This window comes from Thermothelomyces thermophilus, chromosome 3, assembly GCF_000226095.1.
Source record: "Thermothelomyces thermophilus ATCC 42464 chromosome 3, complete sequence".
Lineage (NCBI taxonomy): Eukaryota > Fungi > Ascomycota > Sordariomycetes > Sordariales > Chaetomiaceae > Thermothelomyces > Thermothelomyces thermophilus.
In genome coordinates, this window is record NC_016474.1 from 213,043 (window position 1) to 271,982 (window position 58,940).

At 38.9% G+C, this 58,940-nt stretch overlaps 1 protein-coding gene across 1 annotated transcript; it reads right to left on the minus strand.

The window, feature by feature from the left end:
* Window positions 1–42,738: 42,738 nt before the first annotated feature.
* MYCTH_94486 (uncharacterized protein) lies at window positions 42,739–45,000 on the minus strand (the record flags this gene model as incomplete). Its single annotated transcript, XM_003662435.1, has 2 exons — window positions 42,739–43,947; window positions 44,818–45,000. The coding sequence occupies 2 exons, from the start codon at window positions 44,998–45,000 to the stop codon at window positions 42,739–42,741; spliced, it is 1,392 nt and encodes a 463-aa protein (XP_003662483.1).
* Window positions 45,001–58,940: the final 13,940 nt, after the last annotated feature.

The window sequence follows — 58,940 nt, forward strand, 5'->3', positions numbered from 1 at the left end:
TAGCCTTATAGTATCTATAGATAAGCGTATAATGTTTTATTTAATTACCTTAGGGAGGAAAAAGAGGAAAAATATAAGAGTTGTATAGAGGAGTACCTTTTAATTAATGTATATGTATATGACCTAGGTAGGGCCCGGTTAGGCTCCGGGTCGGGCCCTAACCGGGCCTTGGCCGCGTGTCCACCGGACGAGTTACGAACGAGCTACGAACGCTCTATAGACCTGTAGGGCGTATATGAGTAGGGCGGGGTAGGTCTATTCTGGTGCCTAGGTAAAGCCTAGGCATTGCCTAGCCTAGGTGTAGCCTAGGCTTATAATAGTAAGTTATATTTAGCCTCTTTTAATAGGACCTAAAGGGCCTATTTATTACCTTAAGTATTTTACTAGAGGATCTTAATTTGTATTTAAGGTAGCTAAGGTAAAGGCTAAGGGTATAATAGTAAGCTTGATAGCTATTACTCCCTTAGTTAGTTATAAAAAGGAAGGGGTTCTAGGCTATAGAAAGGAAATATAGGTCTATTAGGCATCGAATAAGGCGCTCTTAGCTGCTTATTAGGCTAGGGTAAGCCTTGTATAGGGGCATTTAGCCCTAGTTTAATAGTAGTTATTATTTTCTAGCTAGCTACCGAACTTAAAGGCTACCTTCTAGTATAATTATTCTAGTGGTTAGAAGGTTTAAGGTCCATACTAGTAGGCCTCCCTAGCCCTTTCCTAGGCCTTAACCCTCTTTAGGCAGCCCTTATACTAGGCTATATAAAGGCCCCTATAGGCTATATACCTATAAGGGAGTTAGTTAGAGTAGGTAAGGCACTAGGCCTCCCTAGTCTTCCCCCTTTCCTTATAGGTCTTTATACTATAATAGCTATAATAGGCTAGCTATTAGTAATATTACTAGGTATAGCTAAAGCTTCAATACCTATAGTACTACCTTAGCTCTAGAGCATCCTAGTAAGGCTTATGGTCTAATATCTAAGCATCCTAAATTATACCCTTATTATAGGCCTTTTAGGCCTCCTTAAGGTTCTATAAGCCTAGGATTACTATAGCCTACTTCCTTTATAGGCTCTTTAGTAGCTAGAACTTGACTATTTCGATCGAGTATAGGCCTATAGCCCCCTTAAAGTCTTATTTACTAACCCCCTATAGTTCCTCCCTCTAGACTTCTTTAGCTAGGACTATATAGGCCCTATTAACCTCCCTAGCCTCCTCTCTAAAGGCCGTAACTACCTATTGCTTATTAGCTAAATACTAATCCTTAGTAGCCTTATCTTTAAAGACTATTATTATATCCCTACTTAGGAGCTTCTTAACTATAATAGCTCCTTAGTAGCTAGAAGCCCTATTAACTACTTAGACTATCTCGGCCGGGGTTTAGGCTTTAAGGTCCTTCTATAGGCTCGCGTTCCGTATTATAACCTCCTATAAGGCCTATAATAGCATTGCCTTAGCCGATAGCAGGCCTCCTTAGGGGCCTATTACCCCCTATTATAGCCTTATAGCTACCTATACCTAGGTAAGGTAGGGGGTAGCCTTAAGAGCTTCTTTAAGCCCCCTTTTAACTTCCTTAGCTATAAGTTCCTATAAGTTTAGAACTAAGCCTATAATAATAGTTATAAAGCCCTATAGGAGCCTATTAGCTAGGTCCCATATCTTACCCTATTTAAGGCATAATATAAGGTTAACTAGTTATATAATAAGACCCTTTAGTTCTTTAATATCTAAGGTAAGATAGGCCTATAATAGGCCTTCCTTTAATTAGTCCGAAGCTATAGGCCTCCTTACTTAGTGGCTTAGTGGTAGGCTTTAAATTAACATTATATTTAGGGGCGTTAGGTAATCTATATAGTAAAGCTTTTAAGAGGTATGCGAGGTATAGTCGGATTGTAGTTAGGTCTAGTTCCTATGCCTATAATGCCTGTTATATACCCGTAACGGCTTATACGCGGTTGATACTAGTACCATTAGATAGCATTTTTCGAGAGCCTTCTAGTGGTAGTAGTCTCGTATGTTTTGGTAGGGTATTTTCAGAGATATAAGAGAAGCTTTTTGTTTTTTTGTCCTTTTTTCTATAAGGGTTCTATAGTAGCTAATAGACCTAGGGAAGCTCCTAGAATACTACCTTATAAGGAGGCTCGACTAAGAGGTAAGGCCTCTATAGGGCTATTCTAGCTACTTTTCTTTTTTATTATAGTATATTAGTATTTTAGATTAGGTATTAAAAGTAGGATAGAGGTTTTTATCTGGCCTATTAGGTATAGTTTCCTTTATATATAACTAGAGAGGCTTTAATATACTTATTAGCATAGTGGTATAGGACTAATAATAATAATAATAATGATAATAATAATAATAATAATAAAGGGTAGGAAAACTAGTATATAAGGTAGAGTTTCCTAAATCCTAGAAAGTCTCCCTAGTTATATCTATCATCTAGCTTTATTATATTAAACAAGGTCTTGATCTATTTGAAAGGACCGCTTCTTTACTATAGCTACTTCTAGTTAATAGTAAGGAATATTAGAAGATTAAAAAGATCGTCGACCATTAGGTATATAGAAAGAAGCGCCTAAAGGTAGAATACCTTGTCTATTAGCTTAGATTCGATATAAAGGACAACTAGTAGCTTTCTAAGAGTAAATGTAAAGCTATTACTAGCAAATTAATCTAGGAATACAAGAATTGCCGCTAGATTTAACCATTACCTAGAAGAAAACGAGGCCAGCTGCTAAAGTAAAGGACTTTGGCCTAGGCCTAAGGTATCATTTCTAGCTAAAAAGGGGCTAAATAGCGCTTAAAGGTATATACCTTTAATAGAATATCCTAGAGTCTAGTTTAATACTAGAAAACCTATTATTACTCCCTTTAAACCTATCTTTTACCTACTACATTTACTTCTATTCTACTACTTGCTATATATAAGGCTATTATTATTATTATTATTATTAGTCCTATACTATTATACTAATAAATATACCAGAGCCTCTCTAGTTATATATAAAGAAAACCGTACCTAAATAGGCCGGATAAAAACCTCTGTCCTACCTCTAACGCCTAATCCGGAGTACTAATACACTACAAAGAAAAGGAGAAGTAGCTAGAATAGCCCTATAGAGGCCTTCCCTCCCGGTCTAGCCTTCTTATAAGGCGGTATTCCGGGAGTCTCCCTAGGTCTATTAGCCACTATAGAACCCTCCTTGCCAAACGATAATTATAGGTCCCTATACCCCGTAAAACGAGGTCTAGGTCCCTTTACGACCGTATTTCCTAGGATTCCTATATTTAGCTTCTTAGTAGGTTCGGGCACTATACGACTAGGTGCTCCATAGTTTCCCTCCCCTGGCTATAGGCATAGTAGGGGGTACTAACCCCTAGGACTTAAACCTTAAAAAGGAAGTTATAGAGGCTAATAGCCCCTATATAGGCCTATACTAGTAGGGAGCTCTAGGCCTTTATTAGGCCTTAGTGCCTTTATAGGCCTTCCCTTATAAAAACTAGGCACGGAGGGTCCTTGTCTAATATGTGCTATATCCTCCTACCGGCTTAGTCGGCCCTCTATTAATTGCTCTAGCTAGCTAGTATGGCTAGTTCTATAGCCTATAGCCTTCTTTGTAGGGTCTATAAGGGGGGTTGACCCCCTCTATAGCCCTCCTAAACCTACTGCCGGACCGTTAACCTTGCTACCTCTAGGGCTATAGGCTTCGGCTCCTAGCCCCTTGCCTTTGCCCTTCTCTTCTAGAACCTCTAGCTTAGCCTATTATAGGCTTGCTAGATAAAAGCCCTTATAGAGACCTAGGAGGCCCCTGGACCTACCCCGGCCTATAGGAGCGGTTAGTCAAGTTTGGCTTCGAAGTCGACTAGCCTCTTATTAAGATAGAGGTTAAAGGGCGGTACCTAGGCTTCTGTTTTGAGGCACTAGATAGGGGTAGCCTTATAGGCCCTGGTAACTACTTGAAGGGCCTTATATTAGGCCTTTGATAGTTCCCTAGTAGGGCCTTCTAGTTTACCCCCTAGCTTAGTAGGCTTATAAAAGTTTAAGGCTTTATAGGTTAGGGCGCTATAGATATACTTAATATAGACCTTGTAAGCCTATAGGAGGCTAGAGCCCTAGGTCTTTATAGTAAGCCTAGTTAAGGTAAACTCCTAGGTTTCTAGCTTCTTAGCTACCTTTATATAGTAAGGGCCCTATTATAGCCTCTAGTCTAGCCAGACCCTAAGGAATCTAGCCGACTTTGATAAGGCTATAGTAATAGTACCCCTTCTAGGCTATAGGAGCTCTAGTAGTCGCGACTAATATTTCCGGCCCCTGTTAAAGTAGATAAGCTTATACGTTTCTAGGGCAAAACTATACCCTAGGTCCTTGCCTACTAAAGGCAGGCTTTCTAGGCCCTTGTCACGGATAAGCACATAGACGGCCTAGCAGGCTGCAGCCAGGACGCGGGACATTCCGACAGCCAATCACTTGACGGACCAATTAGAAGATTATCACTGCCAAGACTAAGGTCTTCACTAGTAATAATAATATATCACCGTTAACAACACAGAATCATAGAGCAAAAGGAGAAATAGTACTAGTAATAACTATTAAAGAAGGACAGATAATTATATATATATAGCTAGCTAGTCACTTATTATAGTAGACTCTAGGAGTTTACTAGTGATAGCAACCTAACCTATAATTATAGTACTTATACCAAGCATCGCTAACTACTATAAGAGATAACTCTAGTGTTATTATAAACCCTTTAGCTTTACTAAATCCCTTAGACAACCTATACGCTTGTCCCACTTGATTTACCTTCGTCTAAACCCTTTTAGAAGAAGTCTAAGCTAGGTTCGTTATACGTTGCTATCACTCCCTTTGTTCTATTATAGCTTAGAACAGAGGTAATTTCGACCTCGATATCGATATAGCTACTAACGTCATGACCGAATAGCTGCTTGCCTAGCTTGGTTAACTCTAGCAGTAGATTTAGGAGTTAGACTAGAGAGACAAGGTTACTTAAGCTCGGATTAAGGAACTCGAAAACGGCGAAAGGCACTTGTAGAAGCTAGTTAACGAGGCCTACGCCAAAATTAAGGCACTTGAGAGCGCCAAAGCGAGCTATATCAAGATTGAACTACCTGGCAAATATGGAGGAACTAATAAGGATCTTGTAGGATTCCTGACGAACCTCTGATCTTACTTCCGGCTTAATGATAACAAGTTTCTAGATAATAAAGCTAAAGTCCTTTATATAGCTACGAGATTAGAGGGTAAGGTACTTAGATAGTTCGAGCCTATATAGAATGACTATCTTACTAAGGAAGACAAAGACGACCGAGACGCGTTTATATAGGTAGTCTTTCAATCTTATGACCGGTTCGAAGAAGAGCTTTAGAAGGTTTTTAGCGATAAAGATAAGAAGATTTATATGTAAGAAAGACTTGCTAATCTCTAATAGACCAAGTTAGTAGCCTCCTATACTATATAGTTTAGATAGGATATACTTAAGTCTTAGCTTAACGATAAGGCGTTAATGTAACTGTTCTATAATAGCTTGAAGGAAAAGGTTAAAGACAAACTATATAAGTACGACCGGCCTAAGACTCTAGACAAATATATTATATAGGCTATTAGAATCGATAATCGACTCTATATACGAGAGTAATAGAAACAAGGTCAGATGAACAGAACCATAGTCAAGGCTAATAATAAGAAAAAACGAGTATATATTAGCATATTATATAGGACATATCCTAGAGCTATAGATATAGACGTAATATAAAAGTAGGATAAGAAGAAGACAGCTAAAGACAAGTCTAACGTTACTTACTATAACTATAGAAAGAAAGGGCATTATAAGCAAGAATGTTAAAGCCTAAAGAAAGAATAGAAAATAGTCCCTAAAAAGGAAATTATAGCTATTGACAAAAATACTAAGGATATTATCGAAGTAGCAGCTACGAGCTATAAAGACAGGGATAGCGACACAGATAGTCTCGGATATAACGGTGATAGTAAAGACAAATAAGCACTATACTCCGAACTAGTCACAGTAGACCTAGAGATAGGTCTTGCCAAATAGAATACGGCAAGAGAGTATACACTACCAATTTCGATTCTCCTAGCCCTGAGGCAGTGGGGTTTTATAGTTATATAGAGGTAGGATAGATCGTAGACGACCGACACTTAAGGAATCGAAAGACCTAGACCTAATGTTCTATTCTTCTAAGAACGAATTAAATGGTATTGTAACGAAGTTTTCTAGCTTAATATGGAACTACACGAACGGGATAGACGCTTAATTCGACTTGCCTAGTAGAGCGATAAGATAAGGGACAAGATAAGGGAACTCCGACGTATCGTAGAAACTATCAAAGGGGAACAGCCTATAATATATGATAGGCCCGATAGCTATACCAAGCATTTTAACGATTAGTAACTTAGCTATAATATACGGAACCCTAAGTATTAGTTTATACACGCGAACTACAGAAAAGATAAACATATATAGGAAAACTACTAGAAGAAATATTCCTACCTTAGTATTAGAGTACCTATAGTCTACATATAGTAGGAAGGATTTAGAAAAGAATTCTAATACCTTCTAGGTAATGCTACACGACTATACCCACGATATAAGGCATATATATAAGTGCTCTAGTTCTAGTATATATTATATAAATGCCAATACCACTTTCGCAATAAATTCGAAAATAATCACTGGCTAACCTGACAAGGAAATGAGAATAGAAGCCTCTACCCTATGGAATAGGTCTATAATATGGGAAACAGAGCGGCCGAATTGCTTTAGAAGATCGAAGCCCGCGATCTAGAAGGCATTACAGTAGTACCAAAACGAGCCTAGCCTAGGTACTGCGGAACAGGACGAGATATATAGGACTCGTGCCGGAGTAACGACTACCTCTACCACGCAGACAAAAAGAAATCGCGGATCTAGGAGCTTTAGATAAAGCTATGGCATGTATGACGAAAAGCAGAACGGACCTAATGGTAGGAAGCTACAAGTACTTAATGGCTTATAGAAATGAGCACGATTGACGAAGCTACTATTAGCCAAACAACCAAAGAGGTTAGCACTAACCTAGGAAACGGGTCAGGGCCCTTCGAGGGGCCCGAAAACTATTAACGCCTGTATAGCGGCGAGTAGTAGTATAGTATAAGAGGAACTAGCGTAAGAAACCACTATATCGAGACCTCCTAGCAGAAATATAGGAAATCGTCGCAATCTTTGGACGATAGTAGCAAGATAAGCGACTATAGATAATAGCATAATAGAGATAGCATAAAATGCTCGTACTAGTAGATAGTAGAGTAGAGATAAACCTAATTTTGCTAACGCTTGTAAATTAGCTATAGATACCCCAGAGAATAAAGCAGAAGTATAGTATAGTTAAAGGGCCATTTCCGACGTAATAGGTATATAGGGAGACTAAACCGATCGATATTACTATAGTAGGGAAGACTATAGTAGTCGTATTTAGCATCGTAGATATAGGTAACGATAAAGATATAATATTAGGGTTACTATAGTATGAAGATTATAACCTAGATATTAGCTAGAAGAATAGTAGCTACTTATAACCCCAAACGGAGTCATATTCGACTAGTAAGATAGGGAGCATACAAGGATCGCGAGCAGATGATGCTTAAGGGAAGGCATGTCCTATAGATCCACCGCAAGAGACGAATAGTGGCAGGCAAACCACTACAGACTCTAGAAGAAGCGGCATAACGACACCGACGTTACGATAGGAGGAACGAGCTAAACCGCTAATAGCTATTCTCTCCGTTGACAAATGTGGAGCACTGTAACTAGAGTAGTAGGTTGAGACAGGAGAAATCACTAGTATCGCTATAGATAGAACCAAGTTCGTATATTATTAGAAAGCCAAGAGACGAGACAAGACTAGGGAAGTACTAAAGGAATACGAAGGATACCTAGCATTCGAACCGAAGCATCTAGAAGGACTACTAGAGCACGGCCTATAGGATTACGAGATCAAACTTAAGGAAGGAGCATAACTAAAGTTCTTTAAGATTTACTATATAAGCTAGATATAGAATAAAGAACTTAAGTGATATTTGGAGGAGAACCTTTGAAGAGAATATATCTACCTATCGATATCGCTAGTAGGCTACCTAATCCTATTTATACCTAAGAAAGATAGAAAGCTACGGTTATATATTAACTATTAGTAACTTAATAAATAGACTGTGAAAAACTAATACCCGTTACTACTAATCTTACGGCTCTAAGATTAGTTAGTAAGAGCCTAATATTTTACGTATCTTGACTTGCTATCAGCCTATAACTATATATAGATTAAAGAAAGCGACAAGTAGAAAACGGCCTTTAGGATACCCTATAGCTACTACAAGTACCTTGTCATGCCATTTAGACTGACGAACGTGCTAGTAACGTTCTAAGCCCTGATTGATCAAGCTATCCGACCCTTTCTTAACAAATTTACGGTATATTATCTCGACAATATACTTATCTTCTCTAAAACAATAGACAAATACTAGAAGTATATAAAAGTAGTACTAGACACGTTATACGTATATAAGCTATTAGTTAATAAGGAAAAGAGCGAATTTTACATTAAGAAAACGGTGTTTTTAGAATATAAAATATCCCTAAGACAAATCTAGATAGAACCTTTAAAGGTTAAAGCCATTAAGGATTAGCTATAACCGACGTTAGTTACGGAAGTACAAAGTTTCATCAGGTTTACGAACTTCTACCGGATGTTTATTAGGAACTTTAAAGCGATCGTACGACCTTTGTACAAACTTACTAAGAAGAACGCTAAATTCCAATAGGAAGAGTAACACGAGCAAGCATTTATATAGATCCGTAACGCCATTACTAAAGATCTAGTACTGGTGTTGCTAGACCCTAAGAAGCTATTTGAGGTAGAAACGGACGCTTTAGACTATACTATTAGAGGACAATTAGGATAACAAGACGAACAAGGGAAGCTATATCCTATAGCCTTCTTTTTAAAGAAGCTCGATAGACTATATCTTAATTATCTGATCTATAACAAGGAACTACTTACGATTATTAAAGCTTTTAAGGAATGGTAACTATACCTTAGTAGTATAATCGAACTAGTATAAGTGTATATAGATTATAAGAATTTACGGTACTTCATAACAACGAAGGAGCTTAACAGACGACAAATACGATAGGCAGAATTCCTTACGGAATTCAATTTTGAGATCCGCTATAAGAAGGGTAAAGAGAACGTACGAGCAGACGCCTTAAGCTGACAAACGGATCATATAGAAGGACGAACGGAAACAACGCCACTGTTATTTAAGGAACGAATAGACGGAACGCTATATTACGAAACGTAGATACCTATAGAAGATGATCTACTTGACTCGTTCCTAGAATGTTACGTAATCTTTCGAGAAGAAAGGATTAACAAGGCATAGTATTAAGTAACACCCGGACCGGTAGTACCTGATAGAGTAGAAGAAAAAGATAGGAAACTCTAGTACCGAGGTAAAGTATATATCTATAATGGGGATCAATAGCTATAAATGATTCGAAAACTCTATAAGTCGAAACTCGGAGGATATAAAGGAGTTACAAAGACTGTCATATAAGTTAAGAAACACTACGACTTTCTATAGTTAATGACATGAGTTAAGGAAGTTATATAGAACTACGATATCTGCAATCGAAGCAAAACGGCACGATATAAGCTATATAGGCTACTTTAGCCATTACTAATAGCCGACAAACTATAGAGTTTAGTTACGATAGACTTTATTACGAAACTGCTAGAATCTAAGGATACGGCTATAGGGGTAATCTACAATAGTATTCTTACTATAGTAGACTGCCTAACTAAATAGGCATACTTCTTTCCCTATAAAGAGTCCTAGATAGTGGAACAGTTGGTAGATATGATCTATCGGCAAGTTGCATTAGTATACGCTTAGCTATGGAAATAGATCACCGATAAAGACACTAAGTTCGTATCGAAGTTCTGGCAAGTGTTAATGTAACGATTAGGCGTTAATAGTAAGCTATTAACGGCATATTACCTACAAACCGACGGACAAACGGAGCGACTAAACCAAGTTGTCAAGTAGTACCTCCGTTCTTACGTTAACTACTAGCAAGACAACTAGGTTATACTATTGCCAATAGTATAACTTGCTTATAATATAACGCTAATGGAAATGACCAAAGTTATACCGTTCTTTGCGAACTATAGATATAAAGTAGACCTTAGGTAAGGACTAGAGGTTATAGTACTAAGAGTAGCAGTCAAAGCAGAACAAATATACATACTATATAAGAAGCTCAAAAACGAACTTAAGTTTGTCAGAACTAGAATAAAGAACTACTATAATAAATACAGGCTCGAGGGACCTTGCCTAGAGAGAGGAGATAAAGTTTACCTAATCGTACGAAACTTACAAACTAAACGACTAAGTATAAAACTAGACTTTAAGAAGGTCAGACCCTTCATTATTAAGGAACAAATTTCGACATCTAACTACTAACTATCGTTACTATCATCTATACGATTACAGACAGATGTTTTTTATATTTCACTTCTTAAACTAGCGCCAAAGAACGTTAAAATCGCTACAAATATCAAAGCAGAAGACAAAGAGGAAGAATAAGACATTAAAGAAATTCTAGATTTACGTATTATTAACGAAGAACTATAGTATCTAGTCAAATAGCTTAATTTTAGACCAGAGGATAACTTATAGGAACTAGTCAAGAATTTAAACTGCCCTAAGAAACTAGAACAGTTCCACCAGCAGAACCCGGATTGACTAAAGGAAAACCTAGGACAGAACCAAAGACGGCGCCCTAGTCGATAGTATTAACGGTATCATTAATCTATGACAAGGGCATAGTAGGTACCTCTTGCTACTCTTACTACTTAACCTCCTCTAACTTGTCTAAGGTTGATAGACTACACGCTACTATATTGGCACCTTTCTCTACTAAAAACTCCTTCTGCTAACAAAGACACCGGAGCCGTGTAAGCTTTTCGGATAACTCGCGCTAGGCTTCTTCTAGATAGCGTTAGGATTTATCTAGCTCAAGTTCAGTACGATGTTTAGTATCCTTAATATAATGCTGCTCTTAGAGAATGCGATCTACTAGAATAAATATTAGGAATTATATTTAAAAAAAAAAAAGAAGACGTGCTTATAGGAAGAAAGCGGTATACTAGAGCCATCGTAAGAACGACCCTGACAAACGTAGGCTTTGTAACGCTTCGTACGCGCGATCATTTTATAGACAAGGCCTTACGACGCGTACTAAGAGTAAAGCATAACGATAAAACCGTTCTTAGCAATGTTCTGAGCAAGGGAAGCATAGTAACGTATAGAATACAACTTCCGTTTCTCTATTGGCATTTTGTCAATATGGCGATTATAACGTAGAAATAGGAAGAATGTAGTACTTATAAGCGAAGGGTTGTTAGTGCTATTTAAACGGCCTAAGAGGGCTTTCGGGTCGAAAGCTTTAAAGGAGGGGCATCGTGTTACGGATAAGTATATGGACGGCCTGGCAGGCTGTAGCTAGGACACGGGACATTCCGACAGCTAATCACTTGACAGACCAATTAGAAGATTATCACTGCCAAGACTAAGGTCTTCACTGGTGATAATAACATATTACTGTCAATAACGCGGAATCACGGAGCAAAAGGAGAAATGGTACTAGTGATAACTATTAAAGAAGGACAGATAATTATATATATATAGCTAGCTAGTCACTTATTATAGTAGACTTTGGGAGTTTACTAGTGATAGTAACCTAATCTATAATCATAATACTTATACTAAGCATTGCTAACTACTGTAAGAGATAACTCTAGTATTGTTATAAACCCTTTGGCTTTACCGAATCCCTTAGACGACTTGTACGCTTGTCCCGCTTGATTTACCTTTGTCTGAACCCTTTTAGAAGAAGTCTGAGCTGGGTTCGTTACAGCCCTCTATAGCTAACTATTATAGGCCTCTTCGGCTCTCCTAAAGGCTAGGAGGTTAGTATCGTCGGCGAAGCCTATTAAACTAACTATAGGGCTAGCCTAGTAAATGGCCTAGTAAAGAGAGGCTATATAGAAGATAAATAGTATAGGGGAGAGGGGTAACCCTTATAGGACCCTAGCCCTTACTACTATATCCTCTGTTTCCTAGCTATCGAAGTAGAGGATAGCTACCCTATCCTATAGCCACTCCCTAACCTAGACCACTACCTACTTTAGGAAGCCCTAGCCTTGCAAAGTGGCTAATAGCCGGGTATAGTTAATAGTATTAAAAGCCTTTAAGATATTAAGCTATAGGAGGGAGGTAGCCGCTTTATATCTCTAGGCCTCCTAGACCTAAGCCGTAATAAGCCGGATGGCTAGTTCTATGGACCTATATTTCCGGTTGCCTATCTATTTGGCTAGGAAGAGCCTATAGGCCTCTATAATGGCCGTTACCTTCTAGGTAACTATAGCTTCTAGCACCTTACCTACTATTAGTAGGAGCGCTATAGGCCTATAGCTACCTAGGGTAAAGTAGGCCTATAGGGGTTTGCTAGGCTTATAGAGGACTACTATCTTAGCTCTTTTAAACCGGGCCGGGAAATAGCCGAGCTATAGGCTCTCTAAGGCTAGCTTAGCTAGTATCTAGTAGAGTAGCTATACCCTCTATTTAATTTTAAACGGTCTTGCCCTTTAGGCTAACCATTTCCTATTAGGCTTGCTAGGCAAGTAATAGCCTTTATATAGGTATAGTTAAATAGTATCTCTAACCTTAAATTTAGTAGGTATATATCTCTAGTTATATTATAACTTAGCTAATGCTATAGCTTAGTTAATCATTTTGCTAGCTTTGGCCTAGTATTATTTATATACAATTTCTAAAGCTTTCTATCTACTAGATTTGGTAGTCCTTTTACTTAGGATATCTAGGACTAAGTATAGCTTAAACCTATATATTAGCCTATTTAGTGACCTTTTAATACTAGTAACTAGTGTATTATTAAGGTAATATTATAATATAGGAAGGATCTTAACCTATAAGCGGTTAGAATTGGCTATAATGTTTATCCTAAGTGCGATTTCCATAGTCTAGTTCGTTCGTTCGGATTACCTATCGGTCTATAGATAGTAAGCTATAGAAAATAGGAGCTTGGTTCCCAATAGTGAAAATATCTCCTTCTATAAGTCAGACGTAAATTTAGGATTACGATTACTAATGATCTAGGTAGGTATATCCTAGTTAGTAAATATCTAGGTCCTTAGAAGCATAGTTACCTATTCCTTAGCTATATATATCTAGTAGCTTGCTATAAGTAGCTTCTTCTTACTAAACTTATATATTATAGTATAGAGTATATCTACTAGTATATAGCCTTTGAGTAATTAGAAGGTCCCTATAGTTAGTACTAATAGCAAGTTAGTAATGAAGTCCATAGCTACTATATAGAATAGTATCGGCTAGGTCTGAATTAGCTAGAGTTCTCCTAGTAATAGGTTCCGGTCGGTCAAATTTACCTTGTATATCTTATAGTACTATACAAACTTTGAAACCTTTTAAGCCTTTTTATAGAAATAAATAGCTACAAGCTCGTTTATTATCTTAGTTTTACCGAAATAGTATATATCATTATAAACGATTTAAAGGATTAGGTTAATATAGCTTTCTAGGAGGTAGAGTCTCCTAATACTATTAAAGTTAATATAGAAAAGTAGCCTATTCGTTGATTCGAACGGTCCTATAGGTAGTTCTGGCCATTTATATTTCCTAACCCTATTCTAGTCATTTCTAACTAGGTCCGTTTTCCTTTTATAGAGTATATAGTAAATAGGTCTATATATATAGTCCTTAGGATAGCTAGCAATAATCCTAGCCCTAAACCTGTTATTAAGCACTAGTTCTATAACTATAGTATCCATTATGAAGATATCCTTATCCTATTACTACTCTAGCTATCTCTAAGTTCATTAGCTAGGCTATCCTTAATCTTTAGATCCTCCTATTCCTATATAGGTAGTCTTAATAATATATTAGATATTATTATAGGCCTAGGCTATACCTAGGCTAGATAATGCCTAGGCTTTACCTAGGCACTAGAATAGACCTACCCTGCCTTATTTATATATGCCTTATAGGTCTATAGAGCGTTCGTTACTCGTTCGTAACTCGTCTAGTAAACATATAGCCAAGGCCTAGTTAAGGCCTAACCTAGAGCCTAACTAGGCCCTACTTAGGTTATATATATATATATTAGTTAAAAGGTACTCCTCTATATAACTCTTATATTCTTCCCCTTTTTCCTCCCTAAGGTAATGAAATAAAACATTATATACTTATCTATAGATACTATAAGGCTAGTATATTACATTTTAACTATCTTTATACTAGTAGTAACTCCTTAAAGGAGTTATTAATAATATAGTTATGGTAGATTCGAGAGTATATAGGCCCTTAAGCTTAGCAGAATTATAGGAGCTTGTCTACTCCCTTTAAGTAGCAATAGAACAGTAGAATACTATAATCAATACCTCCTAGACATCCTAAACCTAACCTATCTTAACCCCTAAGTTGGCTAGGGTGCCCCTTAAAGCTTAGCGGCTATAATGGAAGCGTCTCCTAACTAGATAACCTTTCGACGGTGAAAGAGAACTTTTTATAGTATAGAAGAGTATGATAGAACACGTCCTTATAGCCGATAGGGATTTTATCGGCTCTAATTATAACTAATGGATCTTTATCTAGGAAAACCTTATATGCTAGGTATAGACCTAAGTTATAGCCTACTATGAATCTATAGACCTAAAGGTTAGGTATAACCTAACTTAGTTCTTCTAATATCCTAAAAGTATCTTCTCTAACCTTTATAAGAAGATAGTGGTCTTATTAGAGCTAGATATCTTATAATAAAGAGATAATAAACCGTTTACTACCTTTATTATTTAGTTTAAGGCTAAGCTATTAAAGGTAGGTAGCCTCCTTTAGAATATTAAGATATATTTAATTAAATCATAATAATACCTCTCTCTAAAACTTAAATATATAGTAATTAGATAAGGAATTCCCTAGGATAATTATATAATAATTATTAAGAAATATTATAAGATTAGTATAGATCTTGAAGCTTACTAGCTTAGTAATAAATATTAATAGATATAAGGGTAATAAGCAGTACCTAAACTATGGAGAGAGAAGGATATAGAAGGGAATATATTAATAATTAGAATTAAGTTATCCTATATTAACCTATAAAGGAAGGGACTTAACAAGGATAGGATAGGAAAACGTGAAGGTAATATCTTATAGGTAAAATAGATTAGCTAGGAAGTATATATAACCTAATAGGTAGCTAAAGTATATATCAAATATAGGTAGAAAGGTCACTTTATTATTAAGTATAACTTTACCCTTGCTTTAAGGCTAATATAATATAATTTGTCAAGAACTAATATTAATACCTTAGAGGCTAAGGAATAGAAGGAAGATAACGACGTATCTAATGAAGAGGATAAGGAGTAGGGAAAAGAGTAGCCCCTAAGTAAAGTCTTACAAGGGGGCTAGAAGACTATAACTACCTAGAAGACAAGTTTATAGAGATTAATAAAAGAATAGATAGACCTCCTTTTCTTATTCTAATCTTCCTTAACTCTACTAGCTTTATAAATGCTTAAGTAGATAGTAGATATTCTAGCTATAGCGTTATTAGTAAGAGAATATACTAGAAGCTTAGAATCAAGTAGATTAGTTTGCTTACTATACGTACCTTTAGGACTATAACTAGGCTATAACTAGATAGGAAGATTATTTAGATAGCCTATATTATAATAGATATCAATGGCTAGGAGAGCTAGGCCATATTTTATATAGTCCTAGGACTTATATATATAACGAACCCAACTTAGACTTCTTCTAAAAGAGTTTAGACGAAGGTAGATTAAGAGGGACAAGCAGGCAGGTCGTCTAAGGGATTCGGTAAAGCCAAAGGGTTTACAACAACACTAGAGTTATCTCTCACAGTAATTAGCAATGCTTAGTATAAGTACTATGATTATAATTGTTACCACTAGTAAACTCCTAGAGTCTACCTAACGAGTGACTAGCTAGCTATATATATACAATTGTCTGTCCCTCTTTAATAGTTATTACTAGTACCATTTCTCCCTTTACCCTATGATTCCGCGTTATCGACGGTGACATGTTATTATTACTAGTGAAGACCTTAGTCTTGGCGGTGATAATCTTCTAATTAGTCCGTCAAGTGATTAGCTGTCGGAATGTCCTATGTCCTAGCTATAGCCTGCTAGGCTGTCTATATGCTTATCTGTAATACGATGCCCCTCCTTAAGGCTTTCGACCTGAAAGCCCTCTTAGGCCATTTTAAATAGTGCTAATACCCTTTGCTTATAAGTACTATATTTTTCCTATTTCTATATTATAGTCGCTATATTAATAAAATGCCTATAGAGAAACGAAAGTTATATTCTATACGTTACCATGCTTCCCTTGCTTAGAATATTACTAAGAACGGTTTTATTGTTATACCTTGCTCTTGGTACGCGTCATAAGGCCTTATCTATAAAATGATCATATATATAAAGTATTATAAGGCCTATATTTGTTAAGGTTATTCTTGTAATAGCTCTAGCATCCTGCTTTCTTCCTATAAGCTTATCTCTCTTTTTTTTTTTTTAGTACTATAATTCCTAATATTTGTTCTAATAGATCATATTCTTTAGGAGCAGTGTCATATTAAGGATACTAAACATCGTGCCAAACTTAAGCTAGATAAATCCTAACGCCGTCTAGAAGAAGCCTAGCACAAGTTATCTAAAAAGCTTATATAGCTCCAATGCCTTCGTCAGTAGAAGGAGTTTTTAGTAGAGAAAGGTACTAATATAGTAGCACGTGGTTTATCGACCTTAGACAAGTTAGAGGCGGTTAAGTAGTAATAGCGGCAAGAGGTGCCTACTATGCCCTCGTCAGAGATTAATGATGCCGTCGATGCTATCAATTGGGCGTTGTCTTTGGTTCTGTCCTAGGTTTTCCTTTGGTCGATCTAGGTTCTGCCGGTAGAACTGTTCTAGTTTCTTAGGGCAGTTTAAATTCTTAACTAGTTCCTATAAGTTATCTTTTAGTCTGAAATCGAGCTATTTAACTAGATACTATAGTTCCCTATTGATAATACGTAAATCTAGAATTTCTTCGATGTCCTATTCTTCTTTCTTGTCTTTTACTTCGATATATATAGTAACCTTGGCGTTTTTTGGTACTAGTTTGAGAAGTAAAATATAAAAAATATCTATCTATAGTTATATAGATAATAGTAATAATAGTCGGTAGTTAGATATCAAAATTCGTTCTTTGATAACGAAAGGTCTAACCTTTTTAAAGTCTAGCTTTGTACTTAGTCGTTTGGTTTATAGGTTTTATATAATTAGGTAGACTTTGTCTTCCCTCTCTAGGTAAGGTCCCTTGAGCCTATATTCATCGTAGTAGTTCTTTATTCTGGTCTTGACAAACTCGAGTTCGTTTTTAAGCTTCTTATATGGTGTGTACATTTATTTTGCTTTGACTACTACTCTTAGCACTATAACCTCTAGTCCTTGCCTAAGGTCTGCTTTATATCTATAGTTTGCGAAGAATGATATGACTTTAGTCGTTTCCGTTGGCGTTATATTATAAGCGAGTTATATTATTAGTAATAATATAACCTAGTTGTCTTACTAGTAGTTAACGTAAGAACAGAGATACTACTTAATAACTTAGTTTAATCGCTCCGTTTATCTATTAGTCTGTAGGTAATATACTATTAATAGCTTACTATTGACGTCTAATCGTTATATTAACGCTTACTAGAACTTTAACGCGAACTTAGTATCTCTATCGGTAATCTATTCTTATAGCTAAGTATATACTAATGTAACTTGCCAATAGATTACGTCTGCTAGTTGTTTAGCTATCTAGGATTCCTTATAGGGAAAGAAGTATACCTATTTAGTTAGGCGATCTACTATAATAAGAATGCTATCGTAGATTACTCCTATAGCTATATCCTTAGATTCCAGCAGCTTCGTGATAAAGTCTATCGTGACTAAACTCTATAGTTTGTTAGCTATTAGCAGTGGCTAAAGTGGCCTATACGGCTTATATCGTACCATTTTGCTTCGATTATAAATGTCATAGTTCCATATGACTTCCTTAACTCGTACCATTAACTATAGAAAGTTATAGTATTTCTTAACTTGTGCGACAGTCTTCGTAACTCCTTTATATCCTCCGAGTTTCGACTTATAGAGTTCTCGAATCATTTATAGCTATTAATCCTGGTCATAGATATATACTTTGCCTCGGTACTAGAGTTTCCTATCTCTTTCTTCTACTCTATTAGGTACTAATAGTCTAGGTACTACTTAATATTATACCTTGTTAATCCTTTCTTCTTAAAAGATTATATAGCATTCTAGGAATAAGTCAAGTAGATTATCTTCTACAGGTATCTATATTTTATAATGTAATGTTCCGTCTGTTTGTTCCTTAAATAATAGTAGTATTATTTTCATTTGTCCTTCTGTATGATCTGTTCGTTAGCTTAAGATGTCCGCTCGTACGTTCTCTTTGCCCTTCTTATAGCAGATCTCGAAGTTAAATTCCGTAAGGAATTCTACCTATTATATTTATCGTCTATTAAGCTTCTTCGTTATCGTAAAGTATCGTAAATTCCTATAATCTATATATACCTATACCGGTTTAATCGTACTACTAAGGTATAGTCGCTATTCCTTGAAAGCTTTGACAATTGTAAGTAGTTCCTTGTTATAGATCGGATAATTAAGACATAGTCTATTAAGCTTCTTTGAAAAGAAGGCTATAGGATGTAGCTTTCCTTGTTTATCTTATTATCCTAATTGCCCTCCGATAGCATAGTCTAAAGCGTCCGTTTCTACCTTAAATAGCTTCTTAGGATCTAGTAATACTAGTACTAGATCTTCGGTAATAGCGTCACGGATCTATATAAATGCTTACTTATACTATTCTTTCCATTGGAATCTAGCGTTCTTCCTAGTAAGTTCGTATAAAGGTTATACGATTGCTTTAAAGTTCCTAATAAACATTCGATAGAAGTTTGCAAATCCGATGAAGCTTCGTATTTCTATAACTAACGTTAGTTATAGCTACTCCTTGATAGCTTTAACCTTTAAAGGTTCCATTTAGATTTATCTTAGGGATATTTTATATCTTAGAAATACTATTTTCCTAATATAGAATTTGCTCTTTTCCTTATTAACTAATAGTTTAAACGTGTATAGCGTGTCTAATACTGCCTTTACGTGCTTTTAGTATTTGTCTATTATCTTAGAGAAGATAAGTATATCATCAAAATAATATACTATAAATTTGTCGAGAAAGGGTTAGATAGCTTAATTAATTAGGGCTTAGAACGTTACTAGCGCGTTCGTAAGTCTAAATGGTATAACGAAGTACTTATAGTGGCTATAGGGTATCCTAAAGGCCATTTTCCACTTATTGCCTTCTTTAATCTATATATAGTTATAGGCTGATAGTAAGTCAAGACGCGTAAAATATTAGGCTCCTACTAACTAATCTCGGAGCCATAAAATTAGTAGTAACGGATATTGGTTTTTCATAGTCTATTCGTTAAGTTACCAATAGTTAACATATAACTATAGCTTTCTATCTTTCTTAGGTATAAATAGGATTAGGTAGCCTGCTAGCGGTGTCGACAGGTAGATATATTCTCTTCAAAGGTTCTCCTTTAAATATTACTTAAGTTCTTCGTTCTATGTCTAGCTTATATAGTAAATCTTAAAGAACTTTAGTCATGCTCCTTCCTTAAGCTTATTCTTGTAATCCTATAGGCCGTGTTCTAGCAATCCTTCCAGATATTTCGGTTCGAATGCTAGGTGTCCTTCGTATTCCTTCGGTACTTCCCTAGTCTTGTCTTATCTCTCGGTTTTCTAATAGTATACAAACTTGGTTCCGTCTATAGCAATACTAGCAATTTCTTCTATCTTAACCTACTACTCTAATTATAGTACTCTATATTCGTTAATAGAGAGAATAGCTATCGGCGGTTTAGCTCGTTCCTTTTATCGTGATATCGATGTTGTTATACTGCCTTTTCTAGAGTCTATAGTGGTCTACCTGCCACTGTCCGTCTCTTACGGTAGATCTATAGGATATGCCTTCCCTTGAGCATCGTCTACTTGTAATCCTTATATACTCCCTATCTTACTAGTTAAATATAACTCTATTTAAGGTCGTAGGTAGCTACTATTCTTCTAGCTAATATCTAGGTTATAATCTTCATACTATGGTAACCTTAATATTATATCTTTGTCGTTACCTATATCTATAATACTAAATATAACTACTATAGTCTTCCTTGCTATAGTGATATCGATTAGTTCGGTCTCCCTATATACCTATTATATTAGAAATAGCCCTTTGACTATACTATACTTCTACTTTATTCTCTAGGGTATTTATAGCTAATTTATAAGTGTCGGCAAAATCAGGTTTATCTGTACTCTACTATTTACTAATATAAGCATTTCGTACTATTTCCATTATGCTATTATCTATAGTCACTTATCTTACCGCCGTCGTTCAAAGATTACGGCGATTTCCTATGTTTCTGCTAGGAGGTCTCGATATAGTGGTCTCTTATGCTAGTTCCTCCTATACTACGCTATTACTTGCCGCTACTTGGGCGTTAATGGTTTCCGGGCCCCTCGAAGGGCCCTAACCCGTTTCCTAGGTTAGTGCTAACCTCTTCGGTTATTTAGCTAATAGCAGCTTCGTTAATCGTACTTATTTCTATAAGCTATTAAGTACTTATAGCTTCCTATTATTAGGTCTATTTTACTTTCTATTATACGTTATTACGGAAATATACATATAGGACGCCGCCTGAGCCGCCTTCCTAATAGGCTAATAGGATAGTAGGAATGATAGGCTAATTAGGATAGGATTACACTTAGCAAGAAATAATCCTAGCAAAGGATCACTAGCTTACAATATAAGCTAGGTAAGCTAATATAGAGAATCACCACAACTATTAGTAATCCTAGGATTATATATATATATAGATAGTCACTCATTATAGTAGACTCTAGGAGTTTACTAGTAATAGCAACCTAACCTATAATTATAGTACTTATACTAAGCATCGCTAACTACTATAAGAGGTAACTCTAGTATTATTATAAACCCTTTAGCTTCACCAAATCCCTTAGACGACCTATACACTTATCCCACTTAATTTACCTTCGTCTAAACCCTTTTAGAAGAAGTCTAAGCTAGGTTCGTCACACGTTGCTATTACTCCCTTTGTTCTATCATAGTTTAGGACGAAGGTGATTTCGACCTCGACATTGACATAACTACTAACGTCACGGCCGAACAGCTGCTTACCTAGCTTAGTCAACTCTAGTAGTAGATCTAGGAGTTAGACCAGAGAGATAAGGTTGCTTAAGCTCGGATTAAGGAACTTAAGAACGGCGAAAAGCACTTGTAAAAGCTAGTTAACGAGGCCTACGCCAAAATCAAGGCACTTAAAGGCACCAAAGCGAGCTATATTAAGATCGAACTACTTAGTAAATACAGAGGAACTAAGGAGGATCTTATAGGATTCCTGACAAACCTTTGATCCTACTTTTGGCTTAATGATAATAAGTTTCCGGACGATAAAGCTAAAGTCTTTTATATAGCTACGAGACTAGAGGGTAAGGTACTTAGATAGTTTGAGCCTATATAGAATGACTATCTTATTAAGGAAAACGAAGATGACTAAGACGCGTTTATATAGGTAGTCTTTCGATCCTATAACCGTTTTGAAGAAGAGCTTTAGAAGGTTTTTAGTAATAAAGATAAGAAGATTTATATATAAGAAAGACTTGCTGGTCTCTAATAGACTAAGTTAGTAGCCTCCTATACTATATAGTTTAAATAGGATATACTTAAGTCTTAGCTTAATAATAAAGCATTAATATAACTATTCTATAATAGCTTAAAGGAGAAGGTTAAAGACGAGCTATATAAGTATAACTAGTCTAAGACCCTAGATAAATATATTATATAGGCTATTAGAATCAATAATCGACTCTATATATAAGAGTAGTAAAAATGAGGTTAAATAAATAGAACTATAGTTAAGGCTAACGACAAGAAAAAATAGGCATATATTAATACCTTGTATAGAATGTATCCTAGAGCTATAGATATAGACGTAGTATAGAAGCAGGACTAAAAGAAGACGACTAAAGATAAGTCTAATATTATTTACTATAACTATAGAAAGAAAGGACATTATAAACGAGAATGCTAAAGCCTAAAGAAAGAGTAGAAAACAGTCCCTAGAAAGGAAATTATAGTTATTAATGAAACTACTAAGGATATTATTAAAGTAGCGGCTACAAGCTATAAAAATAGGGATAGTAATACGGATAGTCCCAGACGTAACGGCAATGGTAAAGACAAACAAGCACTATACTCCGAACTAGTTACTATAGACCTAGAGATAGGTCTTGCTAAATAGGATATGGTAGGAGAGTATATACTACTAATTTCGATTCTCCTAGCCTTGAGGTAATAGGGTTTTATAGTTATATAGAGGCGGGATAGATCGTAGACGACCGATACCTAAGGAATCGAGAGACCTGGACCTAATGTTCTATTTCTCTAGGAACGAATCGAATAGTATCATAACGAAGTTTTCCGGCTTAATATAGAATTACGCGAATAGGATAGACGCTTGATTTGACTTACCTAGTAGAGCGATAAGATAAGGGACAAGATAAGGGAACTCCGACGTATTATAGAAACTATTAAAGGGGAACAGCCTATTATATACGATAGGCCTGATAGCTATGCCGAGTATTTTGATGATTAGCAACTTAGTTACGACGTATAGAACCCCGAGTACTAGTTTATACGCACGAACCGTGGAAAAGACGAATGTATATAGGAAAACTACTAGAAGAAATATTCTTACCTTAGTGTTAGGGTACCTATAGTCTATATATAGTGGGAAGGATTTGGAAAAGAATTCTAATACCTCCTAGGCAACGCTATATGACTATACCTACGACACGAGGTACATGTATAAGTGCCCTAGTTCTAGTATATATTATACGAATGCTAATATTACCTTCGTAATAAATTTGAAAACAATTACTAGCTAACCTAATAAGGAAATGAGGACGGAAGCCTCCGCCCTGTGGAATAGGTCTATAATGTAGGAAATAGAGCAGCCGAATTGCTCTAGAAGATCGAAGCCTGCGATCTAGAAGGCATTATAGTAGTTCTAAAATGAGCCTGGCCTAGGTACTATAGAATAGGACGAGATATATAGGACTCGTGCTAGAGTAACGATTACCTCTATTATATAGATAAAAAGAAATCGCGGATCTAGGAGCTTTAGATAAAGCTATAGTATATATGACGAAAAGTAGAATAGACCTAATAGTAGGAAGCTATAAGCACTTAATAGCTTATAGAAATAAGTATAATTGACGAAGCTACTATTAGCCAAATAACCGAAGAGGTTAGCACTGACCTAGGAAATAGGTTAGGGCCCTTCGAGGGGCCTAAAAACTATTAACGCCTGTATAGCGGCAAGTAGTAGCGTAGTATAGGAGGAACTAGCGTAAGAGACTACTATATTAAGACCTCCCGGCAGAAATATAGGAAATCGCCGCAATCTTTGGACGACGGCGGCAAGATAAGCGATTGTAGATAATAACATAATGGAAACAGCACGAAATGCTTGTACTAGTAGATAGTGGAGTAGAGATAAACCTGATTTCGCCGACGCTTGTAAATTAGCTATGGATACCCTAGAGAATGAAGCGGAAGCATAGTATAGTCAAAGGGCTATTTCTGACGTAATAGGTATGTAGGGAGACCGAACCGATCGATATCACTATAGTAGGGAAGACTATAGTAGTTATATTTAGTATTATAGACATAGGTAACGATAAAGATATAATATTAGGGTTATTATAGTATAAAGATTATAACCTAGATATTAGCTAGAAGAATAGTAGCTATCTATAACCCCGAACGGAGTTATATTTGACTAGTAAGATAGGGAGCGTATAAGGATTACAAGCAGATGATGCTTAAGGGAAGGTATATTCTACAGATCTACTATAAGAGACAGATAGTGGCAGGTAGACTACTACAGACTCTAGAAGAAGCGGTATAATAACACCGACATTATAATAGGAGAAACGAGCTAAACCGCTAATAGCTGTTCTCTCCGTTGACGAATACGGAGCACTATAACTGGAGCAGTGGGTTAAGACAGAAGAAATTGCTAGTATTGCTATAGATAGAACTAAGTTTATATATTATTAGAAAGCTAAGAGACAAGATAAGACTAGGGAAGTACTAAAGGAATACGAAGGACACCTAGCATTTAAACCGAAGTATCTAGAAGGATTACTAGAACACGGCCTATAGGATTATAAGATTAAGCTTAAGGAAGGAGTACGACTAAAGTTCCTTAAGATCTACTATATAAGCCAGACTTAGAATGAAGAACTTAAGTGATATTTAGAGGAGAACCTTCAAAGAGGATATATCTGCCTATCGATATTGCTAGTAGGCTACCTAATCCTGTTTATGCCTAAGAAAGATAGAAAGCTACGGTTATATGTCGACTATCGGTAACTTAACGAACAGACCGTAAAAAACCGATACCCGTTACTACTAATCTCACGGCTCTAAGATTAGTTAATAGGAGCCTAATACTTTACGCGTCTTGACTTACTATCGGCCTATAACTATATATAGATCAAAGAAGGTAACGAGTAGAAAACGGCCTTTAGGATACCCTATAGCCACTATAAGTACCTCATTATGCTATTTAGACTTACAAATATGCTAGTAACGTTCTAAGCCCTGATTAATCAAGCTATCCGACCCTTTCTCGACAAATTTGCGGTATATTATCTCGATAATATACTTATCTTCTCTAAGACGATAGACGAACACCGGAAGTACGTAAAAGCAGTACTAGACATATTATACGCGTATAAGCTATTAGTTAATGAAGAAAAGAGTAAATTCCATGTTAGGAAGACGGTATTTTTAGGATACGAGATATCCCTAGGACAAATTCGGATAGAACCTTTAAAGGTTAAAGCTATTAAGAATTGGCTACGACCGACGTTAGTCACGGAAGTATAAAGTTTCATCGGGTTTACAAACTTCTACCGGATGTTTATTAGGAACTTTAGAGCGATCGTATAACCTTTGTACAAACTTACTAGGAAGAACATTAAATTCTAATAAGAAGAGTAATATAAGTAAGCATTTATATAGATCTACGACGCCATTACTAAAGATCTAGTATTAGTGCTACTAGACCTTAAGAAGCCATTTGAGGTAGAAACAGACGCTTTAGACTATGCTATCAGAGGACAATTAAGATAACGAGACGAACAAGGAAAGCTACATCCTATAGCCTTCTTTTCAAAGAAGCTCAATAGACTATATCTTAATTATCCGATCTATGACAAGGAACTACTTACGATTGTCAAAGCCTTTAAGGAATAGTAACTATATCTTAGTAGTATGATTAAACTAGTATAAGTATATATAGATTATAAGAATTTACGATACTTTACGATAATAAAGGAGCTTAATAGATAATAAATATAATAGGTAGAATTCCTTATAGAATTCAATTTTAAGATCTGCTATAAGAAGGGTAAAGAGAATATATAAGCGGATGCCTTAAGCCGACGAACGGATTATATAGAAGGACAAATAGAAATAACGCTACCATTATTTAAGGAACAAATAGACGGAACGCTATATCATAAAACGTAGACACCTATAGAAGATGATCTACTCGACTCGTTCCTAGAATGTTATGTAATCTTTTGAGAAGAAAGGATCAACAAGGTATAGTATTAAGTAACACCTAGACTAGTAGTACCTGATGGAGTGGAAGAAAAAGATAGGAAACTCTGGTACCGAGACAAGGCGTATATTTACGATAAAGACTAATAGCTACAAATGATTCGAAAACTCTACGAGTCGAAACTTGGAGGATATAAAGGAGTTACGAAGACTATCGTATAAGTCAAGAAATACTATGACTTTCTATAGTTAACAGTATAAGTTAAGGAAGCTGTATAGAACTATGATATCTATAATCGAAGTAAAACGGCATAATATAAGCTGTATAGGTTACTTTAGCCACTGCTAATAGCTAACAAACTATAGAGTTTAGTTACGATAGACTTTATCACGAAACTATTAGAATCTAGGGACACGGCTATAGGGGTAATCTATAATAGTATTCTTACTATAGTAGATTACCTAACTAAATGGGTATACTTCTTTCCCTATAAGGAGTCCTAGATAGCGGAACAGTTAGTAGATGTAATCTATTGGTAAGTCGTATTAATATACACTTGGCTATAGGAATAGATTACCGATAGAGATACTAAATTTATATTGAAGTTCTAGCAAGCGTTAATATAACGATTAGGCGTTAATAGTAAGCTATTAATAGTATATTACCTACAGACTAACAGATAAATGGAGCGACTAAACTAAGTTATCGAGCAGTACCTCTGTTCTTACATTAACTACTAGTAAGACAACTAGGTCATGCTATTGCCAACAGTATAACTCGCCTATAATATAATGCTAATAGAAACGACTAAAGTTACACCGTTCTTCGTAAACTATAGATATAAAGCAGACCTTAGGCAAGGACTAGAGGTTATAGTGCCAAGAGCAGCAGTTAAAGTAAAACAAATATACATACTATATAAGAAGCTTAAAAAGGAACTCGAGTTTGTTAGAACCAAAATAAAGAACTATTACGACAAATATAGGCTCGAGGGACCTTGCCTAGAGAGGGGAGACAAAGTCTACCTAATTATACAAAACCTACAAACTAAACGACTAAGTACAAAGCTAGACTTTAAAAAGGTCAGACCCTTTATTATCAAAGAACAAATCTTAACATCTAACTATTAACTATCGTTACTATTATCTATATAACTATAGACAGACGTTTTTTATATTTTACTTCTCGAACTAGCGCTAAAGAACGCCAAAATCGCCACAAATATCGAAGTAAAGGACAAAGAGGAAGAATAGAACGTTAAAGAAATTCTAGATTTATATATTATTGACGGGGAACTATAGTATCTAGTTAAATGGCTTGATTTTAGACTAGAGGATAACTTATAGGAACTAGTTAAGAATTTAAACTGCCTTAAGAAACTAGAATAATTCTACCACTAGAACTCGGATCGACCGTAGGCATTAGCTTAGACAAAACGGCTAAGTCGGCCTCCGATAAATCTAGGCTTAAAGAGGACTAATTAAACAGGACGTTAGCACCCTAGGACCGTATGTCACTGATAACGCGTATCTCGGAATCCTATACCCTCCATTTTTCTGCCTCTATTTCCTCTATAGACTGTATACCTCGACGAAACAGCTCGGAACCCTGCTCCTTTAAGAAACGTTTCTAGTGACGAAGATAAGCCAATTAACTAATAGCCGTCTGAAGTTGAGTTTAAAGAACGAAAAGGGCCTCTTTAGCATCGGCCTCTTCTTGTTTTACACGTTTCTATTTAGATATAATCTTTATTACTATAAAAGATTAGCTACAAACATTAAAGCAATAAATAAGGCTATAAATAAGCAGATACTATGTTAGAACTATCGTAAGAACGACCTTAATATATATACTTGCTATAGTAAGAAGAGCCTAATGCTATATAATAAGCTAAGTTCTGCTTAAAACACTACGAACACGGTATAACGTCTACATTAGAAGAATTAATAAAAGAAGTAAGCGCGGCGCGCTATTAGGATTTCGAAGATCGACGCTTAGAGATACGATCTACTATCTTGTTAGTTACTAGCAATACGGAAAAAGGAAAAAATTACGAGGTATACATGGAAAAGGACGTTAGCGCTATTTGAAATGGCCTAAGATAGGCTTTCGGGTCGAAAGCCTTAAAGGAGGGGCATCGTATTACGGAAATATATATATAGGACGCCGCCTGAGCTGCCTCTCTAATAGGCTAATAGGATAGTAGGAATGATAGGCTAATTAGGATAGGATTACACTTGGCAAGAAATGATCCTAGCAGAGGATCATTAGCTTACGATATAAGCTAGGTAAGCTAGTATAGAGGATTACTACGACTATTAGTAATCCTAGGATTATATATATATATAGATAGTCACTCGTTATAGTGGACTCTAGGAGTTTACTAGTGATAGTAACCTAACCTATAATTATAGTACTTATACCAAGTATCGCTAACTACTATAAGAGGTAACTCTAGTGTTATTATGAACCCTTTGGCTTTACCGAATCCCTTAGATGACCTGTACGCTTGTCCCGCTTAATTTACCTTTGTCTGAACCCTTTTAGAAGAAGTCTGAGCTAGGTTCGTCACATACGTGCTATAGCTTTATCTGAAGCTCTCGAATTCGTAACTTCTTTTTATCTATATAATAGAGGTAATCGTTGCTCCAGCACGAGTCTTATATATCTTGTCCTATTCTATAATGCCTAGGCTAAGCTTATTTTAGAACTACTATAATGCCTTTTAGACTCTAAGCTTCGATTTTCTAGAGTAATTTAGCCGTTCTATTTCCTATATTATAGACCTATTCCATAGGGCGGAGGCTTCTGTCCTTATTTCCTCGTCGGGTCGGCTAGTAATTGTTTTCGAATTTATTACGGAAGTGATATTAGCATTCGTATACTATATACTAGAACTAGGGTACTTATATATATACCTTATATCGAAGGTATAGTTGTATAGTGTTGCCTAGGAGGTATTAGAATTCTTTCCTAAATCCTTCTTACTATATATAGACTATAGGTACTTTAATGCTAAGATAAGAGTGTTTCTTCTAATAGCTTTCCCACGTATACTCGTCTTTTCGATAGCTCGTACGTATAAACTAGTATTCTAGGTTCCGTACGTCGTTACTAAGTTACTAGTCGTTAAGGTACTTGGTGTAGCTATCAGGCCTATTATATATTATAGGCTGTCTTCCTTTAATAGTTTCTATAATACGTTAGAGTTCCCTTATCTTATCCTTCATTTTATCACTCTACTAAGTAAGTCAAGTTAAGCATCTATCCTATTCGCGTAGCTCCGTGTTAAGTTAGAAAACTTTATTATGGTACTATTTGATTCGTTCCTAGAGGAATAGAACATTAGGTCTAGGTCTTTCGTTTCCTTAGGTATTAGTTATCTACGATCTATCCCGCCTCTATATAACTATAAAACCCCATTGCCTTAAGGCTAGGAGAATCGAAATTAGTAGTACATACTCTCCTACTATATCCCATTTGGCAAGACCTATCTCTAGATCTATAGTAATTAGTTTAGAGTATAGTACTTGTTTATCTTTACTATTGCCGTTATATCTAAGACTGTCTATATCATTGCCCCTATCTTTATAGCTTATAGCCATTACTTTAATAACGTCCTTAGTAGTTTTGTTAATAACCGTAATTTCCTTTCTAGGGACTGTCTTCCATTCTTTCTTCAGGCTTCGACATTCCTACTTATAGTGCCCTTTCTTCCTATAGTTATAGCAAGTAATATTAGACTTATCTTTAGTCGTCTTCTTCTAGTCCTGCTTTTACGTTATATCTATATCTATAGCTCTAGGGTATATCCTATATAAGGTACTAATATATACTCGCTTTTTTTTGTCGTTAGCCTTAACTATAGTTTTATTTATTTAGCCTTATTTCTACTACTCTCGTATATAGAGTTAATTATCGATTCTAATGGCCTATATAATATATTTATCTAGGGTCTTAGGCTAATTATACTTATATAGCTTATCTTTAACCTTTTCCTTTAAGCTATTATAGAATGATTATATTAATATCTTATCGTTAAGCTAAGACTTAAGTATATCCTATCTAAACTATATAGCATAGGAGGCTACTAACTTAATCTGTCAGAGATTAGCAAGTCTTTCTTATATATAAATCTTCTCGTCTTTATTACTAAAAACCTTCTAAAGCTCTTCTTCGAAACGGTCATAGGATCGAAAGACTACCTATATAAACGCGTCTTAGTCATCTTCATCTTCCTCGGTAAGATAGTTATTCTATATAGGTTTAAACTATCTAAGTACCTTACCCTCTAGTCTTATAGCTATATAAAGGACTTTAACTTTATTATCTAGAAACTTATCATTATTAAGCTAGAAGTAAGATCAAAGGTTTATTAGAAATCCTATAAGATCCTCCTTAGTTTCTCTATATTTGCTAGGTAGTTCGATCTTAATACGGCTTGCTTTAGTAGTCTTAAGCGCCTTAATTTTAGTATAGGCCTCGTTAACTAACTTCTACAAGTGCTTTTCGCCGTTCTCGAGTTCCTTAATTCGGGCTTAAGTAGCCTTGTCTCTCTAGTCCAACTCCTAGATCTGCTACTAGAGTTAACTAAGCTAGGCAAGCAGCTATTTGGCCATAACGTTAGTAGCCATGTCGATGTCGAGGTCGAAGTCACCTCCGTTCTAAACCATAATAGAACAAAGGGAGTGGTAATAACGTATAACGAACCTAATTTAGACTTCTTCTAAAAGTGTTCAGACAAAGGTAGATTAAGAGGGACAAGCGGGCAGGTCGTCTAAGGGATTTGGTGAAGCTAAAGGGTTTCTAACAACACTAGAGTTATCTCTTATAGTAATTAATAATGCTTGGTATAAGTACTGTAATTATGATTATTACTACTAGTAAACTCCTAGAGTCTACCTAACGAGTGACTAGCTAGCTATATATATATAATTATCTATCCCTCTTTAATAGTTATCATTAGTACTATTTCTCCTTTTACCCCGTAATTCTGTATTATCGATGGTGACATGTTATTATTATTAGTGAAGACCTTAATCTTGGTGGTGATAATCTTCTAATTGGTCTATTAAGTGATTGGCTGTCGGAATGTCTTATGTCCTAGCTATAGCCTGCTAGGCTGTCTATATGCTTATTCGTGACAATATATAATATTATATTAGGCTTCCTATAGATAGAATACTAGGAAGTTATATTAGATATATATATATAAGCGTCCTTAAGATTAGAACGTAACTAGGACTACTTATCTATAAGGTCTCTTTATAGCTAAGATAGATAGGAATCTTCTAAATTATAAGTATAGTCTTTATAGGTATAGTATAAAGGGTATAGAAAAAGAAGACTTTTAATACCTTCCTAGTTACTAGTATCTAGGAAATAATACCTATCCTAAAAATAAAATACTAATTTAATAGAGATAGTATAGGAAATAAGAACACCTAACCTAAACCTAATATAAAGTTAAAGGTTACCTTACTAGACAAACTTTATAACTTTACTAACCTCTTTAATAAGGAGAAAGCTAGTATTGATATTGTTATTATTATTAGTCTTATACTACTATACTAATAAGTATACTAGAGCCTCTTTAGTTATATATAAAGGAAACTATACCTAATAGGCTAGATAAAAACCTCTATTATACCTTTAACGCCTAATCTGTAATACTAATATACTATAATGAAACGGAGAAGTGGCTAGAATAGCCCTATAGAGGCCTTACCTCCTAGTCTAGCCTCCCTATAAGGTAGTATTCTAGGAGCCTCCCTAGGTCTATTAGCCATTATAGAACCTTTCTTACTAAACAATAGTTATAGGCCCCTATACCCTATAAAACGAGGTCTAGGTCCCTTTACGACCGTATTTCCTAGGTTTCCTACGTTCGGCTTCTTAGTAGGTTTAGGCACTAAATAACTAGGTGCTCTATAGTTTCCTTCCCCTAACTATAGGTATAGTAGGGGGTACTAACCCCTAGGACTTAAACCTTAAAACGGAGGTTATAGAGGCTAATAGCCGTTATATGGGCCTGTACTAGTAGGGAGCTCTAGGCCTTTATTAGGCCCTGGTGCCTTTATAGGCCTTTCCTTATAAAAACCTGGTATAGAGGGTCCTTATCTAACATATATTATATCCTCTTACCGGCTTAGTTGGCCCTCTAGCGATTGCTCTAGCTAGCTACTATAGCTACTTCTATGGCCTATAGCCCTCTCTATAGGGCCCATAGGGGGGTTAGAGCCCCTCTATAGCCTTCCTAGACCTACTACCGGACTATCGACCTTGTTACCTTTAGGGCTATAGGTTTTAGCTCCTAGCCCCTTGCTCTAGCCCTTCTCTTCCGGAACCTCCAGCTTAGCCTATTATAGGCCTATTAGATAAGAGCCCTTATAAGGACTTAGGAAGCTCCGAGGCCTACCCTAGTCTATAGAAGTAGCTAGTTAAGTTTAGCTTTGAAGTTGGCTAGCCTTTTATTAAGATAGAGGTTAAGGGGTAGTATATAGGCTTCTATTTTAAGGCACCAAATAAAGGTAGCCTTATAAGCCTTAGTAACTATTTAAAGGGCCCTATATTAGGCCTTTAATAGTTCCCTAGCAGGGCCTTCCGGCTTATCCCCTAGCTTAATAAGCTTATAGAAGTTCGAGGCCCTATATACCAGGGCGTTATAGATATACTTAATATAGACCTTATAGGCCTATAGGAAGCTAGGGCCCTAGGTTTTCATAGTAAGCCTAGTTAGGGTAAACTCCCAGGTTTCTAGCTTCTTAGCCACCCTTATATAGTAAGGGCCTTAGTATAGCCTTTAGGCTAGCTAGACCCTAAGGAATCTAGCTAACTTCAAAAGGGCTATAATAATAATGCCCCCTCCAGGCTATAGGAGCTCTAGTAGTTACAATTACTGTTTCTAGCCCCTATTAAAACAGATAGGTTTACACTTTTCTAGGGTAAAAGCTATACCCTAGGTCCTTGCCTACTATAGGTAGGCCTTTTAGGCCCTCTATAGCTAACCATTATAGGCCTCCTTAGCCCTCCTAAAGGTTAAAAGGTTAATATTGTTGGCGAAGCCTATTAAACTAACCGTAAGGTAAGCCTAGCAAATGGCCTAGTAGAGAGAGGCTATATAAAAGATAAATAGTATAGGAGAGAGGGGTAACCCTTATGGGACCCTAGCCCTTACTGCTATATCCTCTATTTCCTAGCTATTAAAGTAAAGGATAGCTACCCTATCCTATAGCTACTCCCTAACCTAGACCATTACCTACTTTAGGAAGCCCTAGCTCTATAAAGTAGCTAGTAGCTAGATATAGATAATAGTATTAAAAGCCCCTAAGATATTAAGCTATTGGAAGGAAGTAGCCGCCTTATACCTCTAAGCCTCCTAGACCTAAGCTATAATAAGCTAAATGGCTAGTTCTATGGACCTATATTCCTAGTTATCTATCTATCTAGCTAGGGAAAGCCTATAGGCCTCTATAATAGTCGTTACCTTCTAAGTAACTATAGCCTCTAGTACCTTACCTACTATTAATAGGAGTGCTATAGGCCTATAGCTACCTAGGGTAAAGTAGGCCTATAAGGGTTTACTAGGCTTATAGAAAACTATTATCTTAGCCTTTTTAAACTAGGCTAGGAAATAGCTAAGCTATAGGCTTTTTAAGGCTAGTATAGCTAATATCTAATAGAGTAGCTGCCTATAGGCCTTTAATAGACCTATAGGGAAGAAATTCTCCCCTAGGGCTTCCTATAAGGCTACCTTAGCTAGTACTACTCTAACTTTATCTATTATAACCTCCTAGCTTACTTCGAACTTTAGCTCCTAATGGTCATTTAATTCTAGATTATTAATATCTAATAGGTCTACTTCTAGGTTTAGAAAGAACTTGTTAGCTGGTACTTTAGCCTTTTATTACTAGGTTATAAGCCCTCTTTTAAAGGCTAGGAGCTTTAAAGGGTTAATCGGTAGGTAGCTTTATAGGCTTACCTACTGCTCTAACCTCCATAATAAGTCTAGCTAATTAGTTACCTCCTATAATATAGCTCTCTAGCTCTTAGTCTTTATAGCTATAATAGACTAGGGCTAGGAGTTCTTAATATAACTAGAGGGACACAAGGTGTAGATTTGTTTTTCCGATTCTATAGAGCTTTGTTATATATAATAGGTATAAATAGGGGTTGCCTATCTAGGGGCACTAGACAGATAGACAAGGACAACAGAAAGCTTTTAACACTCGTTTACTTTAATAGATTAGAGTAACAGGATATAGTTCTTAGAGGGATATTACTATCGCTATCTTCGCCTCTATCGTTATTAGCGTCCGGATAGCCGGACTTGCCTACTATGGCCGTAAATACTTAGATGCCCTAGACATTTTGAGCCGAAGCTCCTCCCTATCCAATCAGACAAAGGTTTGGTTCTAGAGGTACTAAGTAGTGCCTTAGAGGGTTAGTACTAGCTTAATAATAGTCTTAGCCTAGTCCTATAAGGCCTACCTAAGTATCTCCTATATATAGGGGTTTAGGGTGTTTTTATAGGCCTTCTCTGCCTCCTTGGCCTACTTATAGGCCTCTTAAACCTCCTTTATTTACTATCGAGCTCGTTTACTACCTGTACTAGCCTTCTTTGCTAGAGCTAAGACTATAGCTATCTCCTTAAGGGCCTCTATAAGCCTATTAAAGGCCTATAGAAGCTCCTTTAAACCTTAGAAGATAGGCCTAGCCGGGGCTAAAGCCTACCTACTAAGCCAGAGTAGGAGGTAGGCCGCCTCGGCCTATATAGCCTCCCTATCTAGGCTCTTCTAGTCTTACCCTTTACTAGCTAGTATAGGTCTACTAATCCCCTAGAGAGAGATATATAGGGCCTATAGGTAGTAGTTAGACTTCCTATATTCTATAATATCCCTATAGGTTATTTCTAGCCTAGCTAAGGCCTAAAATAGGTCTATTATAGAAGGTAAGCCACGTTAGTCCCCTTAGGGGGCCTTAGTAACCTAGTTATATAATATATATAGGTCGAGGTCCTATTAGTCTATAAGGCTAACGAGGTCCCTAGCCCTTAGGCTAAGCCTATCAAATAGGTCCTAGACTAGGTAGTAGAGGTTAAAGCTACCTATAAGGACTAGGGGGTAGGTTGGCTAAGGTAGGGCTAGTAGGTCCTATAAGAGGGCCTACTCTCCCTTGATATTATAGACTAACTAGAGCTTAAACCCCCTCTTTCCTAGGGCTAGAAAGGTCAACCTATACTAGTTCTCCTCTACTAAATAGTCCTATTGGCTAATTAAGAAGCGCTTAGCTACTAGAATAGCTGCCTTGCCTTTAGGCTTATAAATTAGGTAGTAGTTTAAAGCCCTAAGGTAGTAGGTTAACCCTATAAATCGGTTAATCTATAGTTCTTAGATAGCTAATAGCTTATATTTAGCTTTTTCTAGTAGGACCCTAAGGGCCTATTTATTATCTTAGGTGTTCTACTAGAGGAGCTTAATTTGTATTCAAGGTAGCTAGGGCGGAGGCCGAGGGTATAATAATAGGCTCTATAGCTATTACCCCCTTGGCTAATTACGAAAAGGAAGGGTTTCTAGGCTACAGAAAGGAGATATAGGTCTGTCAAGCATCGAATAAGGTACTTTTAGCTGCCTACTAGGCTAGGGTAGGCCTCCTATAAGGGCGTTTAGCCCTAGTTTAGTAATGGTTATTATCTTCTAGTTAGCTACTAAACTCGAAGGCTATCTTCTAGTACGGTTACTTTAGTGGTTAGAAGGTTTAAAGTCTATATTAGTAGGTCTCCCTAGCCCTTTCCTAGGCCTTGACTTTCTTTAGCTAGCCCTTATACTAGGCTATATAAGGGACTAGAGAAAGTTAGTAGACTTCCCTTATATTATAGTATAGCTAATTACTATATTAAGTTAAAAGAGGGCCTAGATAGAAAGAGTCCTAAGCTCTTATAGGGGCCTCTCTATAATATATTATAAGACTACTTATTATAAGTCTAAAAGCAAGTCGTTGACGTACTAGATAAGGGGTAGATCTAAGCTAGCTCCTCTTTAGCTATTACTCCTATCCTCTTAATAAAGAAAGCAGATAGAGGATAGAGGTTTTATATTAACTATTAGATACTAAATAAGATTATAAAGCAAGATCGATACCCCCTTCTATTTATTAAGGAGATGCTTTACTCTTTAGCTAGAGCTAAGTGATTTATAAAGCTTGATATCTAGGTAGCCTTTCATTATATCTAGATTATAGAAGGTTATAAGTATTTAATAGTCTTATAGACCTAGTTTAGCCTCTTTAAGTAGCTTATTCACCCCTTTAGACTTATAAGTATATCTATGACCTTCTAATAATATATTAATAATACTTTTAGCCTAATACTTAAAGACTTTATAATAGTATATCTTAATAATATCTCAATCTATACTTTAGGTAGTACGAAAGATTATATAAGATAGGTAAGGGATATACTCTAAAGGTTATAAAAAGTAAGACTTATATTAAACCTTAAGAAGTATATACTTATTATAAAGGAAGTTAAATACCTTAGCTATATTATAAAGGTAAGGGTCTAGGTCTGCTTAGACCTTAAATAGCTAGTTACTATCTATAAGTAAGAGGTACTATAGAAGGTTTAAAGAGTATAGAGTTTCCTAGGGTTTATAAACTTCTATTAAGACTTTATTCCTAACTTTTCTAAGTTAACTATACTCTTAATATGATTAACTTAGAAGAATACCCTATTTTGATAGAAGACTAAGGAATGAAAGGCCTTTAAAGCTCTTAAGATAGCTTTTATATTAGAACCTATTCTAGTATAATAGGACCCTAAATAGAAGATAATACTTAAGGTAGATTACTCTAGGATAGTATTAAGAGGGTATTCATCCTAGTAAGGAGAAGATAGGGTCTTATATCTTATAGCCTACTATTCCATAAAACTATCTCTAGATAAATAGAACTATATAATTTATAACAAGGAACTACTTACGATTATCCTATACCTAAAGGCTTAGTTAGCTAAGCTTTATAGTATTACTACCCTCTTTAAGATCCTAACTAACTATAAAAACCTTAAATATATCTCCTAGCCTTATTTAACTAGCAAATAGTAAGCTTAATAGGCCAAAATACTCTCCCTCTTTAACTTTAAACTTTATTACTAACTAGGGTTATAAGCTTCCTATCTAGACGCCCTATCCTATTACAAATAAGATTACCCTAAAGATATATAATATATAGTATAACTCCTTCTTACTATCTGGATAGACATAATAGGTACCTTAATGTTACCTAAAGCATCCTACTTACTAAAGGGTAGTACTATTTTCGTGGATAGATAGCTTATAGCGTTAGAAGATAAAGGGGTTATTAAGGATAAATATTATATATACCGGCTCTAGGCTATCTAAGACAGGGCTTAGAAATTTTCAAAGGAGGCAAATATAGTATAGACCTAGATGTGACGAACCCAACTCAGACTTCTTCTGAAAGGGTCCAGACGGAGGTGGGTGAAGCAGGACAAGCAGGCAGGTCGTCTGAGGGATTCGGTGAAGCCAAAGGGTTCACAACAACACTTAGAGTTGTCTCTCACAGTAATCAGCAATGCTTGGTATGAGTACTGTGATTGTGATTGTTACCACTGGTGAACTCCCAGAGTCCACCATAACGAGTGACTAGCTAGCTATATATACACAATTGTCTGTCCTTCTTCAATAGTTATCACCAGTACCACTCCTCCTTTCACTTCGTGATTCTGCGTTGTCGACGGTGACATGTTATTATCACCAGTGAAGACCTTAGTCTTGGCGGTGATAATCTTCTGATTGGTCCGTCAAGTGATTGGCTGTCGGAATGTCCCGCGTCCTGGCTGCAGCCTGCCAGGCCGCCCATGTGCTTATTCGTGACACTAGATTATAGATTACTCCCTTAATATATAAGGTGCTCTTTAGTTCTAAGGTAAACTCTAGCTTCTTATATAGGAGCTATTTATAATTACTATTCTTTAATATATCTATAACTCCCCTATTGTGACGAACCCAACTCAGACTGCTTCTGAAAGGGTCCAGACGGAGGTGGGTGAAACGGGACAAGCAGGCAGGTCGTCTGAGGGATTCGGTGAAGCCAAAGGGTTCACAACAACACTTAGAGTTGTCTCTCACAGTAATCAGCAATGCTTGGTATGAGTACTGTGATTGTGATTGTTACCACTGGTGAACTCCCAGAGTTCGCCAGAACGAGTGACTATATACAATTTCCTTGTCCTTTCCCCCTTGAGTCTTGATCGTGCGATCGCTGCTGCGATCCTGCGATCGTTACCCAAGTGCTCGTCTTGATCGAAGTGCGATCACTGCGATCACTTCCTGATTGGTCCTTAGGTCTTGTGGTTCCTGATTGGTTCTGTGCGCCTTGCCGGGTCGCCTTATGCAGCCAAATCGTGACACGATGCCCCTCCTTCAGGTCTTTCGTCCTCGAAAGACTCCGGTCCGTTTCAAATAGCGCCATCATCCCCTGTCTGTACGTAATTGCGTTTCCCAGTTTCTTCCTTCCTTTGCCTTCCCACGATGTTGTCGAGATGGCTGATCGTGTGAGAAAGAAGTCGAAATCTAAACCTGCTGCGTCGACTCTTCGTGCCAACCATCTCCTGGCCGCGATTCTCTCCTCGGATAATCTTTTAACGATGCGTCCTTGTACGCCGTGCGAGTCCAAAGGCCTTAGTTCGTGCGAGGTTTCGAAAAGCGATTCTTCTCGATGCGCAGAGTGCGTTCGCAACAAGCGTTCGAATTGTGACGTTCTTGGCGTTTCTCCTGCTCAGCTTCGGTCTATTGCGGCTCAGCATCAAAAACTTGAGGATGAGCTTATGGCTGCTGAGGAGCGGGTCCTTCGTCTCCGGAAACAGAAGCGAATGTGGTTTGAGAAGATGATGAGGGCTATCGCTCGGGGTATCGACAGTGTGGAGGAGTTGGAGCGAGTGGAACGTGAGGAGGCTGCGGCGGCGGTGGCAGCGGAAGCTTCTGGGGTTACTGCGTCTTCTTCGACCCCATCTCGCCTGTCCGCCGATTTCGGACAGCTTTGGGATGCCGTGTATCCTAAAGTTCCTTTGGATCCGTCCTTGCTGGCCGATTTCGGGTTGGTTTCGGGTTCGTCGCTTTCGGTCGGTCAGGGTTCCTCTGGTGGAACTGCTGAAGTTTCTCGGGGCAACTCAGGTTCTTAACTGGTTCCCATGAGTTGTCTTCTGGCCCAAAATCAAGCCATTTGACCAGGTACTGCAGTTCTCCGTTGATGATGCGTGAATCCAGAATTTCTTCGACGTCCCATTCTTCCTCTTCGTCCTCTGCTTCGATGTGCGTGGCAACCTTGGCGTTCTTTGGTGCTGGTTCGAGAAGTGAAATATGAAAAACATCCGTCCGTAGTCGCATAGATGACGGTAACGATAGTCGGTAGTTGGATGTCGAAATTCGTTCTTTGATAACGAAGGGTCCGACCTTCTTGAAGTCCAGCTTCGTGCTTGGTCGTTTGGTTCGTAAGTTTCGTGCGATCAGGTAGACTTTATCTCCCCTCTCTAGGCGAGGTCCCTCGAGCCTGTGTTTGTCGTAGTAGTTCTTCATTCTGGTCTTGACAAACTCGAGTTCCTTCTTGAGCTTCTCGTGCAGTGCGTGCATCTGTTCTGCTTTGACTGCTGCTCTTGGCACTGTGACCTCTGGTCCTTGCCTAAGGTCTGCTTCATATCCGTAGTTCGCGAAGAACGGTGTGACTTTGGTCGTCTCCGTTGGCGTCGTGTTGTAAGCGAGTTGTGCTGTTGGCAACAGCATGACCCAGTCGTTTTGCTGGTAGTTGACGTAAGAACGGAGGTACTGCTCAACAACTTGGTTTAGTCGCTCCGTTTGTCCGTCAGTCTGTGGGTGATATGCCGTTGACAGCTTGCTGTTAACGCCCAATCGTTGCATTAACGCTTGCCAAAACTTCGATGCGAACTTGGTGTCTCTGTCGGTGATCCATTCTTGCGGCCAAGCATGCACTGATGCAACTTGCCGATAGATCACGTCTGCCAACTGTTCCGCTGTCCAGGACTCCTTGTAGGGAAAGAAATATGCCCACTTAGTCAGGCGATCTACTACAGTAAGAATACTGTCGTAGGTCACTCCTGTGGCCGTGTCCTTGGATTCTGGCAGCTTCGTAATGAAGTCCATCGTAACTGAACTCCATGGTTTGTCAGCTGTTGGCAGTGGCTGAAGTAGTCCATACGGCTTGTGTCGTGCCGTTTTGCTTCGATTGCAGATGTCGCAGTTCCGTACGACTTCCTTAACTCGTGTCGTCAACTGTGGAAAGTCGTAGTGTTTCTTGACTTGTGCGACAGTCTTCGTAACTCCTTTGTGTCCTCCGAGTTTCGACTCGTGGAGTTCTCGAATCATCCGCAGCTGTTGACCTTTGTCGTGGATGTACGCTTTGCCTCGGTACCAGAGTTTCCCATCTTTCTCTTCTACTCCGTCAGGTACCACTGGTCCGGGTGCTGCTTGATACTGTGCCTCGTTGATCCTTTCTTCTCGAAAGATTGCGCAGCATTCGAGGAACGAGTCAAGTGGATCATCTTCCACGGGTGTCTGCGTTTCGTGATGCAGCGTTCCGTCTATTCGTTCCTTGAATAACGGTAGCGTTGTTCCCGTTCGTCCTTTCGTGTGATCCGTTCGTCGGCTTAAGATGTCCGCTCGTGCGTTCTCTTTGCCCTTCTTGTAGCGGATCTCGAAGTTGAATTCCGCGAGGAATTCTGCCCATCGTATTTGTCGTCCGTTGAGTTCCTTCGTCGTCGTGAAGTATCGCAAATTCTTGTGATCCGTATATACTTGTACCGGTTCAATCGTGCCGCTGAGGTATGGTCGCCATTCCTTGAAAGCTTCGACAATCGCAAGTAGTTCCTTGTCGTGGATCGGATAATTGAGACGTGGTCCATCGAGCTTCTTTGAAAAGAAGGCTACAGGATGTAGCTTCCCTTGTTCGTCTCGTTGTCCCAATTGTCCTCCGATGGCGTAGTCTGAAGCGTCCGTTTCTACCTCGAATGGCTTCTTGGGGTCTGGCAGTACCAGTACTGGATCCTCGGTGATGGCGTCGCGAATCTGCGTAAATGCCTGCTCGTGTTGCTCTTCCCATTGGAATTCAGCGTTCTTCTTGGTAAGTTCGTGCAAAGGTCGTGCGATCGCTCCAAAGTTCCTGAGGAACATCCGGTAGAAGTTTGCAAATCCGATGAAGCTTCGTACTTCCGTGACTGACGTCGGTCGTGGCCAATTCTTGATAGCTTCAACCTTTGAAGGTTCCATCCGGATTTGTCCTGGGGATATCTCGTATCCCAGAAACACCGTTTTCCTGACGTGGAATTCGCTCTTTCCCTTGTTGACTGATAGCTTGTACGCGTGCAGCGCGTCCAGCACTGCTTTTACGTGCTTCCGGTGTTCGTCCATCGTCTTGGAGAAGATGAGTATATCGTCGAGATAACATACCGCAAATTTGTCGAGAAAGGGTCGGATAGCTTGATCAATCAGGGCTTGGAACGTTGCCGGCGCGTTCGTAAGTCCAAATGGCATGACGAGGTACTCGTAGTGGCCATAAGGTGTCCTAAAGGCCGTTTTCCACTCGTCGCCTTCTTTGATCCGTATGTGGTTGTAGGCCGATGGCAAGTCAAGACGCGTGAAATATTGGGCTCCTGCCAACTGATCTCGGAGCCGTGAGATCAGCGGTAACGGGTATCGATTTTTCACGGTCTGTTCGTTGAGTTGCCGATAGTCGACGCATAACCGTAGCTTTCCGTCTTTCTTGGGCACAAACAGGATTGGGTAGCCTGCTGGCGATGTCGACGGGCGGATATGTCCTCTTCGAAGGTTCTCCTCCAAATATCGCTTAAGTTCTTCGTTCTGTGTCTGGCTCGTGTGGTAAATCTTGAAGAACTTCAGTCGTGCTCCTTCCTTGAGCTTGATCTCGTGATCCCATGGGCCGTGTTCTGGTAATCCTTCCAGATGTTTCGGTTCGAATGCTGGGTGCCCTTCGTATTCCTTCGGTACTTCCCCAGTCTTGTCTCGTCCCTCGGTTTTCTGATAGTATGCGAACTTGGTTCCGTCCATGGCGATACTGGCGATTTCTCCTGTCTCAACCCACTGCTCCCATTGCAGTGCTCCGCATTCGTCAACGGAGAGAACAGCTATCGGCGATTCAGCTCGTTCCTCCTGTCGCAACGTCGGTATCGTTATGCCGCTTCTTCCAGAGTCCGTAGTGGTCTGCCTGCCACTGTCCGTCTCTTGCGGTGGATCCGTGGGACATGCCTTTCCCTGAGCATCGTCCGCTCGCGATCCTTGCGCGCTCCCCATCTCGCTGGTCGAATACGACTCCATTCGGGGTCGCAGGTGGCCACCATTCTTCCAGCTGATGTCCGGGTCGTAATCTTCATGCCATGGTAATCCCAATATCATGTCTTTGTCGTCGCCCATGTCCACGATGCTGAATACGACTGCTGTGGTTTTCCCTGCCACAGTGATGTCGATCGGTTCGGTCTCCCTGCGTACCCATTGTGTCGGAAATGGCCCTTTGACTATGCCATGCTTCCGCTTCATTCTCTAGGGTATCCGCAGCTGATTCACAAGTGTCGGCGAAATCAGATTCATCTCTGCTCCACTGTCCACTAGTGCGAGCATTTCGTGCTGTTTCCACTGTGCTGTTATCCACAGCCGCTTGTCTTGCCGCCGTCGTCCAAAGATTGCGGCGATTTCCCATGTTTCTGCCGGGAGGTCTCGGTATAGTGGTCTCTTGCGCCAGTTCCTCCTGTACTGCGCTACCACTCGCCGCTGCGCGGGCGTTAATGGTTTCCGGGCCCCTCGAAGGGCCCTGACCCGTTTCCCAGGTCAGTGCTGACCTCTTCGGTTGTTCGGCTGATAGCGGCTTCGTCGATCGTGCTCATTTCCGTGAGCCATTGAGTGCTTGCGGCTTCCCACCATTGGGTCCGTTCTGCTTTCCGTCGTGCGTGCCATAGCTTCATCTGAAGCTCCCGAATTCGCAATTTCTTTTCGTCCGCGTGATAGAGGCAATCGTTGCTCCAGCACGAGTCCCATGTGTCTCGTCCCGTTCCGCAGTGCCTAGGCCAGGCTCGTCTTGGAACTATCGTGATGCTTTCTAGATCGCGGGCTTCGATCTTCCAAAGCAATTCGGCCGCTCTGTTTCCTGCATCGTAGACCCATTCCACAGGGCACAAGCCTCCGTCCCTGTTTTCCTGTCGGGTCGGCCAGTGATTGTTTTCGAATTTGTCGCGGAAGTGGTATCGGCATTCGTGTGCCACACACTGGAACCAGGGCACTTGCGCATGTGCCTCGTGTCGAGGGTGCAGTCGCGTGGCGTCGCCTGGAAGGTATTGGAACTCTTTCCCGAATCCTTCCCACTGTACGTGGACCGTGGGTACTCCAATGCTGAGGTAGGAGTGTTTCTCCCAATAGCTTTCCCACGTACGCTCATCTTTTCCGCGGTTCGCGCGCATGAACTGGTATTCGGGGTTCCGTACGTCGTGGCTGAGTTGCTGATCGTCAAAGTGCTCGGCGTAGCTATCGGGCCCATCATATGTCACAGGCTGTTCCCCTTTGATGGTTTCCACGATACGTCGGAGTTCCCTCATTTCGTCCTTCATCTCATCGCTCTGCTGGGCGAGTCGAGTCAAGCGCCCATCCCGTTCGCGCAGTTCCGTGTTGAGTCGGAAAACTTCGTTGCGGTACCATTCGATTCGTTCCTGGAGGAATAGAGCATTGGGTCCGGGTCTTTCGATTCCTTGGGTGTCGGTTGTCCACGATCCATCCCGCCTCTGCGTGACTGTGAAACCCCACTGCCTCAAGATTGGGAGAATCGAAATTGGCGGCGCATACTCTCCTGCCATGTCCCATTCGGCAAGACCTGTCTCTGGGTCCACAGTGACCAGTTCGGAGTACGGTGCTTGTTCGTCTTCACCGTTGCCGTCGTGTCCGAGACTGTCCGTGTCACTGTCCTTGTCTTCGTAGCTCGTGGCTGCTACTTCGGTGACGTTCTTGGTGGTTTCGTCGATGTCCGCGATTTCTTTTCCAGGGACTGGCTTCCATTCTTTCTTCGGGCTCCGGCATTCTCGCTTGTAATGCCCTTTCTTTCCGCAGTTGTAGCAGGTAACATTGGACTTGTCTTTGGTCGCCTTCTTCTGGTCCTGCTTCTGCGCTGCGTCCACATCCATGGCTCCGGGGTGCGTCCCGTACGAGGTACTAACGTACGCTCGCTTTTTCTTGTCGTTGGCCTTAACCGTGGTTCCGTTCATTCGACCTCGTTTCTGCTGCTCTCGTGCGTAGAGTCGATCATCGATCCTGATGGCCTGCGCGATGTATTCATCCAGAGTCTCAGGCCGATCGTACTTGTACAGCTCGTCCTTGACCTTTTCCTTCAAGCCGTTGTAGAACAGTTGCATCAACGCCTCGTCGTTAAGCTGAGACTTGAGCATGTCCTGTCTGAACTGTGCGGCGTAGGAGGCTGCTGACTTGGTCTGTCGGAGATTGGCGAGTCTTTCTTGCGCATGAATCTTCTCGTCTTTGTCGCCAAAAACTTTCCGAAGCTCTTCTTCGAAACGGTCGTAAGATCGGAAGACTGCCCGTGTAAACGCGTCTCGATCGTCTTCGTCTTCCTCCGTGAGATAGTCGTTCCACGTAGGCTCGAACCATCTGAGTGCCTTGCCCTCTAGTCTCGTGGCTGCGTAGAGGACTTTGGCTTTGTCGTCCGGAAACTTGTCGTCATTGAGCCGGAAGTAGGATCGGAGGTTTGTCAGGAATCCTGCGAGATCCTCCTTGGTTCCTCCGTATTTACCAGGTGGTTCGATCTTGATGCGGCTCGCCTTGGCGGTCTCGAGCGCTTCGATTTTGGCGTAGGCTTCGTTGACCAACTTCTGCGAGTACTTTTCGCGGTTCTCGAGTTCCTTGATTCGAGCTTGAGCAGCCTTGTCTCTCTGGTCCAACTCCTGGATCCGCTGCTGGAGTTGACCAAGCTGAGCGAGCAGCTGTTCGGCCGTGACGTTGGTAGCCATGTCGATGTCGAGGTCGAAGTCACCTCCGTTCTGAACCATGACAGAACAAAGGGAGTGGTAACAACGTGTGACGAACCCAACTCAGACTGCTTCTGAAAGGGTCCAGACGGAGGTGGGTGAAACGGGACAAGCAGGCAGGTCGTCTGAGGGATTCGGTGAAGCCAAAGGGTTCACAACAACACTTAGAGTTGTCTCTCACAGTAATCAGCAATGCTTGGTATGAGTACTGTGATTGTGATTGTTACCACTGGTGAACTCCCAGAGTTCGCCAGAACGAGTGACTATATACAATTTCCTTGTCCTTTCCCCCTTGAGTCTTGATCGTGCGATCGCTGCTGCGATCCTGCGATCGTTACCCAAGTGCTCGTCTTGATCGAAGTGCGATCACTGCGATCACTTCCTGATTGGTCCTTAGGTCTTGTGGTTCCTGATTGGTTCTGTGCGCCTTGCCGGGTCGCCTTATGCAGCCAAATCGTGACACCTATATTAGGTTACCTAGGGAGGAACAGATTATTTAAAATGTTTTAATAAGACTATTACTAGGACTTTATATCCCTAGATATAAAGAGACTTATAAAGAACTACTATATATATTAAAGGGCTAAGGTTTTATATTGACTATGATAAGGACTCCTCTAGCCCCTACCCATCATTAACCACTTCTAGAAACGGATTTCTATCGATTTTATAGCTAATCTCCCTATATAAGACGAGAATTTACCCTAGTACCTCATAATAATTACTAACCGGCTATTAAAGTATATCTAACTCGAAGCTATATCTTTAATAGGAGTTAAGATATATATACTCTATTTCTAGGATATATAATATTAGTTTTATAGATTCCTAATATAAATCATTACTAATTATAATTTAGATAAGAGTTATATAGACACCCTACTTATTATACCCTTTTATAGTATATACTTCTCTTATATCTTTGCGAATACTCTACCAAAATATACGAAACTACCATCGCTAGAAAGCTCTCAAGGAACGCTATCTACCGGTACCACTTTCAACCGTACATAGGCCGTTATAGGTATATAACAAGCATCACAGGCATAGGAACCGGACCTAACCGTAACCCGACCGCACCTTATACGCCTGTCAAAATTTTCACCGTATAGACTACCTAGCGCCCCTAAATGTGACGTTAATTTAAAGCCTACCGCTAAGCCACTAGGTAAGGAGGCCTATAGCTTCGAACTAATTTTAGGGGGGCCTACTATAGGCCTACCTTACCTTAGATATTCAGGAACTAAGGGGTCTTGTTATATAACTAGTTAACCTTATACTAAGCCTTAAATGGGGTAAGGTATAGGACCTTACTAATAGGCTCTTATAGGGCTTTATAATTACTATTATAGGCCTAGTTCTAAACCTATAAGACCTTATAGCTAAGGAAGTTAAAAAGGGGCTTAAAGAAGCCTTTAAGGCTACCCTTTACCCTACCTAGGTATAGGTAGCCGTAGGCTTATAGTAAGGGGCTATAGGTCTTTAGAGAGGCCTACCATTGGCTAAGGCAGTGCTGTTATAGGCCTTATAGGAGGTTATAATACGGAATATAAGCCTATAGAAGGATCTTAAAGCCTAAACCCCGGCTAAGATAGTCTAAGTAGTTAATAGGGCTTCTAGCTACTAAGGAGCTATTATAGCTAGGAAGCTCCTAAGTAGGGATATAGTAATAGTCTTTAAGGATAAGGCTACTAAGGATTGGTATTTAGCTAATAAGCGATAGGTGGCTACGACCTTTAGAGAGGAGGCTAGGGAGGTCGGTAGGGCCTATATAGTCCTAGCTAAAGGAGTTCGGAAGGAAGAGCTATAGGGGGTTAGCAAATAAAACTTTAAGGGGGCTATAGGCCTATAATCGATTGAAACGGTCAAGTTTCGGCTGCTAAAGAGCCTATAAAGGAAGTAGGCTACGGTACTCCTAGGCTTATAGGACCTTGAAGAGGTCCGGAAGGCCTATAATAAGGGCGTAATCTAGGATGCCTAGGTGCTAGATTATAAGCCCTACTAGGATGCTCTAGAGCTAAGGCAATACTATAGGTATTAGAGCTTCGGCTATACCTAGCGGTATTACTAGCAGCCGGCCTATTATAGCTATTATAGTGCAAAGGCCTATAGGGAGGGGGGAAAGACTAGGGAGGCCTAGTGCCCTACCTACTCTAACTAAGTCCCTTATAGGTATATAGCCTATAGGGGCCCTTATATAGCCTAGTATAAGGGCTGCCTAAGGAAAGTCAAAGCCTAGGAGAGGGCTAGGGAGGCCTTTTAGTATAGACCTTAGACCTTCTAACTACTAGAGTAACTATACCAGAAGGTAGCCTTCGAGTTTAGTAGCTAGCTAGAAGATAACGATTACTACTAAGCTAGGGCTAAACGCCCCTATAAGAGGCCTACCCTAGCCTAATAGGCGGCTAAAAGCGCCTTATTTGATACCTGACAGACCTATATCTCCTTTCTATAGCCTATAGCCCCCTCCCTCTTATAACTAGTCGAAGGGGTAATAGCTATAGAGCTTACTATTACTATGCCCCTATCCTCTGCTCTAGCTACCTCGAATGTAAATTAAGATCCTTTAATAGAATACCTAAGGTAGTAAATAGGCCCTTAAGGTCTTATTAGAGGAGGCTAAATACAACCTACTAGCTATCCAGGAACTATAGATTAACCGGTTTATAGGGTTGATATACTGCCCCTAGGCTTTAAAATACTACCTAGTTTATAAGCCTAAGGGCAAGGCGGCTATTCTAGTAGCCAAGCGTTTCCTAGTTAGCTAATAGGACTATTCGGTAGAGGAGAACTAGTATAAGGTAACCTTTCCAGCCCTAGGAGAGAGGGGGTTCGAGCTTTAGTTAGTCTATAATAATAAGGGGGAATGGGCCCTCTTATAGGACCTACTAGCCCTACCTTGGCTAACCTACCCCCTAGTTCTTATAGGTAACTTTAACCTCTACTACCTAGTCTAGGACCTATTTAATAGGCTTAGCCTAAAGGCTAGGGACCTCCTTAGCCTTATAGACTAGTAGGACCTCGACCTATATATACCCTATAGCTAGGTTACTAAGGCCCCCTAGGGGGACTAACGTAGCCAGCCTTCTATAATAGACCTATTCTAGGCCTCGGCCGGGCTAGAAGCGACCTATAGGGATATTATAGAATATAGGAAATCTGACTACTACCTATAGGCCCTATACGTCTCTTTTTAAGGGACTAATAGGCCTATACCGGCTAGCAAAGGGTAGGACTAGAATAGCCTAGATAGGGAGGTCGTGTAGGCTAAAGCAGCCTACCTTTTACTCTAGCTTGGTAGATAGGCATTAGCCCGGGCCGGGCCTATCTTCTAGGGCCTAGAGGAGCTTCTATAGGCCTTCGATAGGCTTATAGAGGCCCTCGAGGAGATAGCTTTAGTCTCGGCTCTAGCAAAGAAGGCTAGTATAGGTGGTAAACAAGCTCGATAGTAGACGAAGGAGGTATAAGAGGCCTAGAAGAGGGCCAAGGAGGCAGAGAGAGCCTATAAGGGTACCCTAAACCCCTATATATAGGAGGCACTTTAGTAGGCCCTATAGGACTAGGCTAAGACTATTACGGCCGTAAAAACCAAGAGCTAGAGAGCTATATTATAGGAGTTAACTAACCGGCCGGACCTATTATAGAGGCTAGAGCGGTAGGCAAGGCTATAAAGCTACTTACTAGTCGACCCTCTAAAGCTCCTAGCCTTCGAAGAAGGGCTTATAACCTACCTATAGAAGGCTCAAGCACTAGCTAATAAGTTTTTTCCGAACCCGGAAGTAGACCTATTAGATATTAATGACCTAGATCTAAATGACTACTAGGAGCCGAAGTTCGAAATAAACTAGGGGGTTATAGTAGGCAAAGTTAGGGTAGTACTAGCTAGAGCGGCCCTATAGAAGGCCCTAGGGGAGGACCTCCTCTATATAGGTCTACTAAAGGCCTATAGGTAGCCGCTCTACCAGATACTAGCTATACTAGCCTTAGAAAGCCTACGGCCTAGCTATTTCCTAGCCTGGTTTAAAAGGGCTAAGACAATAGTCCTTTGTAAGCCCGGCAAACCCCTATAGGCCTACTTTACCCTAGGTAGCTATAGGCCTATAGCGCTCTTACTAATAGTAGGCAAGGTACTAGAGGCTATAGTCACCTGGAAGGTAACGGCCGTTATAGAGGCCTATAGGCTTCTACCGGCCGAATAGATAGGTAACTAGGAATATAGGTCTATAGAACTAGCTATCTAGCTTATTATAGCCTAGGTCTAGGAGGCCTGGAGGTATAAGGCGGCTACCTCCTTCCTATAGCTCGACATCTTAAGGGCTTTCGATACCATTAACTATACCTAGCTATTAGCCACTTTATAAAGCTAGGGCTTCCCAAAGTAGTTATTAGTCTAGGTTAGGGAGTAGCTATAGGATAGGGTAGCTATACTTCACTTCGATAGCTAGGAAACGGAAGATATAGTAGTAAGGGCTAGGGTCCTATAGGGGTTACCCCTTTCCCTTATACTATTTATCCTCTATATAGCCTCCCTTTACTAGGCTATTCGCTAGGCTAGCCCTATGGTTAGTTTGATAGGCTTCGCTAATAATATTAACCTCCTAGCCTTTAAGAGGGCCGAGGAGGCCTATAATGGTTAGTTATAAAGGGCCTAGAAGGCCTACCTTTAGTAGGCAAGGACCTAGGGTATGGCTTTTGCCCTAGAAAAGTACAAGCTTATCTACCTTAATAGGGGCTAGAAATAGTGGTTATAACCGCTAGAGCTCCTATAGCCTAGAGGGGGTACTATTACTATAGCCCCTTCGAAGTTAGCTAGATTCCTTAGGGTCTAGCTAAACTAAAGGCTATAGTAGGGCCCCTACTATATAAAGATAGTTAAGAAGCTAGAAACCTAAGAGTTTACCCTAACTAGGCTTACTATAAAGACCTAGGGCCCTGGCCTCCTATAGGCCTATAAGGTCCATACTAAGTGTATCTATAGTGCCCTAGCCTATAGAGCCTCGAACTTCTATAAGCCTACTAAGCTAGGGGGTAAGCTAGAAGGCCTTGCTAGGGAATTAGCGAAGGCCTAATATAGGGCCCTTCGAGTAGTTACCAGGGCCTATAAGGCTACCCCTATCCGGTGCCTCGAAATAGAAGCCTAGGTACTACCCCTCGACCTCTATCTTAATAAGAGGCTAGCCGACTTCGAAGCCAAACTCGACTAACCGCTCTTATAGACTAGAGCAAGTCTAGGGGCCTCTTAGGTCCCTACGAGGGCTCTTATCTAATACGCCTATAATAGGCTAAGCCAGAGGTTCTAGAAGAGAAGGGCTAGGGCAAGGGGCCGGGAGCTAAAGCCTATAGCCCTAGAGGTAGCAAGGTCGACGGTCCGGCAATAGGTTTAGGAGGGCTATAGAGGGGGTCGACCCTCCCTATAGACCCCATAAAGAAGGCTACAGGCTATAGAACTAGCCGTATTAGCTAGCTAGAGCAACTGTTAGAGGGCTGATCAAGCCGGTAGGAGGATATAGAGCATATTAGACAAGGACCCTCCGCGCCTAGTTTTTATAGGGGAAGGCCTATAAAGGCACTAGGGCCTAATAAAGGCCTAGAGCTCCCTACTAGTACAGGCCTGTATAGGGGCTATCGGCCTCCGTGACTTTCTTTTTAGGGTTCAAGTCCTAGGGGTTAGTACCTCCTACTATGCCTATAGCTAGGGGAGGGAAACTATAGAGCACCTAGTCGTATAGTACCTAAACCTACTAAGAAGCTAAACGTGGGAATCCTGGGAAATACGGTCGTAAAGGGACCTAGACCTTATTCTACGGGGTATAGGGACCTGTAACTATCGTTTGGCAAGGAGTGTTCTATAGTAGCTAATGGACCTAGGGAGGCTCCTAGAATACTGCCTTGTAAGAAGGCTAGACTGGGAGGGAAGGCCTCTATAGGGCTATTCTAGCCACTTCTCCTTTTCTTTATAGTGTATTAGTATTCCGGATTAGGCGTTAGAGGCGGGATAGAGGTTTTTATCTGGCCTATTAGGCACGGTTTCCTTTATATATAACTAGAGAGGCTTTGGCATGCTTATTAGCATAGTGGTATGGGACTAATAATAATAATAATAATAATAATTATTACTAAGCAAACTAATAGCTATCGATATATTAGATATATATTAATTAAAAATAAATTAAGGGTATAATGAAGATATAGGTAATAAGTATAGTTATAAGAGATAAAGATAGTTAGAGAATATAAAAGAAGAGGAGAGTTAGTTATAGGAGAGAGAATTAAGAAGAGGAGGGAAGAGGAAAGAGTATTTATAAGCATTAGAAAGAGGGTAGTAAGAAAGTATATAGGACATAGGTAAAGTACTTATTATATATATAACTTATTACTATATATATAGGTCACGTTATTTTGATAATGAAAGAAAGGAGGTATAGGTTTTATCCAAACTCGAATAGCTACCTATTTATATATAATATACTATTATATATATAGGTCATATTATTATAGTAACAAAGAAGGGAAGGTATAGGACCTATTTATAAGACCGATATAGGGGTATAATATAGGATAAGTTAGCCTAATAACTACGAAAAGAAAAGGGGGGGTTTATTATAGGCCTAGGCTATACCTAGGCTAAATAATGCCTAGGCTTTACCTACGCACTAGAATAGACCTACCTTGCCCTACTTACGTACGCCCTATAGGTCTATAGAATGTTCGTTACTCGTTTGTAACTTGTCTAGTAGATATATAGCTAAGGCCTAGTTAGGGCCCGACCTAAAGCCTAACTAGGCCTTACCTAGGTTATATATATATATTAGTTAAAAGGTACTCTTCTATATAACTCTTATATTTTTTCTCTTTTTCTTCCTTAAGGTAGTTAAATAAAACATTATATACTTATCTATAGATACTATAAGGCTAGTATATTATAGATATAACATTTAAGGTCCTTAAGATATAAAAGATATTAAGGTTAAATCTGGATAAATAATTAATAATATTAGCTAGCTTATAATTAGCCTTAGTTAGATCTATTATGATTAGAGATATATACTTTATAATCTCTTATATAGAAATATTATTATTATTATTATTATTATAATTATTATTAGTAGTCCTATATTACTATGTTAATAAGTATAATAGAGCCTCTTTAATTATATATAAAGGAAACTATACCTTATAGGCTAGATAAAAACCTCTATCCTACCTTTAACGTCTAATCCTAAGTACTAATATACTATAAAGAAAAGGAAAAGTGGCTAAAATAGCCTTATAGAGGCCTTACCCCCCGGTTTAGCCTCCTTATAAGGCGGTATTCTAGAAGCCTCCCTAGGTCTATTAGCTATTATAGAACCCTCCTTGCTAAACGATAGTTATAGGCCCCTATACCTTGTAAAACGAGGTCTAGGTCCCTTTGCGACTATATTTCCCGGGATTCCTATGTTCGGCTTCTTAGTAGGTTTAAGTACCAAATAACTAGGTACTCGATAGTCTCCCTTTCTTAGCTATAGGTATAGTAAGGGGTATTGACCCCTAGGACCTAAACCCTAAATAGGAAGTTATAGAGGCTAATAGCCTCTATATAGGCCTATATTAGTAAAGAGCTCTAGGCCTTTATTAGGCCTTAATGCCTTTATAGGCCTTCCCTTATAAAAACTAGGTATAGAGAGTCCTTGTCCAATACGCGTTGTATCCTCTTACTAGCTTAATTAGCCCTCTAATGGTTACTTTAGCTAGCTACTATGGCTAGTTCCGTAGCCTATAGCCTTCTCTATAGGGTCTATAGGGGGGGTAGGCCCCCTCTATAGCCTTCTTAAACCTACTACCGGATTATTAACCTTGCTACCTCTAGGGCTATAGGCTTTAGCTTCTAGCCCCTTGCCCTAGCCCTTCTTTTCCGAAACCTCTAGCTTAGCCTGTTATAGGCCTGTTAGATAAGAGCCCTTATAAGGGCTTAGGGAGCCCCTAGGCTAGCCCTAGTCTATAGAAGTAGCTAGTCGAGTTTGGCTTCGAAGTCGGCTAGCCTCTTATTAAGATAGAGGTTAAAGGGCAGTACCTAGGCTTTTATTATAAGGCACTAGATAGGGGTAGCCTTATAGGTCTTAGTAACTACCTAAAGAGCCCTATATTAGGCCTTTAATAGCTACTTAGTAAGGCCTCCTAGCTTACCCCTTAGCTTGGTAGGTTTATAGAAGTTTAAGGCCTTATAGGCTAGGGCACTATAGATATACTTAATATAGACCTTGTAGGCCTATAGAAGGCTAGGGCTCTAGGTCTTTATAGTAAGCCTAGTTAGGGTAAACTACTAAGTTTCTAGCTTTTTAGCTACCTTTATATAGTAAGAGCCCTACTATAGCCTCTAGTCTAGCTAGACTTTAAGGGATCTAGCCGACTTCTAAGGGGTTATAGTAATAGTACCCCCTCTAGGCTATAGGAGCTCTATTAGCCATAACTACTATTTCCGGCCCCTAGTAAAGTAGATAAGTTTATACTTTTCTAGGGCGAAAGCTATACCCTAGGTCTTTACCTACTATAGATAGGCCTTTTAAGCCCTTTATAGCTAACCGTTATAGGCCTCCTTGGCCCTCCTAAAGGCTAGAAGGTTAGTATCGTTAGTAAAGCCTATTAAACTAACTATAGGGCTAGCCTAGCAAATGGCCTAGTAGAGGGAGGCTATATAGAGGATAAATAGTATAGGGGAGAAGGGTAACCCCTATAGGACCCTAGCCCTTACTACTATATTCTCTATTTCCTAGCTATTGAAGTATAGGATAGCTACCCTATTCTATAGCCACTCTTTAACCTAGACTACTACTTACTTTAAAAAGCTATAGCTCCATAAGGTAGCTAGTAGCTAGGTATAGTTAATAGTGTCAAAAGCCCTTAAGATATTAAGCTATAGAAAGGAGGTAGCTACCTTATACCTCTAAGCCTCCTAGACCTAAGCCGTAACAAGCCAAATGGCTAGTTCTATAGACCTATATTCCTAGTTACCTATCTACTTAGCTAGGAGAAGCTTATAGGCCTCTATAACGGCTATTACCTTCTAGGTAACTATAGCCTTTAGTACCTTACTTATTATTAGTAAGAACATTATAGGCCTATAGCTACCTAGGGTAAAGTAGGCCTATAGGGGTTTACTAGGGTTATAGAGGACTACTATCTCAGCCCTTTTAAACTAGGCTAGGAAGTAGCTAAGCTATAAGCTCTCTAAGGCTAGTATAGCTAGTATCTAGTAAAGCGGCTACCTATAGGCCTTTAGTAAATCTATAAGAAGGAGGTCCTCTCTTAGGGCTTTCTATAGGGCCGCTCTAGCTAGTACTACCTTAACGTTATCTATTATAACCTCCTAACTCACTTCGTAGTTCGGCTCCTGGTAGTTATTTAGTTCTAGGTCGTTAATATCCGATGGGTCCGCTTCTAGGTTTAGAAAGAACTCATCGGCTAGTGTTCTAGCCTTTTATTAGTAGGTTATAAGCCTTCCTTTGAAGGCTAAGAGCTTTAATAAGTTAACCAGTAGATAGCTTTATAGCCTTACCTACTACTCTAATCTCTATAATAGGTCTAGCTAGTTAATTACCTACTATAGTATAGCTCTCTAGCTCTTAGTCTTTGTAGCTATAATAGTCTTAGCCTAGTCCTATAAGGCCTGCCGAAGTGCCTCCTACGTATAGAGGTTTAGGGTGCCCTTATAGGCCTTCTTTACCTCTTTAGCCCTCTTATAGGCCTCTCGAACCTCCTTCGTCTACTATCGAGCTTGTCTACTACCTATACTAGCCTTTTTTACTAGGGCCAAGACTATAGCTATCCCCTTAAGGGCCTTTATAAGCCTATTAAAGGCCTATAGAAGCTCCTCTCGGCCTTAGAAGACAGGCCTGACTAGGGCCAATGCCTACCTACCAAGCTAGAGTAGGAGGTAGGCCGGCTTAGCCTATATAACCTCCCTATCCAGGCTCTTCTAGTCTTATTCTTTACTAGCTAGTATAGGTCTGCTAGTTCCTTGAAGAGAGACATATAGGGCCTATAGGTAGTAATTAGACTTCCCCTATTTTATAATATCCTTATAGGTTACTTCTAGTCTAGCTAAGGCCTAGAATAGGTCTATTGTAAAAGGCTGGCTATATTAGTCCCCTTAGGAGGCCCTAATGACCTAGCTATAGGGTATATATAGGTTAAGGTCCTATTAGTCTATAAAGCTAAGGAGGTCCCTAGCTCTTAGGCTAAGCCTATTAAATAGGTCTTAGACTAGGTAATATAGGTTAAAGTTACCTATAAGAACTAGGGGGTAGGTTAGCTAAAGTAAGGCTAGTAGGTCCTATAAGAAGGCCTACTTTCCCTTATTATTATAGATTAACTAAAGCTTAAACCCCTTTTCTCTTAGGGCTAGAAAGGTTACCTTATATTAGTTCTCCTCTACTAAATAGTCTTACTAGCTAACTAGGAAGCGCTTAGCTATTAGAATAGCTGCCTTGCCCTTAGGCTTATAAACTAGGTAGTACTTTAAAGCCCTAGGGCAATAGGTTAACCCTATAAATTAGTTAATCTACGGTTTCTAAATAGCTAGTAGGTCGTATTTAGCCTCTTCTAATAAGACCTTAAGAGCCTATTTATTACCTTAAGTATTCTACTAAAGGATCTTAATTTATATTTAAAGTAGCTAGGGTAGAGGCTAAGACTATAGTAGTAGGCTTTATAGCTATTACCCCCTTAGCCTGTTATAAGATAGAAGGGGTTCTAGGCTATAGAAAGGAGATATAGGTCTATTAGGCATCGAATAAGGCGCTCCTAGCCGCCTATTAGGCTAGGATAGGCCTCCTATAAGGGCGTTTAGCCCTAGTTTAATAGTAGTTATTATCTTCTGGCTAGCTACTAAACTTAAAGGCTACCTTCCAATATAGGTACTCTAGTAGTTAGAAGGTTTAAGGTCTATACTAGTAGGCCTCCCTAGCCCTTTCCTAGGCCTTAACTTTCTTTAGGCAGCCCTTATACTAGGTTATATAGGGGCCTTTATAGGCTATATACCTATAAGGGAGTTAGTTAGAGTAAGTAAGGTACTAAGCCTCCCTAGTCTTCCCCCCGTCCCTATAGACCCTTATACTATAATAGCTATAATAGGCCGGCTGCTAGTTGTATTACTAGGTATAATTAAAGCTCTAATATCTATAGTCCTACCTTAGCTCTAGAGTATCCTAGTAAGGCTTATAGTCTAGCACCTAGGTATCCTAGACTATGCCCTTACTATAGGCCTTTTAGGCCTCTTTAAGGTCCCATAAGCCTAGGAATACCATAGCCTACTTCCTTTATAGGCTCTTTAGCAGCCGGAACTTAACTATTTCGATCAAGTATAGGCCTACAGCCCCCTTAAAGTCTTATTTACTAACCCCCTATAGCTCCTCCTTCTAGACTCCTTTAGCTAGGACTATATAGGCCTTACTAACCTCCCTAGCCTCCTCTCTAAAGGCTATAGCTACCTATTACTTATTAGCTAAATACTAATCCTTAATAGCCTTATCCTTAAAGATTACTACTATATCCTTACTTAGAAACTTTCTAGCTACGACGGCTCCCTAGTAGCTAGAAGCCTTATTAACTACTTAGACTATCTTAGCTAGGGTTTAGGCTTTAAGGTCCTCTTATAGGCTTATATTCTATATTGTAACCTCCTATAAGACCTATAATAGCACTACCTTAGCTAATAACAGGCCTTGTTAAGAGCCTATTACCCCCTGTTATAGCCCTATAGCTACCTATGCCTAAGTAAAGCAAGGGGTAGCCTTAAGGGCTTCTTTAAGCCCCTTTTTAACTTTCTAAGCTATAAGTTCCTATAGGTTTAGAACTAAGCCTATAATAATAGTTATAAGGCTCTATGAGAGCCTATTAACTAGGTCCTATACCTTACCCTATTCAGGGCTTAGTATAAGGTTAACTAATTATATAATAAGACCCCTTAGCTCCTTAATATCTAGTATACGGTAAGCCTATAATAGGCCGTTCTTTAATTAGTTTAAAGCTATAGGCCTCCCTACTTAATAGCTTAGTAATAGGCTTTAAATCGACGTTACATTTAGGGGCACTAGGTAATCTATATAGTGAAAATTCTAATAGGTATACAAGGTATAGTTAGATTATAGTTAGGTCCGGCTCCTATGCCTATGATGCCTGTTATATACCCATAACGGCTTGCGTGCGGTTAAAACTAGTACCATTAGATAGCGTTTTCCGAGAGCTTTCTAGCGGTAGTAGTTTCGTATATTTTAGCAGGGTATTTATGGAGATATAAGAGATATATTCTCTATTAATAATGCTTTATATTATAGTTATTAATTATAAGCTAGTATATAAGTAGATATTTAGGCTAGTTATATTAAATAAAGGAAACTATAATTTATAGGATACTTTATACCTCTTAATTTATATATTTTATACCTTTATCTATCTATAGGTAATAGGCTATTAATAATAGCTATTTGATTCTAATAGTCTTCTAGAAGATAGTCTAAAACTAGCTAACCTAGTCTAAATTATAATCGATGATAATTTATATCAGAAATCTATAAAACCGCTATTATATATCCTAGAACTAGAGTATATATACCTCGGCTCCTATTAAAGATATAGCTTTAAGTTAGATATACTTTGACAGCTAGTTGGTAATTACTATAAGGTACTAGGGTAAATTCTCGTCTTATATAGGGAGATTAACTATAAAATCGAAAGAAATCTATTCCTAAAAGCGGTTAGTAATAGGTAGAGGCTAGAGGAGTCCTTATTATAGTTAATATAAGACCTTAGCTCTTTAATATATATAATAGTTCCTTATAAACCTCTTTATATCTAGGGATATAAAGTCCTAATAGTAATCCTATTAGAGCATTTTAAATAACCTATTCCTCCCTAGGTAATATAATATAAGGGAGTTATAGATACGTTAAAGAATAGAAGTTATAAGTAGCTCCTATATAGGAAGCTAAAGTCTACCCTAGAACTAAAAAGTACCCTATATATTAAGAGAGTAATCTATAATCTAGGTCTATACTATATTTTCCTCCTTTGGAAATTTCTGGGCCCTATCTTAAATAGCCTAGAGCTAGTATATATAATATTCGTCCTTAATAACTCTCTTATCTTATAAGGCTATAAGCTATCTATCTATAAGAATAGCACTCCCCTTTAGCAGATAAGGTGCTTTAGATAACGTCAAGGTACTTATTATATCTATCTAAATAGTAGGGAGGAGTTATACTATATATTATATATCTTTAAGGTAATCCTATTTACGGTAAGACAGGGTATAAGGATAAGAAGTTTATAATCCTAGTTAGTATCGAAGTTTGAAGTTAAAGAGGGAAAGTATTTCGGCTTATTAAGCTTACTATTTACTAATTAAACGAGGCTAGGAGAAGTATTTAAGGTTTTTATAGTTAGTTAGGATTTAAAAGAGGGCAATAATATTATAAAGCTTAGCCGACTAGACCTTTAGGTATAAGATAATTATATATGACTCCTTATTATGGATTATATTATTATCATCATTATTATTAGTCCTACGCTATTATGCTAATAAGTATGCTAGAGCCTCTCTAGTTATATACAAAGGAAACTATACCTAATAGGCTAGATAAAAACCTCTATCCTATCTTTAATACCTAATCTAGAATACTAATACACTATGAAGAAAAGGAGAAATGGCTAGAATAGCCCTATAGAGGCCTTATCTCCTGGTCTAGCCTCCTTACAAGGCGGTATTCTAGGAGCCTCCCTAGGTCCATTAGCCACTATAAAACCCTCCTTGCTAAACGATAGTTATAGGTCCCTATACCCTATAAAACAAGGTCTAGGTCCCTTTACGACCGTATTTCTTAGGATTCCTATGTTTAGCTTCTTAGTAGGTTCAGGCACTATATAACTAGGTACTCTATAGTCTCCCTCCCCTAGCTATAGGCATAGTAAGGAGTACTAACCCC